At 40.6% G+C, this 70,701-nt stretch overlaps 5 protein-coding genes and 1 long non-coding RNA gene across 7 annotated transcripts; 5 read left to right on the top strand and 1 right to left on the bottom strand.

The window, feature by feature from the left end:
• The first annotated feature begins 5,667 nt into the window (after positions 1–5,667).
• Positions 5,668–11,805, top strand: LOC143577867 (translation initiation factor IF-2, chloroplastic-like). Its single transcript, XM_077061592.1, has 12 exons — positions 5,668–7,297; positions 7,385–7,417; positions 7,507–7,620; positions 8,317–8,466; positions 8,556–8,660; positions 8,753–8,815; positions 9,211–9,366; positions 9,495–9,560; positions 9,706–9,942; positions 10,019–10,294; positions 10,465–10,653; positions 11,322–11,805. Exons 1-12 carry the CDS (start codon positions 5,882–5,884, stop codon positions 11,481–11,483), a joined length of 2,967 nt encoding a protein of 988 aa, XP_076917707.1. The 5' UTR covers positions 5,668–5,881; the 3' UTR covers positions 11,484–11,805.
• Positions 11,806–15,908: 4,103 nt separating this feature from the next.
• Positions 15,909–22,323, top strand: LOC143577872 (putative small nuclear ribonucleoprotein F). 2 transcript variants are annotated; one of them, XM_077061598.1, is made up of 5 exons: positions 15,909–15,993; positions 20,527–20,652; positions 20,938–21,002; positions 21,977–22,055; positions 22,160–22,323. In XM_077061598.1, the coding sequence occupies exons 1-4, from the start codon at positions 15,988–15,990 to the stop codon at positions 22,044–22,046; spliced, it is 267 nt and encodes an 88-aa protein (XP_076917713.1). In that variant the 5' UTR covers positions 15,909–15,987; the 3' UTR covers positions 22,047–22,055; positions 22,160–22,323. The 2 variants fall into 2 exon arrangements, with proteins under 2 accessions (XP_076917713.1, XP_076917712.1); XM_077061597.1 differs by lacking the exon at positions 22,160–22,323 and having other exon boundaries at positions 21,977–22,138.
• Positions 22,324–22,653: 330 nt separating this feature from the next.
• On the top strand, positions 22,654–23,842 carry LOC143577869 (translation initiation factor IF-2, chloroplastic-like). Its single transcript, XM_077061595.1, has 3 exons — positions 22,654–22,782; positions 22,872–22,985; positions 23,671–23,842. The coding sequence occupies exons 1-3, from the start codon at positions 22,723–22,725 to the stop codon at positions 23,824–23,826; spliced, it is 330 nt and encodes a 109-aa protein (XP_076917710.1). The 5' UTR covers positions 22,654–22,722; the 3' UTR covers positions 23,827–23,842.
• Positions 23,826–24,857, top strand: LOC143577871 (translation initiation factor IF-2, chloroplastic-like). Its single transcript, XM_077061596.1, has 4 exons — positions 23,826–24,013; positions 24,108–24,170; positions 24,581–24,638; positions 24,675–24,857. Exons 1-4 carry the CDS (start codon positions 23,939–23,941, stop codon positions 24,788–24,790), a joined length of 312 nt encoding a protein of 103 aa, XP_076917711.1. The 5' UTR covers positions 23,826–23,938; the 3' UTR covers positions 24,791–24,857.
• Positions 24,858–24,884: 27 nt separating this feature from the next.
• On the top strand, positions 24,885–26,142 carry LOC143577873 (uncharacterized). Its single transcript, XR_013143185.1, has 2 exons — positions 24,885–25,069; positions 25,690–26,142. It is a non-coding gene; the product is annotated as an uncharacterized LOC143577873 (long non-coding RNA).
• A 525-nt stretch (positions 26,143–26,667) lies between these two features.
• LOC143577868 (endoplasmic reticulum oxidoreductin-1-like) lies at positions 26,668–60,421 on the bottom strand. Its single transcript, XM_077061593.1, has 10 exons — positions 60,323–60,421; positions 59,306–59,434; positions 58,962–59,220; positions 58,758–58,868; positions 58,518–58,636; positions 58,328–58,432; positions 58,043–58,245; positions 45,239–45,362; positions 26,768–26,913; positions 26,668–26,683 (listed from the first exon to the last, which is right to left on the bottom strand). The coding sequence occupies exons 1-10, from the start codon at positions 60,419–60,421 to the stop codon at positions 26,668–26,670; spliced, it is 1,311 nt and encodes a 436-aa protein (XP_076917708.1).
• Positions 60,422–70,701: the final 10,280 nt, after the last annotated feature.

Here is a 70,701-nt window from a genome sequence, read left to right on the forward strand (position 1 = left end):
GAAAAGATGATACAAAACAAGGGAAAAAGAAAGGAACCCTACGCACCTGTAGGGTCAATGACAGGCCGATAGCCGCCAAACCCATCACCTGAACCTAAAGGAAATCCATCCAACAGGTCAGGCAGACGGGAAGGTGGCAAAGATCGGCGGGAAGCCCTGCGCGTACCTGATGGTCCGGCCATCGGTGCCGGTGGCGCGGGCATGGTGGCAGCCGCCGAGGTCGCCGTTGTGGTCGCCGCCGCGGTCGCCGCCTCGTAGGCAGCAGCAGTAACCGCCGGCTCTGTGAAGGATGCTGTAAAAATCGCACTCACAGCCGGCGGTGACGTCATCTCAGCTGGAACAGTCTGCTCAGAGGGAGCAACTGAACCAGCGGAAGCAGGCGCAGGCACCTGGGTCGACGCCTCAGGTAGGCTGACCAAGCCTACCGTCATTGGCGGAAGGGTACTCCTCTGCGGTTCACCCCGGAATGCGTCAACATCCACGCCTGCACAAAGAAGAAAAGATAAATTTATGAAGTAATAAATCTACAAAGACAAACTATGATTGTACTTACGGGTTTTCTTGACCCTGAACGTACGGACGGGCGGGGAGGAACCCGATGGAGCCGGCCTCTTGGTACCGGTCACCGTCGTCTTCGTTGGTTCTCCGGAGGTAACGGTCGTAGCCTCCGGAGCAGTGGTCTTCTCACCACCGGGCTCCCCCGCCACCTCTTCACTATCTGACTCCGAGTCAGATAGAACAACTGGATCAGCTGTGGAGGCCTTCTCCTTCCCCTTCACGCCGGCAGCAGCCTTCTTCTTCCGCACAAGGGGAGGACCATCTGCGGATTCCTCAGAAGAAGATAGGATGTAAGGATTTCCAGCAACGGGTACAGCATTGAGGGGTTCAGGATAGAATATCTCCTTACCTGGCCGCCGGTGGCTCAGGATCTCTTGGCCCGGCGGATAGACCTCCACAAACCTATCCGCCGTTTGCTCCAGGATGGGCAACTCATTGTCGTCCAGAGCACGAGTGCCCACCCGCACGGGACTGTCAGCTTCCCGCGGGAACAGGAGCGACTCCAAATTATTCCCCTCTGAATGAAAAAGAAACAGTTAGAAAATTAACTAATATCAGCAAGAAAGACAAGACATACCATAAGGAATAGAGTTCAAACCGTATTCAAGAAGGATGGGAAACCGGGAAGCATCCTTCCATACCCGGCTCATCCCCAGCAGCACCATCCCGGACTCCGCAAACCGGTAAACCGGAGATTGGACCCGGGATATCTTCGCGAACCATTCCGCCTCCTGGTAGCTGGAAGCGTGAAGGCTCGGAAGCGCTTGACCCTTCTTGAACTTCATAGCAATGGGGATGGCGCGGGCAGAGATGTAGAAGAACTCCCGCTTCCACGATCGGAGACTGCGCTCGGTCACGCAGATCTTCAAACCCTTGATACGGGTTGTCAGGGTGTACCACCCCTGGACGCACCTCCAAGTATAGAAGGTCATCAGGCGGTCCACGTAGGGCTCAATACCCAGAATCCGACACACCCACTCGAAGTGCCGGACCTTGGCAATCGCCATCGGATGCACCTCGGTCAGGTGCACCCCGTGCCTCTCCAGGACACGGTACACAAACTTTGTCAATGGGAACCTAAGGTTCCCATAAACAAAGAATGCAGCATATACCCCGATCTTGCCACTGGGGGCATCGTACACAGTCTGGTGGGATTCAGGAAACTCAGGCTCGAGAGACTCGAGCATGAACTTCCTGACGATGTACTGGTACTGATCGACAGGTAGAGCACACTGGCATTCGCCAGCAGTACTCCTATCGTCGGCTACAGCTTCAGCATCATGAGAAGACATTTTTGCAGAAAGAAGAGTGATTTCGGGAAAATGCTTGCCTGAAAAAGGGGAGTATTTGCCGGAAATCACTAAGAAGAAGAAGAAGAGAGGTGAAAGTGTGGATTACAAAGAGGCCTCTCCCCCTTTATATACTAATCGCAATTAATGCGGTGAATTTAATGCGGAGGAGAGAGAAATCGACGGTGCAATGAAACTATGACACGTGGCAAAAAGCAAGCTGGCAACAGCTGTAGAAAGGGCGTGTGCCAGTAATTTCGCGGGCACGCGCCCGAAAAATCACGCCCACGCGCCTGAAAAGGCGTCTGGAATGACCATGTTCTGTCACGTCAACATAACTTCCTGCACGTCCTGACACAGTCAGAAGAAACCGTCGCACGACGTTTCAGAGGTTTGGACTGTTCTTATCTTTTCACCAACTCTTCGAATTTCAAAATTCAAAAAATTTGAAAATATTAAAAAGCGGGAAAATACCCCTTACCCCTTGGCAAACAAGTAACCGTAAGACGGATGCGGGTACAGTGTAAAGGCAAAACCCTTCACATACCTAGCACCCGCAGGGAATTGAAGCCAAATAAACCTTGGCAAACAAGTAACCGTAAGACGGATGCGGGTACAGTGTAAAGGCAAAACCCTTCACATACCTAGCACCCGCAGGGAATTGAAGCCAAATAAACCTTGGCAAACAAGTAACCGTAAGACGGGTGCGGGTATAGTGTAAAGGCAAAACCCTTCACATACCTAGCACCCGCAGGGAATTGACGCCAGGAATACCTTGGAAGTAAAGTAACCGTAAGACGAGCGCAGGTACAGTGTCAAGGCAAAACCCTTCACATACCTAGCGCTCCGCTGGGAATTGAAACCAAGAAGGATCTTCTGGGCAATGCTTGCGGAAACGGAAATAACATCCCCGCATAGCGGGAACGTCGAGAACTACGTTGTTTGAAGCTCCAGGATGGAATTGGTGGTCTTAACATAATTGATCACTATGTTCAAAACTACCAAAACCTCATGGAAAATCCATACAACTGGGACTCAATGCTCCTGACTTGCGAGGAGGTTACAGACCTACCCGCATCATACCCAAAGACCAAGCAGGAAACTCGGGCATTTCTGCAAGTGACAAGGACTTCCGCGGAAAGAATCCCCATGGAAAACCTTACAAAACCCTTTTCAAAACCCTTTGCTCAAGTCCAAAAGTTCACCTCACTTTATTAAACACTCATGAGAAGAACATTGGACTGGGGGGACTTGAAGAGGTAGGTCCCAGCAGAGCCCAGTTGGACCCGCAAGACTCACCTTAAACAGGGACGTCTGCGCAGAGACCAACTGGATCCGCAGGACCAACCATGCTCAGAGACGTGACGTCCTTACGCGCAGTACGCAAGCTGGTCCCGCAGGAAATGCCTCCCAATGGTGAAGGACTCCGCCTGTCCCCGCAGCCTCGGATACAAGCCATTAGGGAAGGCCACCCGCGCAGCATGGCTACACGCACAAGGCACTTAGCTCTCGATCATTCAGTGTCACCTGAAGGAATGAGCCAAGCCGGGAGCAATCCCGCACAGAGGCGGGAGGGGGAATACTCCCGCCCAAATAAGCCAGTCCGTATACTGAAGGATCTTTTACTGTACCTGACGAGGTATGGGCGAAAGATCTGATCAGAGATACGACAGCTCACTGATACAGTATGGCGAGCAGCATGCTCCTGTACTGTATCACTATTAGCCGCTGCCTACTCACCAACTACTGCCATACCACGTGCGTAGCCGTCAGTTGGTGGAACAGGAATAGTGTACAGCAGGCCTGGTCGCTATCAGCCGCTACCTACCCACCAACTACCAGCAGGGCACGTGCGTAGGCTACTGTTGGTGGAACAGGAACACTGTTGCAGCCGGCCATACCTCTTTGGAAACCTACCTTCGGCTATAAATACCACAAATGGTATGACCATCTGATCTTATCATACCTTACTACATTATCATCATAATATACCTGATATCTGCTCTAGCAATCTCTTGATATATTTTTATATTTAAAGAGCAATCTAGTCTGATTCTCACTCCGGAGGGTGGTCACAAGGAGGAACCCCCCCTTCTCAGTGACGAGCTCACGGTGTCTGTTTTGCAGGTTATCAGAAGAACCATCTTCCAAGGGTCTAACCCCTCGTGGGAAACAGCTATCCAACCCCCAGGTTACCAGTAATCTGCCCGGGGTCCGGTTAGTGTTTCTTCACAAAGAATACATTGTTATTTGAACTATAGTTAATTTTCGTGAGCCAAGTCGATAAATATAGAACCATGATATACAAACATCGAAACATGATAAAGCTGATAAGAATTTAGAATTCATCACTTACTCTCGCCCAAACAACAAACATGTATGGACACAAACGTAAAGCACATATTAATACGGTTTAATTTGAAGGTAATAACTTTGGTGAATTGTCTTTTTACTTAACCTTTTTAGGTTTGACCAGTCACACAACTTTATTATCTTTTTTAACTTCTTGCAAATTAACACCTGGCATTTCCAAAATCAATACTATTTTAGTATTTTCCGTTAATTTCGTTCATTTTTTTTGTTAAGTCAGGGGTAAAATAGTAATTTTGTTTTTATTTCTCATTTGTGTTTAACCCAGTGGTAAGAAATATATGAGCCAAACTACCTTTTTAACAAAATTAAACGAACCGAACTACTTTATTTTAACAAAAATAAACAAACTGAACCATTATTTTTTAACAAAAGTAAACGAACTGAGCTATTTTTTTTAACAAAAAAGTAGTTCGAGATGGTCAATCTCCCGATAGAGACCGATTCAAGATAGTCAATCTCTCAATAGTTTCGTAGAGTGGAATAGACTTCAAGAACTAGAGAGAGAAGAAACAAGAACATTGAAACAATTTTTTGATTTTTTTTCTCAAACAAAGATTACAATTTATAGGAAAAATAAATAGTTAGACTATAATAAGAAAACTAAATAATAAATAAACTTAAATAATAAATAAATCTGATTAAAATAATAGAACCGTATCACTCAACCATAACCAACCTGAGATTATAAAAAACTCAAACCTCAATCATCATAATATCATTAAATTAGAAAACCAGTTCCACCATAACATACTTATTGATAAAAAAAATTAAAAAATAAAAAAGACCTACCATTTGAAAAATTTGTGACCTAGTGCTAGGAGGCTTTGGTTTTTCAATAAAAATCCAAGTTTGAATCCCACTTGTGTCACTTTAGGTGGATATTGATAATGAAGGATTTGAGCTAAGCCTTGTGCAAATGTTGTTAGTTCGAAACCAGAGCCCACCCGAGTTTTCGTCCCACGGCTGTCAAGTGGCAGTCGGCGGTATGGTTTCCCGAGAGAACGCCCAAGCCAAACTCTAAAGCCAACGTGAGTCTGGTTAACACAACATAGTCTGGCCAGAGTAGAACATCAGGGCTCATCAAATTTGAAAAGTACAGTAACCTAAATACAAGAAAACACCGTTCTAAAAAAAGAAGTATCATTTAAAAAAATACAGTATATTTAAAAGACAATTAGTACAACTATCTTACATTCTACAAAATCTAATATTTTATATTTATAGAAAGAAATTTGTATTTATATTTTTGGTGGGATGACAACAAAAGAAATCTTGAACCTTATCATGGGATATTATCACTTCACACACACACACACACACACACACACACACCTTCACTTGGTTTCATCCAATTCTCACCTCTACAAACCACACATACACTCTGCAAACTATATCCAATCAACCCATCAACAAAGAAACAACACTCAAAACTCCCAGTTATATTCAAAGGTAAAAACTTTATCTTTAACTACTACCAAATTATTATTATTATTATTATCATCTTGTTTTTAAATTCTTGGTATTTCATTCTTTAGGTTATCAGTTAACCCATTTGTGTAACTTGAGGCTGAAGTTGTGGTGAATTAAGTTATTGCACACCAGGTGTTTGATAAAATGCCTCAGTGAGCAAGAAACTAATCATAGACTGAAATTTACTAGTTATGGCTTCTTTTGCTTCTTTAGTAAGTTTGGGTCAAACAGAAGGTACCCGGTTATCGATTAGACGAGTTTATATCCCGAGTAGTGGTTCCTGTGGTTTTCATAGTCTTTTGGTTGGGAAAAGATGGCGGTATGTTTCGGTTTGTAAATATTCGGTGGCGACTAATTTTATAGCTGATCAAGGGACTAGTAATAGTTCGGTGTCGCTTAATGCTGCTGGTAAAAGTGGTAATGAGGATGATTCTGATTTGTTGCTTAAGCCGGCTAGACGGCCTGTTTTGAAGCCACCGGAAAGTAAGGTGGAACCGTTGAAGGTGGGGGAACAAGAAGAGAGGAAGAAGGTTATTGAGTCGTTGGATGATATGTTGGAGAAAGCTGAGAAGTTGGAAGCAAAGAAGAATACGGTAATCCCAAATAAACAGCCGTCATCGGCATCGTCGTCAACAAACACGAACAATGGGAATCGGGCTAATTCAGCGGTTAGTGGGAAAGCTAAAACGCTTAAAAGCGTTTGGCGAAAAGGGAACCCGATTGCGACTGTTGAAAAGGTTGTGAAAGAAGGTACGAAGATTGAGAATGTGCCAAATGAGAAGTCAAAGTTGGAGGTGACCGAGAATGTGGAGAGTCAACCGGTTGGTCAACTAAGGCCACCTCAGCCACCGCAAAGAGTTCAGCCACAACTACAGTCAAAACCATCTGCAACTCCACCTGTAAAAAGAGGACCGATCTTGAAAGATTTAGGGGCTGCACCAAAGCCTGCGGTTACTGATGAAACTGATTCTGGTTTAAAACCGAAAGAGAAAAGCGGGCCAATCTTGATTGACAAATTTGCATCCAAAAGACCAGCGGTTGATCCCTTGGTAGCTCAAGCGGTTTTGGCGCCACCTAAGCCAGGAAAGGCACCGGCTCCCGGGAAATTTAAGGAAGATTTCAGAAAGAAAAGTGGTGCAGCGGCCCGTAGGCGAAAAGTCAAAGATGATGAGATTCATGATGATGAGACATCAGAGTTAAACGTTGCGATCCCGGGTGCGAAAAAGGGAAGAAAGTGGAGTAAAGCGAGTAGGAAAGCGGTTAGAATGCGGTTAGCCCGTGAGGCTGAGCCCGTTAAGGTTGAGCTCATGGAAGTTGATGAAGAGGGTATGTTAATTGATGAGTTGGCGTATAATTTGGCGACTAGTGAAGGTGAGATTCTTGGTCTTCTTTATGCAAAGGGTATTAAGCCTGATGGGGTGCAAAAGTTGGATAAAGAAATGGTGAAGATGGTTTGTAGGGAGTATGATGTGGAAGTTATTGACGTGGGTCCCGCTAAAATAGAGGAAATGGCGAAAAAGAAAGAAATTTTAGATGAAGATGATCTTGATAATTTACAAGATCGCCCCCCTGTTCTTACTATTATGGGCCATGTTGATCATGGAAAAGTAAGGTTTTTTTTTTAAAGTTAGTGATTAAAGTTTGCTCAAAGATTAGTTTTGCTAATAATTTTTTTTGGTATTTGTATCTTACAGACAACACTTTTGGATTATATCAGGAAAAGCAAGGTTGGCATTCTCAATGATTAAAAGTTATTTCTTGATGTAGTTTAAAGTTAATTTTTTTACTAGATAATGAAAAACATGACATTTGACAGGTGGCAGCTTCTGAAGCTGGTGGGATCACGCAAGGAATTGGCGCGTATAAGGTCGAAGTGCCGATTGATGGTACAATGCGACCATGCGTTTTTCTTGACACCCCTGGACATGAGGTAATTCTATAAGATTCTTATGGATTTATGCCAAAGGTCAAAAGATAAAATTTTTGGATACGGGTCAGGTGGGCTGACCCATAGACTTTTTCTGTGTCCAGTTTATTAATCGATAAGATAAACCAAACTGAACGTTTAATGAACCGTTTGGCGGGGAGTTCGTTATGTAAACGAACATGAACAAAAGTTTTTTTTACCTAAATGAACAAACATGAACACGTGTCCCGTTCTCTCATTTATGCCCCTTAACGTTCGTTTGCATTCATTCATTTAAATTCGTTTACGTTCGTTTTTTTGCATTCATTTATGTTCATTACTTTTATACTTTATGTTTGTTTAAGTTTGTTCCTTAATATATTCATTTAAATATTTTAGACCCATTACACTTTAGTCTAGTTTTAATAACCTTTTAGGCTAAACACATTGTTCTCCACATTACTTTTAACTGCTTTCGCTCGGTTATGTTTGTTCATCAATGTTCAGTTATGCTTGTTCATTCACATTTGTGAACCATTCGTTTATATTGTTAACGAACATAAACATATACACTCAGTTTCTTAACTGACGACCACGAACAAGCAAACCCCATTAGTCTAGTTCTTTGTGTTCGATCATTTGTTTGGTTAATACACGAACATGCTCTGTTCGATTCATTTACAAGTCTACCAATTAGAGACTAAAAACAATATTTTGCAGGCTTTTGGTGCAATGAGAGCACGTGGAGCTAGAGTTACAGATATTGCAATTATTGTAGTGGCTGCAGATGATGGGATACGTCCTCAAACGACTGAGGCCATAGCCCATGCCAGATCAGCTGGTGTGCCAATAATAGTTGCTATTAATAAGGTATAATAAATGTAATCAAATTCTCGTTTCCAGTTTTGGTTACATATTTTACTAATTTTTACATATTATTACTTTTTATATATTTGTAGATAGATAAGGAGGGAGCAGCAGATAGAGTAATGCAAGTTATGCAGGAGCTTTCTTCAAACGGTTGTCAACCGGAAGATTGGGGTGGTGATGTACCTATGGTTCAGGTACAGGACAAAATACCTTATTTTTTATTATAATATTAATATCTTTTACATGATTCGTATCGTTGCCAATAAAAATAAACTTTTTGTTACAGATCAGTGCTCTTACTGGCTTGAATGTTGATGATTTGTTAGAAACCACCATGCTTGTTGCTGAGGTAAACTTACCTACCTTGTATGTGTGTGTGCGTACGCACGTGTGTGGGTACATAGCTGTCCAGAAATACATACTGTCCAAACTCCAAACTTTCTAATCGTTTTGAATATATTATAAATAAAATGATTCAGAAGGCTTTATGCATTAAAACTACACTTTGGGTGACTGTCAACCCATTTTGCCCGCTTCCTTCTAGCGGGTCGAATTTATTCAAGGCAGGTACTGAATCTTGATTCTTGAGCAATGTACAGCTTTAATTATATTAGGTACAATCCGTACAAATCAATGATGCGGTATGCTCAAGTTTTAGTAAAGGAATTTAAGTTTAATTTTATTTAATATCATTTAACAATTATTTTGAGATTTAATTGTGTGCTCTTTTTTTTTTCTTATTAGCTGCAAGACTTGAAGGCGAATCCTGATAGAAACGCGAAGGGTACCGTAATTGAAGCGGGCCTTGATAAGGCAAAAGGACCCGTAGCTACTTTTATTGTGCAAAATGGTACACTTAAAAAAGGAGATGTAGTTGTCTGTGGTGAAGCCTTTGGAAAGGTTGGTAAAAAGCATTATATAATTAACCAAGATTAATACTTTATGAACCTTGAATGTAAAAGATTTGTACTTTGATTAGATTCGTCTTATCTGATGGCTTAAAAAGTTTATTTATTCAACATTTTCAGGTCCGAGCTTTATTTGATGATGCTGGAAAACGAGTTGATAAAGCTGGACCATCAATACCAGTACAGGTAAAATTCAACCCAATTCCGTTTGACCCGCTTCAACTCAAACACGTTTGACCTGCTGGAAAACGAAGTGTTCTGATCCGAATCCGTTCGACCTTTCTAAAAGATCTGTTTTAGGTTTAATCCTATTGACAACTTGACATTGCAGGTGATCGGACTAAACAACGTTCCAATTGCTGGTGATGAATTTGAGGTGGTCGACTCACTTGACATTGCACGAGAGAGGGCAGAGGAACGTGCGATATCATTACGAGACGAGCGTATACTAGCCAAAGCTGGAGACGGTAGAATTACGCTTTCGTCCTTTGCTTCTGCTGTCACAACGGGCAAGAATTCTGGCTTAGATTTACACCAACTCAACATTATTATGAAAGTCGACCTTCAGGTATACACACAAAGTTATCTTTTATACGTAATTATGCGTTAAACACCACATCTAAAACTATCTTAATCATGACTAGGGATCAATTGAAGCTGTGAAACAAGCTTTACAGAAGCTCCCACAAGATAATGTCACTTTGAAGTTTATTTTACAAGCAACTGGTGATATCAGCACTAGTGATGTTGACCTGGCGGTTGCGAGTAAAGCTGTTATTTTCGGGTTTAATGTGAAAGCACCTGGTTCTGTTAAAACCTATGCTGATAATAAGGGCGTTGAAATACGGATTTATAAAGTTATTTATGATCTCCTAGACGATGTGCGGGCCGTGATGGAGGGACTACTAGACCCTGTTGAGGTTAGATTAATATCAACCCTTTTGATTCTTTTGACTCGTTTAGATTCAAATTTATCCTTTTGACTCGTTTACCCTTATAGGTTTATCATGGGTCTATATATTATGGTGGGTTCATTTTGTAGTTTGAAATTAAAAAAAGGAAAATGAAAAAATATCTTGGTATTATGCAGGATCAAGTGCCAATCGGTTCTGCAGAAGTTCGGGCGGTGTTTAGCAGCGGAAGTGGACGGATTGCTGGATGCATGGTGACCGAGGGAAAAGTAACTAAAGATTGTGGAGTTAGGGTTTTGAGGAAAGGAAAGAAGGTTTTTGTAGGCGTTCTTGATTCTTTGAGACGGATCAAGGAAGATGTGAAAGAGGTATGCTAAGTTCAACATTTTCTTACATCCACGGGTCAGGTCACACGGGTTTGACCAGTGCGGACCGACCCACAAACACTTTATACTCATCTTTTTGAGTTTTTTAAGTAAAACTTCACCTAACAGTAACCAAGTTTCCCAAGCGTTTCACTAAAGTCAGTATTTTTGTCCCTGTAAAGTTCCTCAACTTTCATTAGGTGTCATAATATTATTTAATTTTTATTATAAATGTTAAATCTATTTTTTTTTTACAAACAAGTGTAGCAAATGAAACATATGTTAATCTCCATTTCTTTTATTAACTTGAAGTAGGACGCACGAGCGAATTAAAAAAATCATTAAATAATAACAACCAAGTTTCATGATTGTTAAATTATAGTCAAATTGGGAAAAAAAATAATAATCAATAAATAGTAACCTAGTTTCATATATGTTTCATTTGTTTTGACTAAATAATTAATTTTTTTTCAACATTAAAAAAAAGGATTGAAACAAATATTTTTTTTTTCAACATTTAAAAAAAATAAATAGGATTGAGTCACCTAATGAAAGTTGAGTGTAAAGTTACTCCTTTATGAAACTAAATTATTAATAATTTTACACTTTTTTCTTAAAAAAAGGAATTTGTGAGGTTTATAAGTAATTAATATCTTTCTTTCGTTGAACAGGTTAACGCGGGACTAGAATGTGGAATTGGTGTTGATGACTTTGATGAATGGGAGGAAGGTGATGTAATCGAAACGTTTAATACTATTCAAAAAAGACGAACACTTGAAGAAGCATCGAGTACAATGACAGCCGCGTTTAAAGAAGCTGGAATCGCGATATAATATAAAAAAGAAAACACAAAACACATATTCCACTGTTCATCCTTAGATTATTTGTTGTGACTGAAGTCCCAATACAAGATACTCAACAACCGAACATTAGTCATATGATCAACTCGTCTTCTATCATACTTGTATGCTACTACATTGTACATAGAAATAGAATCTGAGCTTGTAAAGAGGGACAAAACCAATGTTTCACAGTCTAAAAGCTCGAGTTTGGAAGTTGTAACAGGAGAGAGGTTGTAGGGAACAAGATTTCTATATTTGTGGGTCAAATGTTTTGATCATATTGTATTGTTCTTTTTTTTCACTTGGATGAATGTTAAAAACATTATTCTTTGCCGGTGAATACATTCGTGGTTATCGTATATATTTTAATAGTCATCGTATTATGATCTGATTTCGGTTTTATACTTCTTTAATCGCATTACCACGTTGAGCAGCCGCGTTATCAGTCACGTTACAACCAACATTAGATTGTTTTCATACCGCTTTTGTCAACTGGAACTAGTGTGAGATGATCTTTTGTTATAATACACGAATCTTGTGTATATGATTATTGCATTCGCGTATCACAAAATTGTACTTTTGAGACACGAGTAAAAACCGATACGCAAACTTGCAGTCGTGTATCTCATGGCCATTTTCGTGTGATTGTTCTCACATGATTATCGAGATATAACAAACTCGTAAACTTAATATTACAATGACAATACATTTAACATAATCCATACATTAATTATTGATAAGATAATTCTAAAACAATGTATACATACACAGATTTGAGTTTTGACCAACTTGTCAAACCTGATACTAATCATGTCATTTGATTAGTTAGTTAATATTCGACTCGGGGTGGTGTGCTAACTATGGTTAGTTAGATTCTTACAGCTTCTTCCACCTGAAAACAACAGGTAAAATTTAATTTAACTTTTTCATCAGTTAAAAGCCAAAAAATGTAATATCAGCAAAGTGTACCAATGGGCTATTGATGATCCCCATTGTCTGTAAATTGAACCGCTTTCTTTAGCCGGATTTCTCATATTAGTAACATATATAAGAGATTCCGATAGCCGGTTTAGTAGATTAATTAGAGCAATCACTTCATGTCTTTGTAACTGCAGCTGTAATAAAAAAAACAAAATAAATTAATAACCATATAGATGTTTTGACTCAAACGGGTCAATTTGGGTTATGTTTTTACATGCCAAGAGCAGAATATAAAGCCTAAAGAAGATAACTCAAAACCGCGTAAATCATTTTATTCAAAAAAATGTAACTTTTTTTCAAAAAGTGTTACGAGTTAATCTGGCCCATACCACCATAATCATATTAACCACACACCGCTGACATGTCATACGGGCTGTATGACAGGCGGAAATTGGTCATATGGGCCGTTTGACATGGGAAAACTGGTCATACGAGTGTACGTTTAGTAGCACATTATAATACTAACATGTGGGTCAGGGTTTCCCTTGTCATCAACAGAGAAGAGAATTTGTAATGAAGTTCCAAGCCCAAGAACTTGAAGCTTTCCCCAAAGCCGACACTTTTCACACCCGACACAGTCCATAAGTGCACTGCCACATGCAAAAGTTTAAGTTACAAACATGATCATGATAATAATAGAAAAAACCGCATCCTAAATATTTAAACTTTGTACTATATGTGTCAGTTTTTGGTACGACCGGTATTCTTATTCGTGCCAAAAACGTCAACCCTGACCCGCAGACACTTAAAATTGCGTAACCCAAGCACGACCCGTGTAACCCATTTATCTAATTGTGTCAAACGGGTTGGCATGTAGTAAATAAGACCTTGTAATATCGAAAGAAAGCGGGTTTAACAACTAACAAGCTCATGTAACAAGGGATGTAGAATTGCTGCATTAATTTCATTGATGCTCTCGTAATCGGAACAGCATTCCTCAATTATGCCTGTATCACAAGTATCCTACTCAACAAAATAAAAAATGAAAACAAGCCAAATTAGTATTGTTAACTGGATTGAAGGCGTGGAAGGTTTTGGACCGGCCTATTAACTGGATTGTACTTGTAATCTCTCATCAAGAGAGTAGAGAGCATAAAGCAATTAATAATTCCTGGTTGCAGCTAAGCCTATAAACGAACTGAACGTTCAATGAACTGTTCGACGGGAAGTTCGTTTATTTAACAAACGAACGAACATGAGCAAAAGTTTCTGCTCATTTAATTAAACGAGCGAAAATGAACATGGATTTCGTCCGTTCGTTTATGTTCATTAACGTTTGTTTATTTAATGTTTATTATTTACGTTTGTTTACGTCCGTTCGTGTAACCCATTGACTATGTAATTTTATCATTTTTCAAACTAATCAAATATGCAATACGTTAACCCAATAAGAAAAACATTAATCCTAGCAACATATTTCAAAATCGCAGCCGTAGGTCTCCGATCACCTTCATTAGATGTATTTGTTAGCCATTGACATTATTGAATACTTAATGTGTTAGGTTTGTTCGTTTATTCATTTATGTTCATTTATGTCTGTGTTCGTTTATGTGCGTGAACAGTTCATTTAATTTTTTAATGAACAAACATAAACAGACACGGACATGCTCATTTCCTTAACGAACGAACACAAACAAGAAAATCCGTCCGTTTAGCTTTTCGTGTTCATGATCGTGTTTAGTTACAGTTAAATGAACAAACATGAACATGCCTCTGTTCATGTTCATTCGGCTTATTTACAAGTCCAGTTGCAGCCAGTGGACACAGGTCAGCTTAGACCAAACCACATAAATCCTTGTCTAGTGTTCGTTCATTTCCGCATTTTGATAGTGTGTGTTTTGCTATACCCAAAATCCTAACATAGTAACAGATTCTTGTAACTTGTTATCTAAACCCTAACCATAAGTAAATTGCACTGTGTTCTTAGTTCTACATATGGCAATTGCAGGATTCACATGATTAAAATTTAAAACATAAACCGACGGAATCGAATCATACCTTGGAACAAATGTAAGTAGTGAATAATTGAAAGAGTGCCTCCATGGATTAAGGTATACACCAACTATAACTACCATCACAGATATCATAACAAATCCACACTGCTTCTTCCATTTATTATTATTATTGCTGTTATTGTTCTTCATTTTTAATAAACCTCCAGCATCAGCAATTAATTATATAAACCTATGGAATTAAGTGATTCTAAATTTGTATATGCTTGCCCTTGTTTTCTACCGAACAATCTTGCATAACCGATGGTAGGGGCCCTACACTAATAGCAAAATAGTCAGGTTGCTGTGAAAGACGCGTTTGGTGGCCAAACATGTCGTAAAAAATGAGAGGAGACCAAATAGTCATCAAAGACGTGTTTATGAAAATTCTTATTATGAGAATAAATATATATAATCTTTTTCTATTAGTAGGACAATTTTATAAATTTTCTCTACTATAAAAGTTTAGCAAATGTGAGGTTATAAATTATGAACGTATTGATATATATGATTTGATTTCAAACCTTTGATTAGTTTACTAAGTAATATATTGAGGTGTTTAATCATGTTTTTAATTGTAAAAACAAAATTTGAATCTCTCTTTTAGATGGGCTTCAATTAGCCAATCATCATTAACTCAACTGACATGACAGAGAATATGAAAATTTTAGGCGGGAGACTAAAATGTCTTAAGTTTGAATCCGATCTCAACTGTGTTTTATCATAATGGAACTTTGAGCGGCCGATTTTCCTCGAAAAAAGAGATGACGGGCTTGAGCTACACATCGTTGTATGTGATCGCGGACGTATGGTCGCATGTTACCATTTTATTATCCCGGGTAACCGACCTTTTATTTGTTGGTTGTTAAAAATAGGGCTGCAAACGAGCCGAGCTCAACTAGGCTCTAGCTCGACTCGTTTAACTTACAAAGAGCTCGGCTTGTTTAGATCTCTATTTCTAAAGCTCGTAAGTAGTTTTTGAAGCTCGAGCTCGGTTACACGGTTAGGGCTCGACTTGTTTACTATTTCCTAATTTCTTTTTATATGTTTATATTTATATATACTTGTTTTCCATTGTAATTTCATGTATGTCATAATGTATATTATTTAGTTATTTTTTTATAATATTACATAGACTAATTATTAATTATTAAATGTGCATAAATACATATAATAATATTATCTTATTGATAGGCTTGTTTGGATTCACGAGCTCAGGCTTAGGTTCATTTAAACTTGGCTCGATTGAACCTTTTCACGAGCCAATCTCAAGTAGCTCGGCTCGTTTGCATCCGTAGCAAAAATAAAAGTAAAAAATGGGGTTGAATAAGGTTTAGAAGAACAATAGGGGGTGGTAATGTAATAAAAAAAGATAACCCAAGGATAATAATAACAATAATATAAATACACCCACCATAATAATAATAATAATAATAATAATAATAATAAGTTGGATCTTTCTGTCTTCTTCTGTTAACGGCGGCGCATATTTGTCAAAACCCTAAACCTTCTTCTCTACGAATATGGCCGTAAGTCTATCGATCCTTAAGCCTTTTAATTTCAGTAATTGTTTATGTATCCTTTATGATGTCAATCGTTACATTGTTAGTCGAATTTAGGATATCGAATCGTGTATTCACTGTTCAAGTAGCTAGTGTTAGGATTAAACGCACACACGAAACTGAACACGACACGAAAGCAATAAACGAACGCGAGGATTTAACGTGGTTCGGTCTAAACTGACCTACGTCCACGGGTGGCAACTAGGTATTTTTTTTATATAGAGACTGAACTAGGGTTAGTAAATTATTATGCAAGAAATCTAAACCGGGCCGGGCTTGGGCCCGACCGCCCACACCCGTCTCCTCTTTTGACTTCTTATAATAAACCGGGCCAACAAGGCCTACGAACCCAACAATCTCCCACTCTGAGGCCTTGAGTACTCTCGTCTGCACTCCTGATTATACTTCTGTAATCTGAACATTAAACTTCTTCTAGTTGCCACCGCCTTCTCATCAATTAACCTGAAGGCCCGTTGAAGCTCCCCGGAGCTCCCACACGTCAGTCATGGCTGAAACTGCCCCTGACCCGTTCTCTGTCCCTACCGGCTCCCACTGTAACGAACTACCGGATCCTGAGATAACCTGAGAACAAACACTCTCCATATTCAGCAAGTAATTCATTGGAGAGACTTTTACAGCTGGAATACTGGTTTTCTTAATCCACTGTCGACCTGGAACTGTAACTGAAACACGACCTGTGCTCCCACTGTCACGATGTCCCCCAACTGATTTAACCTTCCTAGCTCGTTCATCCTGAATCTTCACTTTGGCTCTGGGTTTGTTACTTGCAAAACGAACCTTCTTCTGCCCACGAGATTCTGTGAACCGGATTTTGTCTTTCACCAAAACTGGATCCACTCCTTTCGGTGACATATCGACCATATACAACGAACCCATTTTCTTGCCACGAGCAACCACGAGATTCCCTTTGACTACTTTCCACTGCCCATTCCCGAACTTAACATCGTGCCCTTGGTCATCCAACTGCCCAACTGAAATCAAACGTTTCTTCAAACTTGGAATAACCCTCACGTCTTTCAAAGTCCAAGAAGTACCGGCTGAAGTTATCAAATCAACGTCTCCCATACCCGTAACCTCTAAAATATCATCATTCGCTAGTCGAACCTTTCCAAAATCCCCAAATTTAAGATTCTTCATCGTTTCACTACAGTGAGTGGCATGAAACGATGCACCAGAATCCATCACCCAAGCATCAACGCTACTCTCAACACTACAAACCAAAGCCTCATCACTACTGACCCCGTCATCTGTGTCGTCTTCTGTAACGTTCACCTCTTTCTTACCATTCGGACACTGATTCCTGAAGTGTCCTTTCTCTTTACAACCCCAACATTCAATATCCTTACGAGTCTTAGACTGACTCCTCTTCCTGCTCCCACTGCCTCGCGTTTTTCCCCTACCTCTACCTTCTGTGACTAGCATATTGCCTGATGATTCACCTGAACTTCTGCGTCTTGAATCTTCTCCCAGAATCAGATCTCGAATCCCATCGAAAGTAATATTTGTAGACGAACTACAAACTGCAGTCACTGTTTGCGACCAACTGTCGGGCAAAGAGGATAATAACAAGAGGCCTTGAACTTCATCATCAAACTTAATGTCAACTGACACTAAGCGGGACAAGATCGAATTAAGATTATTGATATGAGTTGTAACTGACCCACCCTCTTTCATTCGAGTTGTCACTAGCTCTCTGATAAGATAGACCTTATTCGCTGCCGAAGGCTTCTCATACATGTTGGATAGTGCGTCCATCATACCACGGGCTGTGGTTTCTTTCATGACGTTAAACGCCACATCTTCCGACAACGACAATGTAATACAAGCCCTAGCTTTCTTGTCTAACTTCTTCCAATCTGCTTCTGACAACTTTTCTGGTTTTTCATCCTCGAACACTACATCCAAGTCTTTCTGACAAAGTAGTGCCTCAATCTGCATCTTCCACCAACCGAACTTCTGTCCGTCAAACTTCTGTATCGAAACCTTTCCGTCTTCTGCCATAACAATGACTAAAACGAAAAACTGGATAAAAAAACAGAGACAGACACAGCAACACGAGCCTGAACTTAACGATTGTTCTACTGAACTCTGTTAAACAATCAACCTATTTAACGTGCAGCGGAATAACGAACTGTAAATCAGAAACCGAAACTTTAAACTGAAACGATAAACCTGACAAACGCGGTTGGCACTGGTTCTAAGTTTCTTTAAATTTCTTCTGACTTGAAACTGTTCTTCAACGAAAATAGGATCTTGATTCGCTGTTATTGACTCGTACTTTGCAAAGTAGGATCTCGACTCGCAAAACTTCTGCCTTCTTTTCAACCTTCCGGTCGATCGCTGGATACGTCGGCTAGCTGCCAACACCGAAAACCTAGATCGACAACCTGAATCTGACCTGTGGCAACTGGTGGCAGCGAAACCCTAGCAGCAGTTAGCGGTAACGCGGCGGAACCCTAGCCCCGATCACTGGTGCAGCGGCGACACGCGGAACTGGTTCACCGTGTTCTTCGTGTGATCCGAACCTAAGCTCTAGATACCACTTGTTAGGATTAAACGCACACACGAAACTGAACACGACACGAAAGCAATAAACGAACACGAGGATTTAACGTGGTTCGGTCTAAACTGACCTACGTCCACGGGTGGCAACTAGGTATTTTTTTTATATAGAGACTGAACTAGGGTTAGTAAATTATTATGCAAGAAATCTAAACCGGGCCGGGCTTGGGCCCGACCGCCCACACCCGTCTCCTCTTTTGACTTCTTATAATAAACCGGGCCAACAAGGCCTACGAACCCAACAGCTAGAATTAAGTTTAACCGTTTGTGATATGTGATTTTACGTACACTCAATCTCATGAATTGATATTCTAGGGTTTTGTTAATGGAATATATAAATTAGGGGTGTAAATGAGCCGGGCTCGAATTGACTTACGAGAGCTTGAGCTTGAGTTTGGCTTGTTTCGAGCTTATTTTCTGAAGTTATTTTGTTATTAATTAGTTTATATGCGTTGTTAAGATTTTTTTATATTTTGAGAAAAATCTTAAACAAGCCTAAGCTCGACTCGAGCTCGTGTAGTGCTTTAACCAAGTCGAAGCTTGGCTCTAGCTCGACTGTGCAGTGTGAAGTTAATATGCATAAGTTCAAAAGAGTTAAAATTTAGAAATACACGAGGCTTGTTAAGGCTCAACGAGCCTCCCAAACAAGGATCGAGCTTGGGCTTGATAACTGAAAGAGGTTTGTTTGAGCCTCAACCTCAGATTGAGATTGAATTAGCTCAACTTGTTTCAAGGTTTTTATTAATTCGAGCTTGAGTAGTTGCGAGCGGCTTGGTTCATTTGCACCACTAATGTAAATGGAAGAATCAAGGTTTAAACAAGCGGAAACGAACCTTGAGGCGTTTTCCTGCGGCTTCAGTTTATAGCTGTTAAGATATTCAACTCAAAACACTAATAAAGAAGGTACTTACCAATAACATTTGTGAAAACATTCACACCTTTTTGAACAGTGAGTGCTTACAACTGGTTAGCAGCTTTTGTTCCTTAGGGCTGCTGGTCTTTCTCAATGCGTTTTCAAATGCAAGCAAATCTTGAGGGTCAATGCAAGGAAGCGAAAGCAAAATTTTTAAATATTTAAATAACTATTTTTTAAAAGTCGTGGAATTTTATATTTTAAGTTTTTTTTTTTAAATTTTAAAAATGGGAATTGGTGATTTATTAACTTGTTTGGGTGCTGGATCTTGCTTACAGAAGCTAACAAATATTTCACAGAAGTGCTGCTGTATCCTTGTTTTTTTAAAAGAAACCTACAATAAGTCACAACTAACAATTATTCAAACTTAAAAGCATATAGTACAAGAATAATATAGGTTGCTGAATGTTTGGTCAAAAAGTGTTTTTAAGTTAACCACGTACGCTTCACCCAGACAAAAAACTACTGACTTTGACTCGAACCCATATTGACTCGTTACCCAACCTGCCCGTTTTGCAACTTCTACAACTACAAGTGGCCTTGATAACTTGTAAATAGGGGGTGGATGTAAATGAGTCAAGCCGTTCTAAGCTACTTGAGGATGGCTCGCTAAAAGCTCAAATCGAGTCGAAATTAAATAAGCATGAGCCGGAAAATAAGTTTGAGCCCGAGCTGCTTGCAAGCCTAAATGAGCCCCTATTATTTGTATAAATTTCATTTTATAATAAAAAATGTATTATAAAATATGAAGAATAATACTATTGTGATTTAGGTTTCATCACTAGCATTGGATGAACACCACAATAGTGTTATTTTCCGCTGAATTTGGGCATGTTTTTTAAAATTTGTTTTTTTGATTGTTGTGCAAGTTACTGATGTTTTACTTTAGTGTATGGTTAGGGGTTGACCTTTTGTGATGGTAGTGTTTATGTTTGAAGTTGAAGATTTGTCATGTTGCTAACTTGCTATCCAAAACTGGAAACTAAATTTTTGAAGCATTGCAGACGGTACCGGTTAACCCTAAACCTTTCTTGAACAACTTGACTGGGAAGTCTGTGATTGTGAAGCTCAAGTGGGGAATGGTGTACAAAGGCTTTCTTGTCTCTGTTGACTCATACATGAACTTGCAGGTATACTACTGACTTTCTGAGTATGGCTTTGTTTTTAGCGGTTGAGTTTTGTAAGCCTACCTATTTTGTTGCTTGTTGCATCTCCTTTTTTTTTTAAAGAAATTTATAGTTTTCAGATACGTAACAAACATTTTAAAAGTTCATAGCTTTCTTTGTCATAAACTTGTACTATTTGCAATTACATATACAACCCAAAAACACACTACTTTTCAAATTTTAAAGTTTTGAAATTCTTAAAAGGATATAATATATGCTTCTAATATTAGCTTTTGTTTTATTGTTCAGTTGTCAAACTCTGAAGAATACATTGATGGCCAGTTTACTGGAAATCTTGGAGAGATTCTGATCAGGTGTGTTTTTTTTATAGCTTATAAAATCATAACTTCTCTTTCTTATTTTAAGTATTAAGTTCTATTCAAATATTTTGTTTTTATGCCATTCTTGAGTTTTGTTGAGCTGATAATAGTTATGGTAGTTGTATACTTCGGTGAATTTCTTTAGTAAAGCATGATTCTGAGCATCTTTGATCAAGAAATACATGACATATTGATTACCAGCTGCCTAAAGAGTGGATTTGTTAGGTTATTGTGTATCTTCTTATGTTTCTGATGTACATCTCACACGAGTTAAGATATGGGGCAAAGTGGGGTTTAGTAATGGGTTGAGGTAGGTAGTTTGCACGCTGATAAAAAATGAACAGAATCGGGTTGATCTGTCAACAGTTTTATTAGTTTCTGAAAGTTTAAGTCATTAAATGTGATTTTATAAGCTATATTGTTAAAATGATATTTAATTTGTTTGTACAAGTTCTAAAAGGTTGGCAACACTTGAAATTTTGAATTCACTTTTTGTGACTTTTTAAGTATTAACACGTTTGACGTGCTGGGCCGGTTACTTTTTTAGACAAGTTACAAAATTCTGAGCTATGTGGCTTGTTAGAGATACTTGTAAATTTTTAATTTCTTACTCAAGCCGTCAATTATGTACATCATTGTATTCAAGAGAAATTTAATCATACTGAAATGGTCTACCTGCTTTATAATGCTTATTGGCAGAACCGTGTTCTTAATGTTTGTAGTGTATACGCGATACACAACTTTTTTTGTTCCTACTTTTTTTTGTTTTTTTGTTTTTGTTTTGGTGGCTGCAAATGAGCGGGCTGGGTAACGGGTCAAAACGAGTAGGTTTTATGCGGGCCAACTTTGTTTTTTTCAAAATTATTAGTTTTTTAAGTTTAGTGTTGATACATTTATACTAAACTTTTACAGTTTCAGTTATAATTGAAATTTCTGGCTAAAGGTTGATATTTGTGTTGGATATGCAGATGCAACAATGTTCTCTATCTCCGAGGTGCGCCAGAGGATGAAGAAATTGAGGACGCAGATCGTGACTAGCGCAAATGCAGTTAGATTTATCTGTTTTAATTTCAACATTCTATGTTCTTGTATGTAGATGTTAGATCCAAAACGACACTCAATTTAGCAAGCTTGAAGAACCGTTTGGTGCAAGTTCAATTTGATGGATGTGCATTATCTCTGAGTTGTGTTAGTATGAATGTATCAGACAATGTTAAATGTTGGTTTCTTTTTCTTGACAATGTTAAATGTTGGTTTCTTTTTCTTGACTAAAAACTTGAAATTTATTGGTTGATATGGTCATAGTGATGAGAAATTGGGGTGTTACTTTCTGAATGTTGGGTTTGATATTAGTCATATTACCTTCAACCGGTAACCCCTTTATTTTTAATTCTAAATCTAAAAACTGAAATTCTAATTTTTTTTTGTTCTTTTGGTGTTGGTTCTGACTTTCGAGTGGTCTTTGCTTGCTTAAATGTTCAAAGAAAACAAGCAAAAGTTTTAATTTTGTCAATTAGTACTTAGTATTTTTTTTTATATATAAATTGGTGGCTCAATGGTAGAGCACTCACTTTTCTAGTGAGAGGTAGGGGGTTCAAACCTCACCACCTCAATGGTAGAGCACTCACTTACCTTATATAAAGTAAGCTTTTTTTTTTTTTTTTTTATTAAAAGTTAGTGATTAAAGTTTGCTCAAAAATTAATTTTGCTAATAATGTTTTTTGGTATTTGTATCTTACAGACAACGCTTTTGGATTATATCAGGAAAAGCAAGGTTGGCATTCTCTATGATTAAAAGTTATTTCTTGATGTAGTTTAAAGTTAATTTTTTTACTAGATAATGAAAAACATGACATTTGACAGGTGGCAGCTTCTGAAGCTGGTGGGATCACGCAAGGAATTGGCGCGTATAAGGTCGAAGTGCCGATTGATGGTACAATGCGACCGTGCGTTTTTCTTGACACTCCTGGACATGAGGTAATTTTATTAGATTCTTATGGATTTATGTCAAAGGTCAAAGCATGAAATTTTTTGATACGGGTCAGGTGGGCTGACCCATAGACTTTTTTGTGTCCAGTTTATTAATTGGTAAGATAAACAAACTGAACGTTTAATGAACCGTTTGGCGGGGAGTTCGTTATGTAAACGAACATGAACAAAAGTTTTTTTTACCTAAATGAACAAACATGAGCACGCGCCCCGTTCTTTCATTTATGTCCCTGAACGTTCGTTTGCATTCATTCATTTAAATTCGTTTACGTTCGTTTGTTTGCATTCATTTATGTTCATTACCTTTATGTCTGTTCCTTAATATATCCATTTAAATATTTTAGACCCATTACACTTTAGCCTTGTTTTAATAATCTTTTAGGCCGAACACATTGTTCTCCACACTACTTTTAACTGCTTTCGCTCGGTTATGTTTGTTCATCAATGTTCAGTTATGCTATTTCATTCACGTTCGTGAACCATTCGTTTATATTGTTAACGGACATAAACATGTACACTCAGTTTCTTAACTGACGACCACGAACAAGCAAACCCCGTTAGTCTAGTACTCTAGTTCTTTGTGTTCGGTCATTTGTTTGTTTAATACGCGAACATGCTCTGTTCGATTCATTTACAAGTCTACCATTTAGAGACTAAAAACAATATTTTGCAGGCTTTTGGTGCAATGAGAGCCCGTGGAGCTAGAGTTACAGATATTGCAATTATTGTAGTGGCTGCAGATGATGGGATACGTCCTCAAACGGCTGAAGCCATAGCCCATGCCAGATCAGCTGGTGTGCCAATAATAGTTGCTATTAATAAGGTATAATAAATGTAATCAAATTCTCGTTTCCAGTTTTGGTTACATATTTTGCTAATTTTTACATATTATTACTTTTTATATATTTGTAGAAGATAAGGAGGGAGCAGCAGATAGAGTAATGCAAGTTATGCAGGAGCTTTCTTCAAACGGTTGTCAACCGGAAGATTGGGTTGGTGATGTACCTATGGTTCAGGTACAGGACAAAAGACCTTATTTATTGTTATAATATTAATATCCTTTACATGATTCGTATCGTTGTCAATAAAAATAAAACTTTTTTGTTACAGATAAGTGCTCTTACTGGCTTGAATGTTGATGATTTGTTAGAAACCACCATGCTTGTTGCTGAGGTAAACTTATCTGCCTTGGGTGTGTGTTGGGGGGGGGGGGGGTTGATGTCGAAAATGGTAAATTTTGGTACATATTGAAATGGTTCAGGTTGGGTACATAGTTGTCCAGAAATACATATTGTTCAAACTTTCTAGTCGTTTTGAAAATATTATTGTGTCATGCATGAATGATTACAAAAAATACATTATTTATGCGGTAATCTAGTTTGTTGAAGTAAAATGATTCAGAAGGTTTTATGCATTGAAAATATACTTTGGGTGACTGTCAGCCCATTTGGCCTGCTTCCTTCTGGCGGGTCAAATTTTGATTTAGTAGCTGTTGTTTTAGTAAAGGGATGTAAGTTCAACTTATTTAATTTATCTTAGATATTAAATTGAGGTTCTGATTTTGTGTTCTTTTTTCTTATTAGCTGCAAGACTTGAAGGCTAATCCTGATAGAAACGCGAAGGGTACCGTAATTGAAGTGGGTCTTGAAAAAGGAGATGTGGTTGTCTGTGGTGAAGCCTTTGGAAACGCAAAAGGACCTGTAGCTACTTTTATTGTGCAAAATGGTACACTTAAAAAAGGAGATGTGGTTGTCTGTGGTGAAGCCTTTGGAAAGGTTGGTAAAAAGCATTAAATAGTTAACAAAAATTAATACTTTTAAGAATCTTGAATGTAAAACGTACTTTTATTATGTCGTATTTGATGGCTTAAACGTATCATGCAGGATCAAGTGCCAATCGGTTCTGCAGAAGTTCGGGCGGTGTTTAGCAGCGGAAGTGGACGGATTGCTGGATGCATGGTGACCGAGGGAAAAGTAACTAAAGATTGTGGAGTTAGGGTTTTGAGGAAAGGAAAGAAGGTTTTTGTAGGCGTTCTTGATTCTTTGAGACGGATCAAGGAAGATGTGAAAGAGGTATGCTAAGTTCAGCATTTTCTTACATCCACGGGTCAGGTCACATGGGTTTGACCAGTGCAGACCAACCCACAAACACTTTATACTCATCTTTTTGAGTTTTTAAAAAACTTCACCTAACAGTAACCAAGTTTCCCAAGCGTTTCACTAAAGTCAGTATTTTAAGTCACTCAACTTTCATTAGTGTCACAATATTATTTAGTTTTATCATAAATGTTAAATTTTTTTATTTATTTTTTTTACAAACAAGTCTAGCAAATGAAACTTATGTGAATCTCCATTACTATTTAGCGATAATTTCTTTTATTAACTTGAAATAGGACGCAAGAGCGAATAAAAAATCATTAAGTAATAAATAAGTTTCATGATTGTTAAATTATAGTCAACTTGGAAAAAAGAATAATCATTAAATAGTAACCTAGTTTCATAAATGTTTCATTTGTTTGACTAAATATTCATTTTTTCAACATTTAAAAAAAATTAAATAGGATTGAGACAGAATGAAAGTTTTGTGTAAAGTTACTCCTTTATGAAACTATATTATTAATGATTTACACTTTTTTCTTAAAAAAAGCAATTTGAGGTTTATAAGTAATTAATATCTTTCTTTCGTTGAACAGGTTAACGCGGGACTAGAATGTGGAATCGGTGTTGATGACTTTGACGAATGGGAGGAAGGTGATGTAATCGAAACGTTTAATACTATTCAAAAAAGACGAACACTTGAAGAAGCATCGAGTACAAATGACAGCCGCGTTTAAAGAAGCTGGAATCGCGATATAATATTAAAAAAGAAAACATAAAACACATATTCCACTGTTCATCCTTAGATTATTTGTTGTGACCGAAGTCCCAATACAAGATACTCAACAACCGAACATTAGTCATATGATCAACTCGCCTTCTATCATACTTGTATGCTACTACATTGTACATAGAAATAGAATCTGAGCTTGTAAAGAGGGACAAAACCGACGTTTCACATAGTCTAAAAGCTCGAGTTTGGAAGTTGTAACAGGAGAGAGGTTGTAGGGAACAAGATTTCTATATTTGTGGGTCAAATGTTTTGATCATCTTGTATTGTTCTTTTTTTTCACTTGGATGAATGTTAAAAACATTATTCTTTGCCAGTGAATACATTCGTGGTTATCGTATATATTTTAATAGTCATCATATTATGATCTGATTTGGGTTTTATTCTTCTTTATTAGCATTACCACGTTGACCAACCGTGTTATCAGTCACATTACCACCAACAGTAGATTATTTTGAGTATTGCATTCGCGTATCACAAAAATGTACTTTTTAGACGAGTAAAAACTGATACGCAAACTTGCAGTCGTGTCTCTAACGGCCATTTTCGTGTAATTGTTCTCACATGATTATCGAGATATAACAAACTCGTAAACTTAATATTATAATGACAATACATTAACATAATCCATACATTAATTATTGATAAGATAATTCTAAGACAATGTATACATGCATATATTTGACTTTTGACCAACTTGTCAAACCTGATACTAATCATATGATTTGATTAGTTAGTTAATATTCGACTCGGGATGGTGTGCTAACTATGGTTAGTTAGATTCTTACAGCCTCTTCCACCTGAAAACAACAGGTAAAATTTAATTTTTAATTTAATTTTTTCATCAGTTAAAAGCCAAAAAGTGTAATATCAGCAAAGTGTACCAATGGGCTATTGATGATCCCCATTGTCTGTAAATTGAACCGCTTTCTTTAGCCAGATTTCTCATATTAGTAACATATATAAGAGATTCCGATAGCCGGTTTAGTAGATTAATTAGAGCAATCACTTCATGTCTTTGTAACTGCAGCTGTAATAAAAAAAACAAAATAAATTAATAACCATATAGATGTTTTGACTCAAACGGGTCGATTTGGGTTATGTTTTTACATGCCAAGAACAGAATATAAAACCTAAAGAAGATAGCTTAAAACCGCGACACCGCGTAAATCATTTTATTCAAAAGAGTATACTTTATTTGAAATATTTAACAGACTGGAATCATATTTAACAAAATAATTATTTATAAAAAAATGTAACTTTTTTCAAAAAGTGTTTACGAGTTAATTTGGCCCATACCACCATAATCATATTAACCACTGTTGGTCACAATCGGATCTTGAACTAGAAAAACAAAACAGAAAATATGGACCAGATTTCTACTAACTTTTGTAGTTGTATTTCTTATAACAAAACTGATTTTTTTAGTAGTACATAATCAAAGAAACAAACCCCTCTATTTATAGAGTGGGAAACACAAAACTACTTAGACATCCACTTGACACACAAGTTGGTCTTACACCCTTATCCTACCCACTTGTTATCTTCTACAAATCTTCTTATATAAGCAACCTGAATTTTCAGTCCAAGTGGCTTGCAACTTGTTTTATTTTTACTACTAAACTTTAACCTAAAGTTAAATATGAAAACTGTTTTTACCGGCTGGTAAAAACCGAGCTGAACAGTAACACGGAATCAACTAACATTCACCCCCTTGATTCCGTTCTTCAAAAGCTGTTAGGTCTTCAACTCCTAGAATTTCCCTCATCTCGATAAACTTGACTCTTGTTAAGGCTTTAGTCAAAATATCGGCTTCTTGTTCATCTCCACTCACGTGCTCTATCTTCACCAAATTCTTTTCCACACATTCTCGGATGAAGTGATACTTAGTATCAATATGTTTGCTTCGTCCGTGAAATACTGGATTTTTCATTAACAAGATTGCAGACTTGTTATCCACACGTAGTGTTATAGCTTCCACACTTTTCTCAGTTATCTCCTCTAATAAACCTTTCAACCAGATTGCTTGACAAGCTGTAGCGGTTGCGGCTATAAATTCAGCTTCACAAGATGACAAAGCAACTGTATTTTGCTTTTGACTACACCATGCTATCGGACCACCCCCGTAATAGAACACCATGCCTGTTGTGCTCTTGCCATCCATACGATCAGTCGCATGAGAGCTGTCACTATAGCCTACTAACTTTGCATCTCCATTTTTCTTGTAGCGAATCCCGAAGTCAATCGTGCCTTTTACATACCTCATCACATGTTTCACAGCTTGTGAATGTGATGTCCTTGGGGACTCCATAAAACGACTAGCTATGCCAACCGCATAACTAATATCTGGTCGTGTGTGTGTTAAATATCGAAGACAGCCAATTATTCTTCGGTATTCAGTGGCATTAACACACTCTTGATCCTCATCTTTTCCAAGTTTTAGACTTGGGTCCATTGGACATTTTGTAGGATTGCATTCCCACATATTTGCATCTTTGAGAATCCTCGTGGCGTATCCAGCTTGTTTCAAAGTGATACCCTTCTTGTCTTGTTTAACTTCTACTCCCAAGTAATAAGTTAACAAACCCAAATCACTCATTTCAAAGCGATTTTGCATCTGTCTTTTGAATGCATTGATCTCATCTTTACAAGGTCCTGTGATGATTAAATCATCCACATAAACTCCCACAATTAACGAACCAGCCTTGCTGATTCTCTTGTACACAGCATGTTCTCTTGGACAACGAGTAAAACCAAGCTGTTTTAGTGTTGCATCCAGCTTCGAGTTCCAAGCTCTTGGAGCTTGTTTCAAGCCATACAAGGCTTTGGATAGCTTGTACACGAGGTGTTCTTTTCCCGGTTTCTCAAATCCTTCAAGTTGAGATACATAGACATCTTCTTTCAATTCTCCATTCAGGAATGCGGTTTTGACATCGAGGTGGTGAACTTCCCATCCATCTTGTGCGGCTAAAGAAAGAATTAACCAGACAGTTTCCATTCGGGTAACCGGAGCAAATACTTCGTCATAATCGATACCGTGCTTTTGAACATAACCTTTTGCAACAAGTCTTGCTTTGTAACGGGTTATGTCACCTTTGGCGTCTCGTTTGGCTTTGTAGACCCACTTTAGACCAATTGGTTTAACACCTTTGGGTGGTTGAACCAATTTCCAAGTGTCATTCTTCTCGATCGAATTTAATTCGTCTTGCATAGCAATTCTCCATTCCTTGCTATCTTTGGCCTCACTAAATGAACCCGGTTCTTCATTAAGTAACAGCAGGTCTGGGTCTTCAAATCGAGGTGGGTTAAATGGGATTTGTTGCAATGATTGGGTTCTTGAATAAACATTATTCAGCTGTCGAAAACCTTGGGTAGGAGTGTTGTTGGTACATGTGTGTCAGTAGTTCATAGTCTAGCATTTGTAATCGAGTTTGTAATGTAATTATGTTTTGTTTATGATTGTTTTGTAATACGCGAAGTTGTCAACAAGTTCGCTATGGCGAACTTGTTGAATCAGCGAAGTTATGGACAACTTCGCCAATGGCGAAGTTGTCGTGTATAAAACTGTTTCGCTGAAACAGTTTGAGAGTAGTTCGTTTTAGGGTTTGTTGCAGTTGTTCAGTGAACGTGTTCGTGTCATAGTCTGTAACAGTGACCGTGAGTCACGTGTTCGGTTATCAATATAACGTGGTTAAGTTATTGCTTGTGTGATTCTATCTCTACACTCGTAACTACCTGCGCAGGGATTCCGCACCTGCGTTGTTAGCGATATCCCGTGTACGATCCGTCCAGGAACCTACAATTGGTATCAGAGCCAATCGGCTCGATTGTGAGGTTCGGGATTTCACGCGGGTGTAGAAAACGTCTCGTTTGACCTATTCGCGGGACGTGTTTTTGTTGGGATTGAGTTTTGTTAGTGCTTGACAGTCTTTTTCAAGCCTTTGCATTGATCGGGAGCTGCTGGATTGACGAAAACAGATCTGAACAAACTTCCCTGTTCATCGGGCGAAGTTACCGTTCATAGGGCGAAGTTACCATTCTTCAGGCGAAGTTGCCGTCGCTGGAATTAGGGTTTTTGGCGAAGATATAAGGATTAGCGAAGTTAACCACAACTTCGCTCACTTCATAAGTTCGCCTTAGCGAAGTTATCCGCAACTTCGCTTCATACCCAAGTTCGCTCAACTCATAAGTTCGCCAGAGCTAAGCGAAGTTATTTTTTAACTTCGCCAAATCTAGCGAATTTAAGAACTCAGCGAAGTTCTCTTTTCAGCGAAGTTAACTTTCAAGCGAAGTTATTCTTAACTTCGCCTACTGAGCTGTTTTAATATTTTTTTTGTTTTTTCCAGGTTTTTCAGGTTTTTGCAAGGATGTCGTCGATCAACATCTCCGATTTGGTCAAGATGGAAGTAGAAGCGGGGTCTGCCACTAAGGCCCCGAGGCTGATGAAAGGAACTGACTTCGTGGCATGGAAGGACAGATTCATCCAATATATTAAATATCAGGATGCAAAGATGTGGGTGTGCATCCAGGATGGATATATCCCACCAACCATGGTGTACGAAGGTCGTGATGTGGTTAAGAAGTACAGCAAGATGGAGGAAGAGGAGAGGAAGATGTACGAAGCCGAAAGCAAGGCTCACGCAGCTATCACTATGGCTCTTCCACAGGAGATCCTTCATACTTTCAGAAAGTATACATCGGCTCGAGAGCTTTGGGATGCTCTTGAAAATAGATTCGAAGGAAATGTGGGCATTCGTGCCTCGAAGATTAAACTGTTGAAGACTCAGTTCTCTGTCTTCAAATTTTTGAAGAACGAATCTCTGGATGATATTATCACTCGATATTATCATCTAATGACAGAGCTAAACAACTATTCGATTGCTTACAGAGAAGAGGAGATAGTTGAAAAGCTTCTCGATGCTCTCCCGCCGAAGTGGGAAATGTACACAGTTCTGATGAGGGAAGACAGAGACTTTCCTAATTGTGATTTGGAGACAGCAGTAAACAAGCTCAGAACCTTTGAGCTTAATATGGTACGTAAAGAGACACCAACAGATCAGATTCAAGACCCTGGTATGTATGGTGCCAAACTTAACTCAGGCTCAAGTTCGAAGCCTGAATCTGCTGCTTACTACTCCAAAGGAGAGTCAGGTTCTAGCTCTTCTCATGAAGGAAACGTTTCAGTGAACATGAACGGTGATGTTTGCTTTGCTGCTGGAGGTTCAAGTGCTTCGAAACCTCAAACATCCAACAGTAGTTTCTCTCCTAGTGCCTCAAGCAATAACTATTCCAAGATGCCAATGAGTGTCAAATCTGCTGAAGAGCAGTTTGCAGTCTATGCATCTTTTATTGCTTCATATGAGAACTACATACAAGGGAAGATTGTGGACCCTGCTGCTTTGGATGAGGATTATGACCAGATCGATGCTGATGATCTGGAGGAGATGGATTTGCAATGGCAAATGGCCATGATAGTGAGGCGAGTCAAGCGTTTCATGAATAAGACGGGGAGAAAGTTTGTTGGTGGTAGGCCCGGATTCGACAAGTCTAAAGTGAGGTGCTATAACTGTCAACAGTATGGGCACTTTGCTAAAGAATGCAGAAACGAGAGAGTTGAACGGGGTCAAGGCCGGTCAGCACAGCCTACTGGGATTAGTAGAGAAGTCAATGCCATGTTGTCTAGAGAAGCCGGTGAATACAACTGGAACCTGCATGGGAATGAAACTGGTGAGCAGGCGAATATGGCAAAGGTAGAAAATGAAGATTGTGAGAAGATGACTGGAGAAGAGAAAGCTACTGGTGAAGAGAAAGCTTTCATGGCAGATAACGATGGTCAACCCTCCGAGGTAAGTCCTAAACCAGTTTGTACAAAATGTGAGAATTTGTCTGAGCAACTTGCGACCATAACTGATCAGTATGTTCGTTTAGATGCTGAATTTAAAAATCTTAAAGAAGATCATCATTTTACTAAGGCAAGAGAAAACAGTTTTAAAGTTAAAATAAAAGCATGTGAAAAAGATGTCAAAAGCTTAAAAACTAAACTTGCTGAAAAAATTGATGTAATTGACCTAAGCTATGAGGTTTTAGAAGAAAAAACTAAACTTATTGCTGAACGTGAAAAGCAGATTGCTGACCACCAGGTGAAAGTGGTGGAACTGAACCGAAAACTCGAGCAGTTCCGAAATTCCTCAGCTATTCTTGATCACCTTGTTAGTGATCAAGGTACCTCTCCAAAGAGAGGAGGAATTGGTTATCACGAGGTTCCACCACCGTATAACCATAATTACACTTTTAACCCTAGTGTACAGAAATCTGCTGAGTTTGAAGTTCCTCAGACAGTTCCCATCAAGGTTACATTTAAAGAACCAACTGTTAGTAATGGCGAAACGAGTTCGCCTGTTTCTAGTGTAAATATTTCTGTTACGAGTCCAGTCTCATCGGATTCGGATAAGTTGTCCGAATCTGGTAAGACGAAAGAGAATGTAGTGTTACCCACCGGTGGAGATAAAAATAAATCTTCTAAAAAGTGTACTCCACTCAACCCGTATGTCCCACCTTATGTGAGACGAACGGCTGGTAACACTGCCTCTACATCCAAACCAACATTTGACAAGAAATTGGAGAGTCGGTGTTGCTTTAGATGTAACAAATTAGGGCATTTAGTTGCAGATTGCCCTCTGGAGCCGAGATTCAGAGGTGTGAAGCCAAATAAAAATGAGAATAAGCGTCATTTTGTTCCTGCTAAAAATGAAAACTTTAAAAAATGCCAAAATGTAACGAATTCAAGTTTTCATAAAAACCAACCTCATTTTTACAACCAAACCTCAAGATATAACACTTTCAATTCTCAAAGGTTTGGAAGGCATTACACCCAATCTGCAAGGAGATTCCCTAACAGGACTTACAGAAATTATCCTGACGCTAACTTGAGAAAGCCAGGGTACGGGACGTATCGATCCAAGACCAATTGGTCTTGGGTCCCAAGATTCTAACTCTTTGTTTTATTGTGCAGGAACAGTTGAACAGGGCTGCAAACAATCTTTGGATTGTAGATAGCGGCTGTTCCAGGCACATGACAGGCAACAAACACTTGTTGCAAGACTTAAAACCTGTTCAGGGAGCTAGAGTTAGTTTTGCTAGTGAAAGCGGTGGAAGGATTACCGGTAGAGGAACTGTGTCGAATGGGAGAATGACACTTGAAAATGTAAACTTTGTGGAGGAATTAAAGCACAATCTGCTGAGTGTGTCGCAGATTTGTGATAAAGAATACACTGTCCATTTCACTAAGAATGAAGCGATTGTATTGAAGCCTGGTTTTCATATACCAGAAGAATGGATAGTAATGAAAGCTCCACGTGAAACGAATACATACGTGATGGATATGAGGTCTACTGAAATGGCCACCGGAGAATCCTGTTTAATGACAAAGGCAAGCGAATCAGAATCAGAATTATGGCACAGGAGAATGGGACATATTCATCTTCGTAAGATGAACTTCATTGTCAAAAATGGGCTTGTGATGGGCGTTCCCTTAAAGAGTTTTAACTTTGAAGATAAATGCATAGCGTGCAAGAAGGGAAAACAACACAAGAAAAGCCATCTCACCAAGACGATCAACTCAATTGCTGGTACTCTAGAACTACTTCATATGGATCTCTTCGGTCCGGTGAATGTACAAAGTCTAGGCGGTACTTCTTACTGCTTGGTGATAACTGATGATTACTCGCGATACTCGTGGGTATATTTTCTGAAAACGAAAGACGAGACGACTCAGATGGTGAAGAATCTAATTACAAAAGTCGAGAACGTCATGAGTAAATCAGTTAAATTCATCAGAAGCGACAATGGGACAGAGTTCAAGAACTTTGAGATGGAAATCTTTTGTCTTCAGAAGGGTATTGAGCATCAATACAGCGCTCCGTATACTCCACAACAGAACGGAGTAGCTGAAAGGAAGAACCGAACGTTGATTGAAGGAGCCAGAACTATGCTGGCAGACTCAAAGCTTCCTGTGATGTTCTGGGCTGAAGCAGTTGCTACAGCCTGCTATGTTCTGAATCGGGTGTTAACCGTTAAGAGACTTGGAAAAACTTGTTACGAGCTTATGCACGGAAGGAAGCCCAACTTGTGCGGTCTTGAACCTTTTGGGTCTCCTTGTTCGATTTTGAAGACTAATTCGAAATTTGGTGAAGTAGCTGATGAGGGAATCCTAGTCGGTTATGTTGTTGGGACTCCCAACAGACGGGTCTTCAATACGACAACTTGCAAGGTGGAGGTGGTTTGTAACACCGACATTACTAGTTACCAACCGCCAAAACCAAGCAATGGACCTGCTGAGCTGTTTGACTATGTTAAACTTTTTAAGTCGTTTAACGTACCTACTTTGGAAATTTCTGAAGAAGACGAAAGAGCAGTGACGAAGATGATATTTGATGAGGAAGAGGAGGTAGTGCAACATCAGATGACAGAAAAATCTCAGCCTTCCACATCAAACCCTATCGATACCCCTGCGGCCTCAACTGAAGATGAGTTTATTAATCCTTTTCACTCTCAGCCTGAAACTACCATAGATGAGATCTCTTCAAACTTGGAAGACAATTTGCATGTCGGTGCTGTTCCGACCACGAGAATTCACAAAGATCACCCATTGGAGAATGTTATAGGTGATGTGTCCTCTAGTGTACAAACCAGAAGTAGCTTGAATGAGCACACCTGTGTTTATACAAGCATTAAAGATACAGGTATCATGAACGAATGTTTGTACTCTTGCTTCATAAGCCAAGTTGAACCGAAGAATTATCAAATGGCTTTAAAGGACAGCTCGTGGGTCGAAGCCATGCAAGAAGAGTTGGCTCAGTTCGAAAAAATGGAAGTTTGGACTTTGGTTGAAAAACCAAAGAATGTGCATGCTATAGGCACGAAATGGGTGTTCAAGTGCAAGAGAGATGAAAAGGGATTATCGTGAGAAATAAGGCGAGGCTGGTTGTTAAAGGTTTTAATCAGCAAGAGGGTATTGACTACAATGAGGTGTTCGCTCCTGTTGCCCGGTTAGAAGCGATTAGATTGTTTTTGGCGTTTGCTGCATCTAAAAAGATGAAGGTGTTTCAGTTGGATGTGAAGAGCGCGTTTCTTAACGGGAAAGTTGATGAGGTTGTGTTTGTTGAGCAACCTCCGGGTTTTCCTGACCCAGACTTTCCGGATCACGTATACAGGTTGAGCAAGGCGTTATATGGGTTACATCAGGCACCTCGTGCCTGGTATTCAACGTTATCAGACTACTTGCTGGAAAATGGTTTTGAAAGAGGATTGATTGACAGTACGTTGTTTGTGAAGAGAGAAGGATGTGACTTCCTACTGGTTCAAGTCTACGTGGATGATATCATTTTTGCTGCATCAAGAGTATCCATGTGTCAGGATTTTGAAGCTGTCATGAAGAAACGATTCGAGATGAGTGCTATGGGTGAACTAACCTTCTTTCTAGGATTGCATGTTGATCAGAAGAAGGATGGGATGTTCATTCATCAAACAAAGTATGTTCATGATGTGCTGAAGAGATTCAAGATGGAGGACAGTTCTCCATATGACACCCCAATCTGCGTCAATCACAAATTGGGCGCTGAATCAGATGGTGACGCAGATGTGGACCCTACTCTGTATCGGGCGATAATAGGTTCATTAATGTATTTAACTGCTTCTAGGCCCGATATAATGTTTTCTGTTTGTCTTTGTGCTCGTTTTCAGGCAAACCCAAAGGAATCTCACATGAAAGGTGTGAAGAGGATTTTGCGGTATCTTAAGGGCAAGCCGAAACTAGGGTTGTGGTACCCAAAGGGAGGAGACGTTGAACTGGTGGCATATACAGATTCTGATTATGGTGGATGTAATCAGAGTCGGAAGTCAACAACAGGAGGCTGTCAGTTTCTTGGAGGAAGATTAGTTTCCTGGCAGTGCAAGAAACAGACATCAGTTGCAATTTCAACATGCGAAGCTGAATACATGGCAGCATCCAACTGCTGCTCTCAGGTTTTGTGGATTCAGCAACAATTGCGCGACTATGGTCTGAATTTCTTACTTACTCCTATTTTAATTGATAACACTGCCGCCATCTCAGTAATTAACAATCCCGTGAAGCACAGTAAAACTAAGCATATTGACATTCGTCATCACTTCATACGGGATTGTGCTGAGAAGAAACTGATAAAGATCGAAAAAGTTGATACACTTGAAATTTTGCTGACTTGTTTACAAAAGCGTTTGATAAATCCAGATTTCAAAACCTAATTGAGCTAAACGGGATGATCAATCCCGAGTAACCATGTCTTTGTTTTGAAAAAAAAAAAAAAGGGTCATTTTTGCTTAAAATTAGTCGGTTACCTCAGTTTGATGGACATATCCTCGGATATGTTTTGGTCCTCGTTTTTCGACTTAGAAAATAAGGATAGCCATTAACCGGAAGACTGAAAGTAACCGGGGCAGCTATGACGTGTGTTCTTTCAGTTGCTGAAAATTAGTCGGTCATTCTTAGTAAGAAGGACACATACTTGTATGTGGTCGGTCCAGTTGATCCATCGGATCTTCAGGATAGCCGTTTACCTGACGACTTTGACGTGATCGGGGCGATTGAAATCAAATTTTTTTTAAACGGGAAATGAAATTACTTTTCAAGTCTACTACTTCGTAAGAAGTTCTTTGCTGTGTTTAACAGAAAATTGATCCAACCTTGGAAAATGATATATATACTGATTGTGTGTGCTTAACTAGTGAAGTTATTAGGCTTAAAAGGCTTTAGAACAGTCATTGTATGTCATGGTAAATTTTTATGGTGCGTAAAAGTGTATGTGATACTAACTTAAACTACTCGAATTTACGTGGAAACTCCTTAAGAGTTTTGAATGTCTTCACACATATCTTTCCGAATGATAGGCAGAAAAGCGACTACCCAGTCATACACGAGCCCATGAGTGATCTGATTCCCGTGAAGAAAAAGACATTGCAGTGATCCAGATTCGGGACTTGCAGTAGTTTAATGCTCCGAAGTCAATAAGAATGTTTGGTTAAAAAAAAAAAAAAAAAAAAAAAAAAAAAAAAAAAAAAACATGTATATTTTTAGTACTTATGAGACATAGTAACAATCAAGACTTCTCATGTCTGGAGTAAGAAGAGAACGGGATACAGACATCGTGTATCTACAAGATAATCAGACATTATGGGTCGAAGTCAATTCGGGGTGACTTGGGTATAGCCAAATACGCTTTGAGAATAGATAGAAGACATCATTATCTCTGAGTTGTTGCCAACTTAAAAGTTTGAGCTTAACTGAACCTTAATCCGTATCACAGAAACGATGAAAACCATTTAAGTTATTTACATGCTTGCAACCTGTTTCTCTATGTCATAATACAGCTAAAACACGGATCCAAGTGACAGTCACATAGTTAGTATGATTCCTGTTGGGATCTTTTCTAAAACGTAGTGGTCCCTGACTAGACTGAAATTTGATCCCTTATTTCGTTAAAATTTTTTATAAGTTGTGTTATTGTAAAACTGGTTACTTGGACATGATCATTTTTGTTTAACTCTTTTTGGAAACTTCTAATGTTAAGTGCAAGATTATTCAAACTTAAAGGGCTGATTTTGAAAATACGGGCGAAGTTGTTGAATTTGGCGAAGTTGTGCTTAACTTCGCCTAGGCGAAGTTAAGCGTAACTTCGCCTGAACCAACTCAGCCCTATATAAGGACTTTCAAACGGAAACAGTAACATATATTGCAAATTTTTCCGGCGAACATAATATCAAATCCATATTATCCGATATCGTGTTTTCATTCCGTTTTCGATCCTTGATTTCAGTTTCTTGTGCTCATTGACGGTATGTGTGGTCAATATCATTCACATACTTACTCGTTCGGTATAGTTTTACCCGGTTCGAGACCTCGGGTCGTCGAACCTTCAAAACCATGATTTTCACTGTTGTGTTACGTGTTCATGGACGTCCTTTACGTCTCAATATCATTAATCCATGCCGTTATTCACTGATGGATCGTCAAATCGGTCCGAAAACATCGGATCTAACCCTTTGAATCTGAACAGTCGCCGTTTCAGATTCAGGCGAAGTTAAGGTTTAGGCGAAGTTATCCACAACTTCGCCAAGAGATTAATTTCGCCTGTGGCGAAGTTATCCGTAACTTCGCCTTGAAGCTTAAGTTCGCCAGTGGCGAAGTTATCCGTAACTTCGCCTTGAACTCAAGTTCGCCTATGCCATTTTACTTAACAGTTTTTAGACGAAATTATAGTTGAAGCGAAGTTGTTCCCAACTTCGCCTCACCTATAAGTTCGCCTGTACAGGTTTAATCACAACTTCGCTCGTGGTACTCAGCGAACTTGTGAGCTGCTTACACACTGTCTAACTTGTTTTGTTTGGTGCAGATATGGCTGCTATTGGTGGTGCTGGTGGTGATGGTGGTGATGAGCAACGACAATTCTTTCCAGCCCATAACCAGTACATCACGTTAGATCCAGACGCACGAGGCGTCGAAGACTACAGGGAGATTATCACGTTTCTCCTGCGATCAAGAGTCTTTCACGCGCTGACAAATACACTGCTTATTTCTCTGCCTAACATTGAAGACTTTTGGCAGACAGTGTACTACGATTGCAGGCCTGAGCCTCCGGTGATGCGAGCAACCATAAATGGTCACAACATACAGTTTTCCTCGGAAGACATACGGTTGGCTCTGCAGTTCGGTGAAGAAACTAGAGATGACCCAACGGAGTTCGTAGCTCCTTTCCGGGATGGAGCTTATTTGAGGATGGGTTATTCGGGTCCGCTGGGGGACTCACAGAGGAGGAAAGGGTTTCTGCTAGATCAGTGGCGCTTCCTGATGCATGTTTTAATAGTATGCATGTCCGGCAGGAAGGCAGGAACAGACGGGATGGGCGCGACGATGCAGTCGGCCATGATAGTGCTGACTTACAACCGCAGATATTCATTCAGTCAGCTAATCTTTTACGAGATTGATCGTCAGCGAAGGGCTGTGGCGCGCGAGCGATTCACTATGTATCCTCGTTTCTTACAGATGATTTTAAATCATGTCGCTCCGTCGCTGCCACAGAGACGCCCAATAAGATACGTAGAATGCGTGACGAAACGTATCTTTGCTCAGTGCCGCACCTCGAGCACTCGTAGCAAGCCTGAGCTGCGTCCCAGGCATACTCCTTTATTCGGGTATCTCATCAACCCGGAGTATGTTCCTGCAGGAGGGGACGAGTTCAGAGACCCCCAACCACATCAGGCGGCAGCACCTCATGCTGTATCAGCTGCGCCTGTGGTTTCTACTGTTGCCTCTGCTGCTGTGCCAGCTACTGTATCTCATGCTGTGTCTACTGCTGAAGACGTTGATCTTAATGCTGCCTTTGGCGTACATGGTGTGTTTGATATGGATGTCTCGGGTCCTCAATTTATGGATGTTACCAGAGCAGCTACTTCGGTAGCTGACTCTGATCTAGACGAGACGTTTGCTGAGGCAAGAAGACTTATGGTGTCTCGGGAACGGACTACGGGAAAGAGACCGAGAACGGAAAACGAGGATGAGGAAGAAGTTGATGAAGAGGAGGCAGTGCAGATTGTGCTTAGACGTTCAAGAAGAGAACAGAGAGGTATAGGTTCGGGAGCTGGAGAATCTTCAAGACTAGTACGTTTTGCTCCACCTGCCTTGTCTGGTATGTCTCTTATTACTACTACAGCACAGGTTACAGCGGTCGAGACGTCGGCCCCAGCAATTGTGTCCCTACCACCCCAACCGCTTAATCCACCGGTGGTAGTTGCACGATTTGTGGAGTCGACAATCACTTCTACTGCAGTGTTACCAAGTGTACCACCTGCGGTCACTTCTGCTGATGTCCCGCCAACTCCAACGCCTACTTCAGATTCCGAGAGGATTACATCACTAGAGCGGATTGTTGCTGATCAGACAAAGACCATTCAAAGCCTAGTGGAATCCAATCGACTACAAGCTGCCCTCCTGGTTGAACATGGAAGAATAATAGATGCCTTCAAGGATTACTTGGCATCTCAGGGGGAGAATACTTGTAGGGGCGATGAGTTGAGAACGAAAAGACGAGAAGATCATGACGATGATCCCAATGCACCTTCCGGTGCAGGTGATGAGCTGCCAAGAACCTCTCAGGCTCTTGGGGCTTCCACAACTGAGGGGGAGTCTACAAATGCAGCTGGTGATGAGGTTGTAGTTGTGGATGACGACGCTGATGTTGAAGACGTTATCGATGCTTTGAAGGAGTTGGATGAGGAGGAGGACGATGAGTTGATGGATGATGACGACGTGTTGCCTATGGATGAGATTGAGAGGATTGGAGAACAGATTAATGTGGAAGATGTATTAGAAGAAGGTGAGATTGTGGATGATTCAGTGGAACATGAGATTCCAGCTGTTGAGAGATCAGAATTGGGGGATGAGAGCGTGATAGAAGATACAGTATGGGAGGAGCAGCCGAACTGGAAAGAAGGCTGTGCTCAGTGGTTTGTTAAAACCAAGAAGCCTGCAGTGCCAACGATGTTCAGAAAGACTTATAATATAAAGGGCTATGCAGAGTCAAAGAAGGGAATCATATGCTGGTTGTACGACAAAGAGCTGAAACTATTTGTGATCAAACGGTACGACGGCATTCAGTACTTTAAGAGATTGTTGAGATCTCTGAATTCCTTACCAGAATGTGAGGTGAAAGATTTAGCGAGATTGGGGCTGATCAATAGAAGCAATGATGATATGGCAAGAATCATTGAGAAGATCGTATGGAAAGAAGCCATTAAAGACAAAAAGTTTGAACTGCTAAAGCCTCAAAAAGGAAAGTTGATAGAAGACAAAGATCGTGGAATGAGGGCTGACGGCAAACCATGGATGGTTATGAAGTATAAACCAGTCCGTCATTTGAAAGAAGTACCGATGAAAGTTATGCCCAAGAACGTCCTAAAAGATTTAAAATGGTGGTACGTAGATTGCGAGACAGCTGAGGCGGTAATGGAAGATGAGGATGAACAAGAAGTACTTCGGGTTTACGACCCGATGCATCTTGTTAATCTATCGAAGGCTGATCTGAAGGCGCTCAACGAGAAGAAGATCTTCTACATTCCTGCTTGGAAGGATCAAGCTAGGAAATATCAAGGGGTAGTGTCGGTATGTGTGAGAGAAGGGGCGCACGCGTAGAGGTGAAGATTACAAGACTCAAAGATTTGAAGATCAAGATATGAAGCTACTGCCAAGGGGGAGTCTGTTGGTACATGTGTGTCAGTAGTTCATAGTCTAGCATTTGTAATCGAGTTTGTAATGTAATTATGTTTTGTTTATGATTGTTTTGTAATACGCGAAGTTGTCAACAAGTTCGCTATGGCGAACTTGTTGAATCACCGAAGTTATGGACAACTTCGCCAATGGCGAAGTTGTCGTGTATAAAACTGTTTCGCTGAAACAGTTTGAGAGTAGTTCGTTTTAGGGTTTGTTGCAGTTGTTCAGTGAACGTGTTCGTGTCATAGTCTGTAACAGTGACCGTGAGTCACGTGTTCGGTTATCAATATAACGTGGTTAAGTTATTGCTTGTGTGATTCTATCTCTACACTCGTAACTACCTGCGCAGGGATTCCGCACCTGCGTTGTTAGCGATATCCCGTGTACGATCCGTCCAGGAACCTACAAGTGTCATCATAATATGAGCTAAAAGTTGGGCTCACACCTGAACTGGGCTGTCCAAAGCTGTTCGGACTGTTCTGGTCTTCAAACAGGTTGTCTGGGCTGTCCGAACTGCCTGAATCAGCCCGCTGACTGTTCTGCAAGGGGCTGTCACGTTCTGTTGTTGGGCTGCTGGTCACAGTAGGTGAACCAGGCCTGCTGTGTTCATTTTGGACAGCAGCTATCTCGCTTTGATTGGGCGAAATCTGGGCCGAACCTATTAGCGGAAGTCTTAATCATTGTTAACATCATAATTGAATTCGTGTTGTTCATGTTTCTGTGTTTGAATGTGTGTGTATGAACAAAAAGATAATGCAAACGAAATGGATATTTTATTGAAATATCTTGATAGTTACATAAAGATACAGGAGATGTATTTATACACAATAAATGGCGGGTAACCGTTTATAACGGTTATAGGCAACCGCCATATTCTATCTATCTAATATTAATAACAATAATATCCTAAGTGTTATAAATACAAATAATAATGACATTATATAAGAATAAAGCTTAGCTTATAATATCTAATAGAACCAAACCCGGTGGTTTGGGTTTCATCTTCAACAGTGAACTCGATTGAGTCTTCTTCGTTTGTCTCGAGGTCTCTGGGCCAATTCCATGGCTTGCTTTCCTCAAAGAGAACATCCCTGCTTACACACACCCGTTTGGTTCTTAGGTTGTAAAGTCTATAAGCTTTACTTCCCGGTTCACTCCCGAGATACACCATAGATTCACTTCTATCAGCCAATTTTGTTAACTGTACCGTGGGTATTTTAACATGGGCGGTACAACCGAACACTTTCAAGTGTCCCAAATTCGGTCTTCGTCTTTTTAAGGCTTCATATGGGGTCTTCTTTCCCAAAGCTTTTGTAGGTGTTCGGTTCAAGATGTAAACCGAATGTCGTACACCTTCTCCCCACAACCATTGTGGCAGCTTCATTGCCTTCATCATCGATCTTGTCATTCCAAGTATTGTTTGATTTCTTCCTTCAACAACACCGTTTTGTTGCGGTGTATACGGTGCGGTTAAGTATCGATTTATACCATCTTCGCTGCACAATTGTTCGAATTTTGTAGACACAAACTCTCTTCCCCGATCCGTTCTTAAAGCCTTTATTTTATAACGCGTTTCAACTTCAACGGATTTCTTGAACTTGGCAAATGCTTCCAAGCTTGATCTTTAGACTTTATCATGTATACCCACATGAATCTGCTAAAATCATCAACAAGCAACAAAAAATACTTGTTGCCCGATGGTGTGCAAGGTGTAATAGGACCGCAAAGATCAGCATGTATTAGTTCAAGAGGTTGTTTTGCTCGATACGAGGCATTGGACGGAATTGGAAGCCTTTGTTGCTTCCCGACCAGGCAACTTTCACAAAGTTGTGACTTGTGGTTTATGCTTGGAACCCCAATCACCAACTTTTCTTGTGTCATCATTCTCATGACATCAAAGTTTAAATGCCCGAGACGAGCATGCCAAATCCAAGCTGTCTCGTTCATTTTAGAAAGTAAACAGGGTGGTGAAACAACATGAAGACACACTTTATAGAGCCGGTTTGGAGACCTCTTGACCTTTATTAACGCTGCTCCCGATCGGTCATAGAGTGAGAGATAACCGTTCTTAATATTTGTCTTGCATCCAACCTCATCAAGTTGCCCGAGACTCAATATGTTATTACATAAATCTGGAATGTAATAAACATTAGTAATGAGTCTTTGATCGCCATTTTTACACTGGAGAAGAATCGACCCTTTGCCTCTGATTTCAACTGCTGAACCATCTCCAAACTTTACTCGCCCTGTCGTTTTTTCATCGAGTTCACTAAAGTAAATCCGTTCACCGGCCATGTGATTGCTTGCACCATTATCTAAGTACCAAGTGCCTTTCACGGTACTATCTTTGGCATATTCGCTAGGAAACACCTTTTCTTCATTCAACATTACCAAATCTTGTGTAGACTTTACCATTAGTAAAGTAGCATTATCATCCTCCCTTGCCAAATTAGCTTCGCCTTCGGTTCTTCTCGGAGCCCGACAATCAGCTACAAAGTGACCGAGCCTGTCACAATTATAGCACCTTTTGCTATTTTGATCAGCAGCAACCTGTTCTTGCCTTTGATTGTTATTCGAGGGGTGTCTACCTCCTCGTCCACGGCTGCCAAATCTACCGCGTCCTCGACCACGACCACGGTGATTGATCGGAGCTGATCCTCGGCCTCTGCCGACTTGTTTCACCTCAGATCTGTGCTTCTCGTGCCATTCAGATCTAGTTAGTAATAACTGACCTGAAGAGTCTTTGGTTGCTCCAACGGGTTTAATACGTTCTTCGTATGCTTTGAGACGTCCGACGATCTCTTCAAATGACATAGTATTCAAGTCAGAATACTGTTCTATTGTAGGAAAAATAGGAAGAAATCTGGTTGGTGCAGAAGTCAACAACTTCTTTACTAGCACCTTTTCTTCAATCGTCGTTCCAAGTGTTTGGAACTTGGACACGATCCCACCAATCTTGCTAGCATAATCATCAATGCTATCAGCCTCCTTCATGCTCAATAATTCAAACTCTCGATTAAGGGTTTGAATCCGAGCCTGTTGTACCCTTTCAGCACCAAGATACCGAACTTTAAGGGCGTTCCACACGTCCTTAGCCTCCTTGTGACATGCAACTTGCAACAAGATGTCTTCCGGCAGCACCTGGAAGATGAAAGCCCTTGCTTTCTTCCCGACTTTGACATCCACATCAACTCCTTTGGGTAGTTCTATGGCATCCCATATTCTTTGGGCATCCATGAACGACTCCATCTTGATAGCCCAAGAGGTATAGTTCATTGTACTTAGTAACAGACATTGGTACGATGTTGTTCCCCCAACTTCTCTAATTGTAACACCTGTTGGAACTGAGTTTCGATCTGCGGTGGTACTGCTGCTTGAATCAGCCATACGGACTGCTAGTCAATTCGTTTTTTATCAGATTCTGGGCTGGAATAGGGGTTATGGCTGGTAAACAGGTCGACACCTTCGACCTATGTGATTGGCAGTGGCTGTAGTGTTTTTCTGGTCCAGGTAACAGCTGGTTGGATCAATGAGCAAAGCTCTGATACCAATTGTTGGTCACAATCGGATCTTGAACTAGAAAAACAAAACAGAAAATATGGACCAGATTTCTACTAACTTTTGTAGTTGTATTTCTTATAACAAAACTGATTTTTTTAGTAGTACATAATCAAAGAAACAAACCCCTCTATTTATAGAGTGGGAAACACAAAACTACTTAGACATCCACTTGACACACAAGTTGGTCTTACACCCTTATCCTACCCACTTGTTATCTTCTACAAATCTTCTTATATAAGCAACCTAAATTTTCAGTCCAAGTGGCTTGCAACTTGTTTTATTTTTACCACTAAACTTTAACCCAAAGTTAAATATGAAAACTGTTTTTACCGGCTGGTAAAAACCGAGCTGAACAGTAACACGGAATCAACTAACAACCACACACCGCTGACATGTCATACGGCTGTATGACAGGCGGAAATTGGTCATACGGGCCGTGTGACATGGGAAAACTGATCATACGAGTGTACGTTTAGTAGCACATTATAATACTAACGTGTGGGCCCGGGTTTCCCTTGTCATCAACAGAGAAGAGAATTTGTAATGAAGTTCCAAGCCCAAGAACTTGAAGCTTTCCCCAAAGCCGACACTTTTCACACCCGACACAGTCCATAAGTGCACTGCCACATGCAAAACTTTAAGTTAGAAACATGATCATGATAATAATAGGAAAAACAGCATCCTAAATATTTAAACTTAGTACTATATGTGTCAGTTTTTGGTAAGACCGGTATTCTTATTCGTGCCAAAAACATCAACCCTGACCCGTAGACACTTAAAATTACGTAACCCAAACACGAGCCGTGTAACCCATTTATCTTATTATGTCAAACGGGTTGGCAGGTAGTAACCATGTTGTAAACGTGTTAATTGAGTTGATGGGTTATAGAAAAATGGGTTAAACTGCGTTAATGGGTCAAAACGGGTCGTACCTTTTCTAAAACTTTATAAACAATAAACAAAAACTATACTGTTACATACTGTTAGTTGTATTTAGTTATAATTAGGGTTTTAGCCCATGTAGTTGGTTAAAGCCATGGGCCTTTTATGGGTTGAAAGCTAGGGTTTGTTTGTGTATAAATAGATGTAGTTGTCTTTCTATTATTCACACATTCAAGTAATAAACATTACTTTCACTTCAACCATCTTCTTTTTTACATGGTATCAGAGCTACGGCTCTCGATCCAAACCCTAGCCGCGATCTGACCCGAACCCGATTCTGACTAGCCGTCACCAGCAGCCTTCAGATCTGAAACAAGCTCCTGCCTTGTTGTTTTGTCCTGTCACGAAATCCTTTTTTTCGACCGTGAAAGTACTGTTCACCGACGAGCACTGTTCACGGTGGAATCACTGTTCATGCCGGAATACTGTTCACGCCGGAATCACTGTCCCCCCCGAGTACTGTTCATCGCCGGAATTACTGGTCACGCCGGAAATCACTGTTCCCGCCGGAAGTTACTGTTCATACCGGAAATTACTGTTCACGCCGAAGTCACTGTTCACCGCCGGAAGTCACTGTTCACTGCCGGAAGTTACTGTTCGTTTGCCGGAATTTCTGTTCACTGCCGGAAAGTTACTTTTCGCTACCGGAATTACTGTTCGCTGCCGGGATTTACTGTTCACGACGAGTAGCTGTTTACGCCGGAATCTGTTCCCGCCCTCCACCCGCACTTGTTACTGTTCACAGTCAATTTTCAGTTTCGTATATCACTATGGGCGAAAATAAATACATGTATACATTTACTAAAGAGGAGCATGATCTTATTCAACGGTTTCTTACCTCCCAGTTGCCTCATCCTCAAACCAGCTCGGCACATTCAGGTAAACCTTCTAGCCTTGACTTATCATGGGTGATTGATTCTGGAGACACACATCACATGACTGGGAATCGGGGTATTTTTTCTAGTCTTCAAAATGTTTCCCATGCACCGGTACGTCTTGCCGATGGATCTTCATGTCCCGTTCTCGGCATAGGATCCATCAGTACCTCGGAAAACCTAAAACTGTCTTTTATCCTATTTTTTCCTAAATTTCCTACCAGTCTTTGTTCAGTGAGTCAGATTACCAAACAAAACAACTGTTCTGTGACCTTTTACCCAACTCACTGCGTTTTTCATGAACTAGGAACAAACCGAGTAATTGGTACTGGTTTTGAATCAGGAGGTCTCTATCGTATATCTCCGTTTTCGCATCCTGTAGCAAACTTATGTGATTCCGCTGTCAGGGAGGCTCACTGTCGGTTAGGTCATCCCTCTACAGCGGTTCTGAGGCAAATGCGACCAAATTTACCACTTTCGTCTTTTAATTTTCATTGTGAGTCGTGTCAACTTGGTAAACATACCAGGCGTCCCTATCCCCCTAGGGTGCCCAATCGAGTCAGTTCTTGTTTTGAACTGTTGCATTATGATGTATGGGGTCCTTGCCCTATCAAATCTACGTTGGGTTTTGAATATTTTATTACCTTTATTGATGACTATTCTCGCACTACTTGGGTTTATTTGTTAAAATCTCGTAGTGAGGTATTTTCCATATTTCGAGAATTTAATGCTTATGTTCAAAACCAATTTAACACCACCATTAAAACTTTACGATCTGATAATGCTAAAGAATATTTTTCCACCGACTTTTCTTCATACTTAAAAACCAACGGCATTATTCATGAATCATCGTGTGCTTATACATCTCAACAAAATGGTGTGTCCGAACGCAAAAATCGTCACATATTGGATGTTGCTCGCACAATCATGATCCAATCACGTGTTCCTCATCGTTTTTGGGGAGATGCCGTTCTCACTGCCACATATCTGATTAACCGCATGCCCTCAACCGTTCTTCATGGTAAAACACCGTTTTCTGTACTATTTCCCAACGATGATCCATTTCCTCTCGCACCTAAAGTATTTGGTTGCGTCGCCTATGTTCATGACCATCGTCCGAAAACCATCAAACTTGATCCCCGAGCCATTCGTTGTGTCTTTCTTGGTTACTCATGGGTTCAAAAAGGGTATCGATGCTATAGCCCATCACTTCACCGATACTTTACTAGTGCCGATGTCACTTTTCACGAGTCTCCTTACTTTCCCGAGTGTTCCACTCCTGTTTCTGACCCGTTTCCCGACCTCGATATACCCACATCTCCCTTCCTCCCCACCATTCCTGTGTCGATTCCCTCTACCGATCCAATCTCTGTTGATTCTGACCCACCGACAGAACCTCCGCCACTGCTTTTCACATATGCTAGGCGAGGTAAGGGTCAAATATCAGAGACACTTGATTCACATTCAGGCCACAACCCCGAAATACCCTCAGATCCTCCGTCTGCATCCGAACAATCTACACCTCTCACTGATACATCCTTACCCGATCCGACACCTTTACCAGAAGCTACCCCTGATACACCCGTTTATGATCCTCCTGGTGCACCACTACCCGATATACCTATTTCTTTTTGCAAAGAACCCCGAAAATGCACTCGTTACCCAATTCAGGACTATGTTGCCTACACCCACCTATCTCCTGAATCTCATGCGTACACCACTACTCTTGATTCCTACCCGATTCCCAAAAATGTGACGAGCGCTCTCGCTCACCCAGGATGGCGAAAGGCTATGGAAGACGAAATTGGGGCTCTAAAGTCCAATCATACATGGGATCTTGAAACACTTCCTAAAGGGAAGCGTATTGTTGGTTGTCGTTGGGTGTTTACGGTTAAACTACACCCGGACGGCTCCTTACACCGCTTGAAGGCTCGGTTGGTCGCAAAAGGGTATTCTCAGGCATATGGCATTGATTATGATGAAACCTTCTCGCCAGTTGCTAAAATGTCATCTGTCCGTATTTGTATTGCTCTTGCTGCCATTAATCATTGGCCACTCCACCAGCTTGATGTCAAGAACGCCTTTCTTAATGGTGTTCTTGAGGAGGAGGTATATATGGAGCAGCCACCAGGGTTCGTTGTTGAGGAGGAGGCCTCGAAAGTTTGCAGACTACGTCGTTCTCTATATGGTCTTAAACAGTCTCCCAGGGCATAGTTTGGTCGATTCTCTAGTGTTATGGGATAGTTTGGGATGACTCGGAGTGCCTACGATCACTCTGTCTTCTTTAGACACCAGAAAGGAAAGAGGACTATCGTAGTTGTTTATGTGGATGACATTATAATCACAGGTGATGACGAGGTCGGGATCACCGAACTCAAGCAGTTTCTTCAGTCTCAGTTTCAGGTCAGCGACTTAGGTCGATTGAGGTATTTCCTTGGCATAGAAGTTTCTCGCTCTCCACAAGGAATACTTCTCTCCCAACGAAAGTATGTCCTTGATATGTTGACTGAATGTGGCTTACTTGGTTGTAAACCTGTTGATACCCCAATGCTTCCTACAAAGAAACTCCTCCCAAAGGATGGAGATCCAATGAAAGATCCTGAGCGATACAAACGGTTGGTTGGTAAACTTAATTATTTAACCGTCACACGACCGGATATCTCCTTTACTGTTAGTGTTCTGAGCCAATTTATGGCTGCGCCCGCCTGTAACATCCTGAAATTTTAATTATAAATAAAGAAAGTTACGTTTAGTGATTTCACGTTGTTAATTATTTAATGTCGAGTAACGAGGGAGTTGGGCTTAGATTGCGTAAGATGGGTTAAATGAGAATGGGCCTCGGGTCCGTGGGCTTAGAGGGATATAAATATCCCATCCCAAACCCAATCTTTCATTTCCACCTTCTTTCTTCACACACTCAAAACACACACATTCTAACCGATCAAGATTCGAAGCCGAGACCCGAGATTTTGTTGATAGATCTGAGTTGGTAAGGTAAGAACAAATCCACCAAAGCTAATATTACTGAAAATGGTTAGGATTGGATGGGTTAACCGGACCCGAAACCCAAACTGCCCAAATCGGACCCCTAAAACGTCGATTTTAGGCCGATTTGATGGTTGGGATTTGTAGGTGCCGATCATACGATTCCGTGGGTACCAAAATCGAGTTATTTGGCTAAGAAACGAAGGATTTATGGGCAAACAGATCTGCAGCGCGATAACTTCGCCTGCAAGATTAAGTTCGCCTGATGAACTTCGCCTTCAAGCGTAACTTCGCCTTCAAGCGTAACTTCGCCTAAGGTTTAACTTCGCCTGAAGCCAAGTTCGCCTAAGGATAACATCGCCTACGGCCAAGTTCGCCTAAGGTTTAACTTCGCCTGAAGCCAAGTTCGCCTAAGGTTTAACTTCGCCTGAAGCCAAGTTCGCCTAAGGATAACTTCGCCTACGGCCAAGTTCGCCTAAGGTTTAACTTCGCCTGAAGCCAAGTTCGCCTAAGGTTTAACTTCGCCTGAAGCCAAGTTCGCCTAAGGTTTAACTTCGCCTGAAGCCAAGTTTGCCTGAGGTTTAACTTCGCCTGAAGCCAAGTTCACCCGAGGTTTAACTTCGCCTGAAGTGAAGTTCGTTTAGAAAATAAATTAAAAACCCGAGGTTTAGCTTAACCCCAGCCAGGGGCTCTGCCCCTTGGACCTCAGGGGCTGCCGCCCCTAGAACCCCGCTGCCAGGGGCGCTGCCCCCGGACCCCCGTTCGTTGTGGGTCATATATAGATAGAAATACAAAACGAGTAGTAGTAGTTAATTGATATGTGTAAATATTATACAGTTAGCCGAGCCCAGTTAAAGAAAGGAATTACGATCAACGGCGAGCGTAACAGGATCCAGGTGAGTTTCTAGCCCCATTCCTTGTTATGTTTTCGGGGCTGTGTGCATACTTGATGTGTTGTTAATACATTTATCCTAAGTGATAAGTGTATGCCATATGTGATATATGTGATATGTATGAATGATTGCTTGATGGTACGTGAACGATCTTCGGATATTGCACGTACTGTCAGGTTGTAACGTTATAAATATGGTAAGTATGATATGTATGTTTATGTGTATGAACGTAATAAAGTTAATAAAAGAAGGAAATGACGGTTGTATGGTTGTATGGTTACGAAAAGGGTACCGAGCCCTAATAATACTCGAGGTATGATGTATGGTTGTATGGTAACGAAGAGGGAATCGAACCCTACTAATATTCGAAAACAAGGGACCAGACCCTTATAATATCTGTGATGTTAGGGACCAGACCCTTATAATATCTGTGATGTTAGGGACCAGACCCTTATAATATCTGTGATGTTAGGGACCAGACCCTTACAATATCTATGAGGATAGGGACCAGACCCTCATAATATCTGTGATGTTAGGGACCAGACCCTTATAATATCTGTGATGTTAGGGACCAGACCCTTATAATATCTGTGATGTTAGGGACGTAGAGAAAGAGAAGAAAGGGGTCACTCCTGCTAAACGACCCGGTACTCAGTTATGGAACTCCAAGGATAAGAAACAGAAAGTGTGGGAGAAGAGATCGTGTAAGACCTGCGGAAAGAGTCATGGTGGTGAGTGCAAGTGGGGTAAAAGTTCTAATGTTTGTCTCAAATGTGGAAAGGCTCATGGTGGAGAATGCAGAATGGGGTCGAATGCCTGTTATAAGTGCGGGAAGGTAGGGCATTATGCCAATGAGTGCAGTGCGAAGCCAGCATGTTACAAATGTGGCAAGACAGGCCATATGTCAAGGGAGTGCACTGAAGGTGTAGCTGGAGGTAGTGGAAAGAAGGATGCCGATCAAGCTAGGCCCAGAACTAGAGCCTACATGCTGACCCAGGAACAAGCCAGGCAGATTCCGGATGTCGTCACAGGTACGTTTCTAGTGAACGATGTTTCCGCTTCTGTATTATTTGATTCTGGTGCGAATAGAAGTTTTGTAGCTACGACGTTTAGTAAACTAGCTAAAATGAAAGGCTGCCGAGTGTCTGAAACTTTTGTAGTAGAAACCGCAAGTGACACTTCGGTGAAAATAACAAAAATGGTTAAGAATTGTAAGATAGTGTTAGAGGGACATGAGTTCCCTGTTACTTTGTATGTTATGGCCTTAGGAGGGTTCGATGTAGTCTTGGGTATGGATTGGTTGTCTGAGTTTGAGGCTCAGATAGTATGTAAAAGTAAGATGATAAGGTTAAAGTCATTGGATGGTAGTGCGGTGACGGTTTATGGTGATAAGGAGAGTTATGGGCTTAATGTCATTTCGATGATAAAAGCCGAGGGTTTGTTAAGGCGAGGGTGCGGTGCCTACCTGGCGTATGTTGTCAACGCTACGGCCGAGACGAAAGAAATGAAGAATGTTCCTATTGTGCGCGACTACCCAGAAGTATTCCCTGAGGATCTTCCGGGGTTGCCACCTGAGCGAGAGATAGAATTTCAGATAGATCTAGTACCAGGAGCCCAGCCCGTCGCGAAAGCGCCTTACCGTCTAGCACCGTCCGAGATGAAGGAATTGATGTCCCAACTGCAAGAACTCCTCGACAAGGGTTTTATCAGACCGAGTGTTTCTCCGTGGGGCGCACCGGTTTTGTTTGTGAAGAAAAAGGATGGAAGTATGAGAATGTGCATAGACTATCGTGAGTTGAATAAGCTTACGGTAAAGAATAGATACCCCTTGCCTAGGATTGACGATCTGTTTGACCAACTGCAAGGTTCGAGTTGGTTCTCACGAATAGATCTCAGATCAGGCTACCATCAACTGAAGGTAAAGGAGGCAGACGTCCCTAAGACAGCGTTCCGAACGCGATATGGACACTACGAGTTCCTCGTAATGTCATTCGGTCTAACAAATGCTCCTGCAGCATTTATGGACATGATGAACAGGGTGTGTCGACCAATGTTGGATAAGTCAGTTATCGTTTTCATTGATGACATATTAATATATTCAAGGAGCGAGTCTGACCATGCGGAGCATTTGAGAGAAGTATTGGAAGTTCTGAAGAAAGAGAAGTTGTATGCCAAGTTTTCGAAATGCGCGTTCTGGTTAAGAGAGGTGCAATTTTTAGGTCCGTGATTAATTCGGAAGGGATTACCGTGGACCCAGCTAAGATTGAGGCGATAACGAATTGGAAGACTCCGCAGAATCCGACTGATATACGAAGTTTCCTAGGGTTAGCCGGCTACTACAGGAGATTCATCGAAGGTTTCTCCAAGATAGCCGCACCGCTGACCGGTATGACCCGAAAGTCGATAGTATTCAGTTGGGGAAAATTTCAAGAAGAAGCCTTTGAAGAATTAAAGAGAAGACTCACGCAAGCTCCAATCCTTGCTCTACCCGATGGTGACGAGGATTTCGTTGTGTGTGCTGATGCCTTGCATCAAGGGCTAGGTTGCGTGTTGATGCAACGAGGGAAAGTGATAGCTTACGCGTCTAGACAGTTGAAGGTCCATGAGAGTACTTATCCGACGCATGATTTGGAGTTAGCAGCCGTAGTGCATGCTCTTAAGATATGGAGGCATTATCTGTACGGTACTAAGTGTACTATCTATACAGATCATAAGAGTTTAAAGTACTTTTTCGAGCAGAAAGAATTGAACATGAGGCAGAGAAGATGGTTAGAATTGATAAAGGATTACGACTGTGATTTTAAGTATTACCCCGGTAAAGCTAACGTGGTCGCTGATGCGCTAAGTCGTAAAAATGAGGAAGTCCTAGCAACCGTGAAGTCATACCAGCTGATTGTGAACTCAAGTCTTTTTGAAGAAATCATCAAGGTGCAGTCAGAGGTGTTAGTAGATGAAGGGTTAGTAAAGAAAGAAAGGGTGTTCGGCCAGCAGAATGAGTTAGTGGAAAACACTCATGGAGTTAAGACTAGATTTGACCGCATGTGGATCCCACGCCATGGTGATCTTAGAAGTCGAATCTTAGATGAAGCTCATAAGTCAAGGTACTCAATCCATCCTGGAGCTACAAAGATGTACCAAGACTTGAAAAGGGATTACTGGTGGCCTGGAATGAAGAATGATGTAGTAGATTATGTCGGTAAGTGCTTAACTTGCTTACAAGTCAAAGCCGAACATCAGAAGCCTTATGGGAAGATGCAACCGCTAGAGATACCTGAGTGGAAATGGGAACACATCACTATGGATTTCATAACTAAGCTACCTCGTACAGCTAAGCATCATGATACCATCTGGGTGATTGTGGACCGTTTGACCAAGAGTGCTCACTTTCTACCCATACGAGAGGCCATCTCATCAGAAACGTTAGCAAGCTTGTTCATTAAAGAAATTGTAACCAAGCATGGAGTACCGTTATCGATCGTGTCTGATAGAGATACACGGTTTACTTCAAGATTCTGGAAGAAATTCCATGAAGCTATGGGGACGAGGTTGAACATCAGTACGGCGTACCATCCTCAAACCGATGGACAGTCCGAAAGGACGATCCAAACCCTTGAGGATATGCTACGTGCTTGTGTTTTAGATTTTGGTGGAAGCTGGGATGATCATCTGCATCTGGCAGAGTTCTCCTATAACAACAGTTACCATTCGAGCATTGGTATGCCACCGTTTGAGATGCTTTACGGTCGACGATGTAGAACCCCGGGGTGTTGGGGTGAGATTGGTCAAAAGGAAATGGGAAGCCTAGAAGTGGTTCAAGAAACGTCTTCAAAGTTCGATCAGATCAAAGCAAGAATGAAAGCCGCTCAAGACAGACAAAAGTCTTATGCAGATAAGCGGCGACGACCAATTGAGTTTAACGTTGGCGACTATGTGATGCTTAAGGTCTCGCCTTGGAAAGGAATTATCCGTTTTAGAAAGAGAGGGAAGCTAAGTCCGAGGTACATTGGACCATTTAAAATTTTGTATCGTGTGGGGGAAGTAGCTTATAAGCTGGATTTACCCGATGAGTTAGAAGGAATTCATTCAACCTTCCATGTTTCTCATCTGAGGAAGTGTCTAGCTGATGACACGTCTCACGTGCCATTAATGGACATTGAGGTTGATGAACAATTGAACTACATCGAGCAACCGATAAAGATCGTTGATCGCAAGGAGAAGCAGCTTCGTCACAAGATACCCTTGGTAAAAGTGATATGGAAACACCGCAAGGGATCAGATGCTACTTGGGAAGTCGAGGATGAGATGCGCAAGTTTTACCCTAGTTTGTTTATTTAATAGTTAGGTTTCGGGGACGAAACCTCTTTAAGGGGGGAAGACTTGTAACATCCTGAAATTTTAATTATAAATAAAGAAAGTTATGTTTAGTGATTTCACGTTGTTAATTATTTAATGTCGAGTAACGAGGGAGTTGGGCTTAGATTGCGTAAGATGGGTTAAATGAGAATGGGCCTCGGGTCCGTGGGCTTAGAGGGATATAAATATCCCATCCCAAACCCAATCTTTCATTTCCACCTTCTTTCTTCACACACTCAAAACACACACATTCTAACCGATCAAGATTCGAAGCCGAGACCCGAGATTTTGTTGATAGATCTGAGTTGGTAAGGTAAGAACAAATCCACCAAAGCTAATATTACTGAAAATGGTTAGGATTGGATGGGTTAACCGGACCCGAAACCCAAACTGCCCAAATCGGACCCCTAAAACGTCGATTTTAGGCCGATTTGATGGTTGGGATTTGTAGGCGCCGATCATACGATTCCGTGGGTACCAAAATCGAGTTATTTGGCTAAGAAACGAAGGATTTATGGGCAAACAGATCTGCAGCGCGATAACTTCGCCTGCAAGATTAAGTTCGCCTGATGAACTTCACCTTCAAGCGTAACTTCGCCTAAGGTTTAACTTCGCCTACGGCCAAGTTCGCCTAAGGTTTAACTTCGCCTGAAGCCAAGTTCGCCTAAGGTTTAACTTCGCCTGAAGCCAAGTTCGCCTAAGGATAACTTCGCCTACGGCCAAGTTCGCCTAAGGTTTAACTTCGCCTGAAGCCAAGTTCGCCTAAGGTTTAACTTCGCCTGAAGCCAAGTTCGCCTAAGGTTTAACTTCGCCTGAAGCCAAGTTCGCCTGAGGTTTAACTTCGCCTGAAGCCAAGTTCGCCCGAGGTTTAACTTCGCCTGAAGTGAAGTTCGTTTAGAAAATAAATTAAAAACCTAATGGAAAATGTGTTAAGGCAGTTATCGAAAATAAAATTTTTCCAAGCTGACCTGGCAGCTTAACCCCAGCCAGGGGCTCTGCCCCTTGGACCCCGCTAGGGGCTGCCGCCCCTAGAACCCCGCTGCCAGGGGCGCTGCCCCCGGACCCCCGTTCGTTGTGGGTCATATATAGATAGAAATACAAAACGAGTAGTAGTAGTTAATTGATATGTGTAAATATTATACAGTTAGCCGAGCCCAGTTAAAGAAAGGAATTACGATCAACGGCGAGCGTAACAGGATCCAGGTGAGTTTCTAGCCCCATTCCTTGTTATGTTTTCGGGGCTGTGTGCATACTTGATGTGTTGTTAATACATTTATCCTAAGTAATAAGTGTATGCCATATGTGATATATGTGATATGTATGAATGATTGCTTGATGGTACGTGAACGATCTTCGGATATTGCATGTACTGTCAGGTTGTAACGTTATAAATATGGTAAGTATGATATGTATGTTTATGTGTATGAACGTAATAAAGTTAATAAAAGAAGGAAATGACGGTTGTATGGTTGTATGGTTACGAAAAGGGTACCGAGCCCTAATAATACTCGAGGTATGATGTATGGTTGTATGGTAACGAAGAGGGAATCGAACCCTACTAATATTCGAAAACAAGGGACCAGACCCTTATAATATCTGTGATGTTAGGGACCAGACCCTTATAATATCTGTGATGTTAGGGACCAGACCCTTATAATATCTGTGATGTTAGGGACCAGACCCTTACAATATCTGTGAGGATAGGGACCAGACCCTCATAATATCTGTGATGTTAGGGACCAGACCCTTATAATATCTGTGATGTTAGGGACCAGACCCTTATAATATCTGTGAGGTTATAGGGCGAAAGGCTCTTTAAAACGTATGATTATGAATGTAAAGAAAGTATGTAAGTAAGAAAGAAAGTATGTAAGTAAGAATGAAGGTATGAGTACTTATGTGTGTATGAAAGAAAGTTATGAGGTTAAGTACGTATGTATGTAATAAGGTATTGTATGGTATTGTATGATTAACTAGAACTCACTCAGCGTAGCTGACTTTTAGTATGCACGCAGGTGAGTAGGATGAGACAGCTGGCTTGAGTGGAGGACACATGGCAGAAGACTAAAGCCTGGCATCTGAAGATCTGATATGTTTTATAAGTTATGTTTTGATTTTGAAAGACAAGAGGAATGTTTTAAGACATGATTATGAATTGATATGTAATGTTTTATGAAAGTTTTATATTCCGCGTAAAGTTTTTAATTAACTCTGATATTTAGAACTGTGTTTATGAGTAAATCCAACACGAAAGTAGGGTTACCGGTGACGGGGCCTTACACCGCCATACACCGGTCACTGGGATGCTGCCATTCGTGTCTTAAGATATCTTAAGACCTCACCTGGTTTGGGTATATTATACTCTGATCAGGGTCATTGTCGTGTGGGTGCCTTCACGGAAGAAGGAGATGGTCGGATATCAGGGTTCTCAGATGCAGATTGGGCAGGTTGTCCGATTTCTCGACGATCTACCACCGGATATTGTGTGTTTGTTGGAGGAAATCTTGTATCATGGAAGAGTAAGAAGCAACACACGGTTTCCCGGTCGAGTGCCGAATCGGAGTATAGAGCCATGGCAGATGTAACATCAGAGATGACATGGGTACGTCGTCTTCTCATAGAACTCGGGGTTGTTTCTAATGACTTGATGCGGTTATGCTGTGATAGTCAATCAGCCATTCACATAGCCAAGAATCAAGTATTTCATGAGAGGACAAAACATATTGAGGTCGACTGCCACCTTATCAGAGATCGAGTAGTAGGCACACAAACTGATCCTCCATCCATTCAACTAGTTCATGTGAAGACAAATTTTCAGCTAGCGGACATTCTAACTAAACCGCTCCGGAAAGCTCAGATAGATTTTATTTGTAACAAGTTGGGCATGATTAACATCTATGCTCCAACTTGAGGAGGAGTGTTAGTTGTATTTAGTTATAATTAGGGTTTTAGCCCATGTAGTTGGTTAAAGCCCATGGGCCTTTTATGGGTTGAAAGCTAGGGTTTGTTTGTGTATAAATAGATGTAGTTGTCTTTCTATTATTCACACATTCAAGTAATAAACATTACTTTCACTACAACCATCTTCTTTTTTACACATACTAAAGAGATTAAGAAATTGTTATCGACTAAAAGCATGCTTTGGATGACTTTCGACCCGTTTGACCCGTTTCCTTTTAACTTAACGAGGTTATTATATATCATTTGACCTGTTATAACATATACTGAATTTAGAATTCAGAAAATAAAAACCTGATGTTTCGAAACTGATTTTGAATTTGCTGCCTGAGCATGGGCCCACCTTGGCCTTGCCACAGTTCAGCCTCATTAAACGGAAGAGCACACGCATCTTGCAATTTTGAATCGTGAACGAGTTGTCGAATCAAGTATTGAGCTCTCAAATCCTCCACATGGTTACCAGAGTCATACTCAGCTTGATCCAAATAAGCAGCTGCCTGTAACATGTAACATACATATTTAAAAAAAAACATAATTTTGTTCAAGTAATCATGTAAATAACCGTCAAAGATCACTCACTTTTGTCACAGCTCTAAGAACAAATAAAAAAGCGAAGTAAAGATTTTCCACACGGTCAGAATGTTTCAAGACACGATTACGCATCAATTCAAGATTTGTACCCCACTGTATTGTAGCCAATAAATGGTTAGTTATTATTACTTCATATATAGCATAATATTTTTCATAATTAGGATCATATAAAATGAACCTTATTGGTAGCCTCATCAAGAAGATAATCAGCAGCTATATGACTTGAAATTGAAGTGTGTAGACCAGATATTAGTTTGTATAATACTTTCTTCTCGGGGCACGTCTCTCCATACGCATCTGCACAAAAAAATTATTCTTAATTGAGAAAAAGTTTAATTTTTAATGTACTTTCATGCATTTTGCACTTTCATATCACCACAATGTAAATATGTATATATATATATATATATATGCTTACATCTTGGACAATATTCTGAGTATATAGCATCCCATATGCGTCTCGCTGATGGCCCTGCATACCCTGTATGACGTTCGGGATTCAGTTGCAGATTAACATATGTCATTTCGCCTGCGCATTTTCAAAATATCAATTAACACAATGTTAATAGAACATGCACCATAATAACCATAATCAAATGAATATTATGTGCTGCACTATTACCATTATCAGTTTCATCTTCATGAGTCCATGGATTATCAACTTCCACCCATCCTCTAAACGATTTAGCATCTAGTGTTCGGTCAACAGTAGCCTCGGGTTTTCCCTCTTGACATACAGGGTCATCTTTTGGAAGAATATGCAGTGATGGATTTTTAAACAGTTCCGGGAATTCATGTTCTGGACACTCGCATACACTGCAATCGTGCAGGCGACACATACTGTCATCAGGCCAGAATGGGCAATCACACCATAACTTTACCTGTCATATGTACAATCAAACAATTGAAATTATAATTATTCAATATATTAACAATATTTTAGTTACTGTTTAGAGCATATAAGACCTTGTAATATCGAAAGAAAGCAGTTTTAACAAGCTCTTGCAACAATGGATGTAGAATTGCTGCATTGATATCATTAATGCTCTCGTAATCGCAACAGCATTCCTCAATTATGCCTGTATCACAAGTATCCTACTCAACAAAATAAAAAAAAAACAAAACAAAGCCAAATTAGTAATGTTAACTGGATTGAAGGCGTGGAAGGTTTAGGACCGGCCTATAACTCTTTATTAGGGCCCACTTATATATTCACATCTTGTACTTGTAATCTCTCATCAAGAGAGTAGAGAGCATAAAGCACTTATAAATTCCTGGTTGCAGCTAAGCCTATAAACGAACTGAACGTTCAATGAACTGTTCGGCGGGAAGTTCGTTTATTTAACAAACGAACGAACATGAGCAAAAGTTTCTGTTCATTTAATTAAATGAGCGAAAATGAACATGGATTTCGTTCGTTCATTTATGTTAATTAACGTTCGTCTTTTTTCTAATGTTTGTTATTTACGTTTGTTTATGTCCGTTCGTGTAACCCATTGACTATGCGATTTTATCATTTTTCAAACTAATCAAATATGCAATACGTTAACCCAATAAGGAAAACATCAAATATGCAATACGTTTATTCATTTGTGTTCATTTATGTCTGTGTTTGTTTATGTTATTGAACAATTCATTTAAATATTTAATGAACAAACATAAACAGACAATGGACATGCTCATTTTCTTAACGAACGAACACGAACAAGGAAATCCGTCCGTTTAGCTTTTCATGTTCATGATCATGTTTAGTTAAAGTTAAATGAACAAACATGAACATGCCTCTGTTCTTGTTCATTCGGTTTGTTTACAGGTCTAGTTGCAGCCAGTGGACACAGGTCAGCTTAGACCAAACCACATAAATCCCTGTCTAGTATTATAATTTGTTATCTAAACCCTAGTTCTACACACAGCAATTGCATAATTCACATAATTAAAACACAAATTCAAGTTGTAAACCGACCGGACCGAATGAAATCATACCTCGGAGCAAATGTAAGTAGCATTAAGGAGTGAATAATTGAAAGAGTGCCTCCATGGATTAAGATATACACCAACTAATACTACCATCACAGATATCATAACAAATCCACACTGCTTCTTCCATTTATTATTATTATTATTGTTGTTGTTCTTCTTCATTTTTAATAAACCTCCATCATCAGCAATTAATTATTAAAACCTATAATAATAATAATAATAATAACCCTAACAACACAAAACCTAATAATTTGGAGAACAATTAGCAAATGTATGTGAATGTGAATAAATCATATTCCATGCAAATTGATCGTCCGTACGGATTGAATTACAGTTTTCTATATTATCTTATATTATATACTTTGAAGGTTGATCGAATTGTGTAACCGTTACAACGGATATTTTCGGGGTTCGCTGCCATAATAATAATAACGAGCCGAGCTATTCGAAATTGATTCGTTAAAAATTCAATTGAGCCGAGCTTAATTGAGCCCGAGCTCAAGCCTAAAAGTAAGCTCGTTTAATAAACAAGTCCGAGCCCACGCTTCACTTATCAAACTCGAGCCGGTTCACAAGCCTACACGAGCATGTCATTTACACAATTTTTTTAAATATGTATTTAATAGTTATTAGTAAATATATATATAATGTTATGTAAAAATAAAAAAATAACTAAATACTATAATTATATTATACATAAAATTATAATATAAAAAATAATTATAATTATATAAAAAAACAACTGATAAATAGTAAACAAGTCGAACGAGCCTAGTCGAGATCAAGCTCGGTTCAGCTCATTCGCATCCCCGATATACGGCCGATTATAATATTCACGGGTAAATTTTTAATAACGTCATTTTTATCTACAGGTGCTAAAGAGGCAAGCTACTCGAGCAGTTGAGCTGGGATCGATAAAAAACTCCAAACGAGTCAAGCCCAAGCCAATAAAGCTAGTTTAGCTATTGAACTCGAACTCGAGCCTAAACTATAGGACAAATACAGTTTAATTCCTAGGGTTAAGTTAAAATACAAAGGGAGACAAAAATGAAAAGTATAAGAAAGATTTGTGACCACACAAAAAACCCTTAAAATAAATTCAAAAAAAATAATAAAAAAAATCATAACTCAAAATATAAATAAAAAACGAAAAAAATTTAAAAACTAAAATGTTTCTGCCATCATTTCAGTTCAAAAAAATAAAAATAAAATAAATATAAAAAAAATGACGAAAAGATACAATGGCGAGATCAAAAACACAATGACAAAAACGAACAAAATACAAAATTATAACTAAAAAAAAGACACAATAGATCGCAAAATATAACAGAATGTTGAGTAATATAACACAATATAAAGAAGAAAAAAAAGACACAATGTCAAGGAAAAAAGACACAATCAATGACGAAAATAAACACAAAACACAATGATAAACAAAAAGACACAATGACTTTTTTTCACTTATCATTGTGTCTTTTTTTTATGAGAACGAGATGAGCGGTGGAAACATTTTTATGTTTTTACATTTTTCATTAAATTTTGAGTTATGATTTTTCTATTTATTTATTTTTTTTTAAATTAGAGGGTTTTTTTTATACGACTAGAAATTTTTCTTATTCTTCTTATTTTTATTCCTATTTATAGAATAACTTCGACAATTAATTCCTATACTATTTACTATCTAACAGTACACAAGTACACATGCCCATCGGTATCACTTAAGTTAATCCGGATCCCAACTCTAAGTATATAGAAGAAGGCCGTTTAGTTTATTTGTCACGTTAGCCCAATCAGTTTTTAATGGGCCTAAAATATAGGCTTCAATTTCAAAGGTTTCTGAATAGGAATATTAGTTTTTAACTTTTAAGAAACATATAAACTTTTAATTTGAATGCCATATGCCCATATAAACGTAACTAAAGTCTAAACTAAAGTCCTTTAGGAAAACCAGTCTAGTATTCAACACATAGAGCTCACAATTTCATTAAATTGTTTTAACTTTTACAATATAAATTGTAAAAGTTGTACGATATAATAGATTACGTCATCCGATTATATCACAGAAGTTTATCACATCATCCGACAGAATTGTCGCCCTTGACATCAACTACCACTTACCACCTCTTTCTTTTGACTATAGCATTACTCGTTTAACATGATATTATACGTTCATTATTATTTTATCATATTTAAAAGACCTGTCTCTATTAAAGCTTCAACTCGCAACTATTATCCAGTCGACATCGTCATTATTACTTGTCATAGATATTTGAATTTTGTTTTGCTTTGCTTTATGATTGACAAGAACTAAATACTTAAATAGCAAAGGATTTGCTCTATACTAGATAAATACGTTGCACCAGAAAAAAAAAAGGAAAATAATTGGTGGCTCCCCATGTCTAATTATAATTTATACACATTCATCAATTTGATTAGACATATACTAATCAAAGTTATAATCACCAACAAATACTACACCAAATCTTCTTGAGCCAGATTAGATTAAAAAATGGACCCCTAGTTGAGGCATGAGCAACTCTCACCTTCTAGTCAAAAGAGATTTGTACAAGTGTATAACACATGTTATGTTTACTTTTACCAATAAGAATCTAAAGAAAATGTTATTTTGTGATACATTGGCCGGAATTAATTCCAAGTCATGAAATGTTTATAAAAAGTCTTAGCTTTAAACGTATTTACCTCCAGCAATCTCATGCTAATTGACAATACGTTCTAACATCTAACGAATTTTCAGTTAGTGTTAATTGCTGGAGAAAAATACGTTCAAAGTTGAGACTCTTTGAAAACATTTCCTTAATTTGGATTAATTGCTGCCAGTAGGTCAATGATATGATTATTAAAATCCAGTAACTCTTGTTTTTTGTTGCAAATCTGAAATATTTATTGTTATTTTCACGTGAAAGTAAATTCCAACAATTTGTTTAATCGATACAAATTGTGACCCGTTCTTGTAGACGTTTCGATTCGCTAATGATAACGCTATATCTTCAGTCCGATCAATTTTTAGAAATTCGTATTTGCAAATTGTGAAGGTCATTCCGACTATATGAGAAATCCGTGATTAATAATAAGATAAATAACATTTTTACCTACTTTTACCTTAAAGGAAATAATATTTCCATTACATTTGTTTACAAGTGTTTTCCTTTCTTTTTTTTATAAAATAAAAAGAAAAATAAAATTATTTTATCTTAGTGTTGCTTTTCTATATATTTTCCTTCTTGTGTTATTCTTCATCTTTTTTCCTTTGTGTTTTTTTTTTTTTTTTTTTTTTTAATCAAAATTAGAATTTGTTCTTTTTTATGAAAGGTTGGTTAGATCTTATAATTATTTGTTGTTTATAATCTAACCCTTAATGTGCACTAGTGCTTGGGTATTCATCTTTATTTGGACTCTTTTATTGAAAACGTTTTTCACATCAACTGAAGAGGTAGGTCCCAGCAGAGCCCAGTTGGACCCGCAAGACTCACCTTGAAGAGGGACGTTTGCGCGAGGACCAACTGGTTCCGCAGGACCCACCATGCTCAGAGATGAAGACCTTACGCGCAGTACGCCAGCTGTTCCCGCAGGGAAAGCCTCCCAATGGTGAAGTATCCCGCCTGTCCCCGCAGCTGCGGATACAAGCCATCAGGGAAGGCTACCTGCACTAATAGCAAGGCTACACGCACAAGGCACTAAATAATTCAGTGTCACCTGAAGGAATGAGCAAGGCGGGAATACTCCCGCCCAAATGAGCCAGTCCGTATGCTTCTGGAAGATCTTTTGTACTATACCTGCCAAGGTATGGACAAAATAGACAAGATCTGACCAAAGCAGCCCATGAACCAATCACAGGGTGACAGCCCACCGACAACAGTACGAGGAGGAGCATGCTCTAGTACTGTTTGTCACTATTAGCCGCTGCCTACTTACCAACACTTGTCGTGGCACGCACATAGCCTGCAGTTGGTGGAAAGTGAACAGTACACAGCCGGCCTTGTCACTATCAGCCGCTGCCTACCCACCAACCAGCATGGCACGTGCGTAGCCCATAGTTGGTAGAACAGGAATATTACACAGCTGGCTGTACCTGCTTGGAAACTTACCTTCGGCTATAAATACTCCAACACCTTGGAACGGTAGGATCATCTGGTATTTTACCTTCACTAGCTATTTCTCTCAATATACACTTATATTCAGAGCAATCTAGTCTGATTCTCACGCCTGAGGGTGGTCACAAGGAGGAACCCCCCCCCCTTCTCAGTGACGAGCTCACGGTGTTTGTTTTGCAGGTCATCTGAAGAACATCCTTCTTTGCCGGACCTAACCCTCGTGGGAAACATCTATTTAACCCCCAGATTATCCGTAATCTGCCCGTGGTTCACTTAGTGTTTCTTCATTGGCGCCTTTTCCCCATCCTCATGAGAAGCGTTGAGGGCTGCGCTCATCGCATCGTCATATGATGTGTTCGTGAACACCCGATGCACAACCTACAAAACAGAAGTTTGTCAAAAACTCAAGAGTAAGGAAAAGCGTAAAGAAGTTAGAAGTTAGGAAGCTGCGCATACCTGCGACAACGCTTCTCGAAGAAGCCATTCCTTGGTAACCAGAGCCTCTTGGAGGGCAGCTTGAGCTTCATTACGGGCGCGTTCGGCTTCGTTCTTTGTGAGGTTGGCAAGCAACACATCTTTGGCTGCAGCCTCTTCGACGCCCTTTAGCTTACGCTCAGTGTGGTCAAGCACCCCCCTCTGGTCCAAGATCTCTTGGAGCTTCTTGGCATCTTCCATGGCCAAGGCATCATGAGCCTGCTGGAGCCTCTCTAATTTGGCTTTAAGTTCCTCATTCTCGATGCGTAGAGGCTCAGCAGCAGCTTCAGCCTTGGTGGCCCTCTCGGTTGCGTTCCGTGCAGTTTCCTTAGCCAACCGAAGCTGTTCGTTAACAGCTTGGGCAGCCTTGGAACGGGCCTCCAGACGAGCCTTAACGTCAACCTCAAGGGCCTTGAAGGCCTTCTCCTTTTCCACGGCAACGGCGGCAAGCTTCGCATTTTCCTCCCAGATGGCCCGCGCCTGAGCCACTTCAAGGCTACGCGCCGTCTTCAACTTGTCGTTTTCACGACAAAGTAGCTCGACGCGCGGCTGCATCCGGGCGAGAAGGATTCGGAGCTCGTTGGACAGCCTACCTTCCTGGTAGCTGGCCATGGCCTCCCCCAGCGCACCGCTTGGGGCGGCGTGACGCGCCCATTCGACACAGTCCTCAGCAGTCCGGAGGGTCGTTCCCCGGCGGATCTTCCACCGAGGAGTGTACACCTCGTTGGAATAACGAACTGCAATAAAACAAAAAACAGTTAAGAGAAAGAAATGATGAAAGGGATATAGGCCAAAATAACCCTACGCACCTGTAGGGTCGACAACAGGCCGATAGCCACCAAACCCATCACCTGAACCTAAGGGATATCCATCCAAAAGGTCAAGGAGACGGGAAGGAGGCAAGGATTGGCTAGACGCCCCAACCCCAAACGTACCTGAAGGACCGGCCGTAGTCGCAGGCGCCGGAGGAGACATGGTGGAGGCTGCCGCGGCGTAAACCAACGGAGGTGAACTCACCAGAGGTGAACTCACAACCGTGGCCGCGGCTGCGGAAGAACCCGCAGGAGAAATCACCGCCGGCTCAGTGATGGATTCGGTGAAAATGGCACTGACAGCCGGCGGGGATAAGGTTACAGCTGGAACAGTTGGCTCAACGGGATGAGCAACTGAACCAGTACTGCAAGCAGGCGTAGCCGCCTAGGTCATCGCCTCGGGTAGGTTGACCAAACCTACCTTCATGGGTCCAGAGCTGCTCCCTCCCGTTCCACTTTGGAATGCCGTAGCATCCACGCCTGCACGAAGACAAGATAAATAAGTATAATAGCGGAAAGATAAGAAGTTTAAGTCATGAACACTTACGGGTCTTTTTGAGCCTGAAGGTGCGAACGGGCAGGGACGAAACCGATGGAGCCGGCCTCTTCACGCCGGTCACCGTCGTCGTCCGGGGCTGCTCGGAGGTGACAGCCGTCTGAACCTCCGGAACAGTGGTCTCACCACCAGGGTTCCCCGCCACCTCTTCACTTTCGGTCTCTGAGTCAGACCGATTCACCGGATCGGCAGTGGAGGCAACCTTCGCCTTGCCCTTCCCGCCGGCGGCCTTCTTCTTCCTCGCCAAGAAAGGACCATATGCGGATTCCTCATCAGAAGACGATAAAATTAGAGGAATTCCCGCAGAGGTTTCAGCATTGACAGGGCGAGGGTTAAAAAGTTCTTTACCTGGCCGCCTGGCGCTCAGGATCTCGTGGCCTGGCGGGTAGACCTCCACGAACCGATCCGCCGTTTGCTCAAGGATGGGCAACTCGTTCTCGTCAAGAGCGCGAGTACCCATCCGAGCGGGACCACCAGCTTCCCGCGGCTGCAGGAGAGACTGCAAGTCGTTTCCCTCTGAAAATAAAGAGATGGTTAGAACAAAAACTCTAACCTAGCAAATAAAATAAAGCATACCGTAAGGGACAGAGTTCAAACCGTATTCGAGGACGATCGGCACTTGCGGAGTCTCAGAGCCGGCATCCTTCCATACCCGACTCATCCCGAGCATCACCATCCCGGACTCCGCAAACCGGTAAACCGGAGTCTGGATCCAGGAAATCTTGGAGAACCATTCCGCCTCCTGGTAGTTGGAGGCGTGAAGGTTGGGGAGTGCTCTCCCGTTCTTGAATGTCATCGCTATAGGGACGACACGGGCAGAGATGTAGAAGAACTCCCGCTTCCAAGACCGAAGACTGCGCTCGGTGGCGCAAATCTTCAGACCCTTGATCCGGTTGACCAGGGTGTACCACCCTTGGATGCACCTCCAGGAGTAGAAGGTCATCAGGCGGTCGACATGGGGCTCTACACCCATAATGAGGCACACCCACTCGAAATGGCTGATCTTCGCGATCGCCATTGGGTGTACCTCCGTCAAGTGTACACCGTGTCTCTCCAGAACACGGTACACAAACTTCGTCAATGGGAACCTCAGATTCCCATAGACGAAGAATGCAGCGTACACCCCTATCTTGCCCTTGGGGGCATCGTACACCGTCTGATGAGGCTCCGGAAACTCAGGCTCGAAAGGCTCGAGCATGAACTTCCGGACGATGTACTGGTAGAGGTCAATAAGAAGAGCGCACTGGCACTCGCCAGCAGTGCTCTTGTCTTCCTTTTCGGACGTCGACGTCGGGTTCTCGACGAACAACTCAGACTCCTCGGCAGTGGCCTCAAAATCACGGGTTGAAGACATGTTTTGGATGTGCAGAACAACGATTTCAGAAGAATGCTCGACGGAATAGTGAGTCTTCGCCGGAAATCGTTTAGAAGATGAAGAGAGAAGTGAAAGTGTGGACTAAGGTGCAACCTCTCGCCCTTTATATACTCATCGCAATTAATGCGATGAATTTAATGCGGAAGAGAGAGAAATCGCAGGTGCAATGAAACTATGACAAGTGGCAAAGAGCAAGCTGGCAACAGCTGTTGAAAAGACGCGTGCCATTAATTTCGCGGCCACGTGCCCGAAAAATCGCGCCCACGCGCCTGAAAAAGCGCCTGGAATGACCATATACTGTCACGTCGCCATAACTTCCTGCACGTCCTGACACTGTCAGAAGAAACCGTCGGACGACGTTTCAACAGTTTGGACTGTTCTTATCCTTTCACCAACTCTTCGAATTTCAAAAAGATTCAAAAGTAAGCGGGAAAATACCCCTTACCTTGGCAACCAAGTAACTATAAGACAGGTGCAAGTACAGTGTCAAGGCAAAACCCTTCACATACTTAGCACCCGCAGGGAATTGAAGCCAGGAATACTTTGGAAGTAAAGTAACTATAAGACGAGTGCGGGTACAGTGTCAAGGCGAAACCATTCACATACCTAGCACTCCGCAGGGAATTGAAACCAAGAAGGATCTTCTGGGCCATGCTTGCGGAAACGGGAGTAACATCCCCGCATAGTGGGAACGTTGAGACCTAGATTGTTTGAAGCTCCAAGATGGAATTGGTTGTTTGAACATAATTGATCACTATGTTCAAAACTACCAAAACCTCATGGAGAATCTACACAAGTGGAACTCAACGCTCCTGACTTGCGAGGAGGTTACACACCTACCCGCATCATACCCAAAGATCAAGCAGAAAAGTCGGGAATTTCTGCGTGACATTAGGGAAACCGCGGGAAGAATCCCCACGGACAACCTTAAAACCAAATACTTTTCAAAACCCCTTGATTAAGTCCAAAGTTCACCTCACTTATTAACAATTCATGAGAAGAACATTGGACTCGGGGGACTTGAAGAGGTAGGTCCCAGCAGAGCCCAGTTGGACCCGCAAGACTCACCTTGAAGAGGGACGTTTGCGCAAGGACCAACTGGTTCCGCAGGACCCACCATGCTCAGAGATGAAGACCTTACGCGCAGTACGCCAGCTGTTCCCGCAGGGAAAGCCTCCCAATGGTGAAGTATCCCGCCTGTCCCCGCAGCTGCGGATACAAGCCATCAGGGAAGGCTACCCGCACTAATAGCAAGGCTACACGCACAAGGCACTAAATAATTCAGTGTCACCTGAAGGAATGAGCAAGGCGGGAATACTCCCGCCCAAATGAGCCAGTCCGTATGCTTCTGGAAGATCTTTTGTACTATACCTGCCAAGGTATGGACAAAATAGACAAGATCTGACCAAAGCAGCCCATGAACCAATCACAGGGTGACAGCTCACCGACAACAGTACGAGGAGGAGCATGCTCTAGTACTGTTTGTCACTATTAGCCGCTGCCTACTCACCAACCCTTGTCGTGGCATGCACATAGCCTGCAGTTGGTGGAAAGTGAACAGTACACAGCCGGCCTTGTCACTATCAGCCGCTGCCTACCCACCAACCAGCATGGCACGTGCGTAGCCCATAGTTGGTAGAATAGGAATATTACACAGCTGGCTGTACCTGCTTGGAAACCTACCTTCGGCTATAAATACTCCAACACCTTGGAACGGTAGGATCATATGGTATTTTACCTTCACTAGCTATTTCTCTCAATATACACTTATATTCAGAGCAATCTAGTCTGATTCTCACGCCGGAGGGTGGTCACAAGGAGGAACCCCCCCCTTCTCAGTGACGAGCTCACAGTGTTTGTTTTGCAGGTCATCTGAAGAACATCCTTCTTTGCCGGACCTAACCCTCGTGGGAAACATCTATTTAACCCCAGATTATCCGTAATCTGCCCGGGGTTCACTTAGTGTTTCTTCATCAACTTATATGATAGCTTGATTCTTCTAGATAAAGCATCATCTAAAATAGAAAGAAAAAAAAAATCTTTACACTCACAACCCATCATCATCATTAGCTAAAAGTTGTCTATTTTATATGCTAACGCCTAAAGTTGCTCTTTGTGAAAAAATACATGTTAACCATTTACAATACTCAATACTTTTTCATCAAGTAGTATACACTAGAAAAACAAATAAGTAGATACTTTTATCATTAAACCCACAAGGGGCGTCCCAATGGATGTAAAGTGCTTAGTAAAAGCTACCCTTTATCAGAATTGTGAGAGTTTAAACTTCATAAGCGTCTTTAAAAAAAATTATCATTAAGTCTGTAATATAAAAATCATATACTAATAATAAAATATTCTCGACACGTTACATGACCAAACATAGGCGAATAGTTTATGCATGTTGTGATCGTGGATCAACGACCCAAGCCATCAGGGGAAAGACTCAGGTTTTGCAAACAACGTACGGTTGATGCTTAGATAACTATGACACGCATACTCAAAATGACAGTTCAAGGCACATGGTTATCAACGCCTTTATGTGCGGTTGAGTTCACTAAGAAACTCTCAAACTTAAAAGATATAAACAAATAACCATTGTTCATACTTCATCTTGCAATTTGACTATGAATCAAATGCAAAAAAGTTTGGATGGTATTTTTATAATAACAAGACATAACTTCGGGTTGACAACAATATTGCTTACATCTATAAGATCTATTCGGCGACTACAACTACATTATAATATTTATATAAACCTAAATTTCAAATATATAAAAAAAAGAAAAAAAAAGACAAGTTTTGGTCAAACCCTTAGGTTTCACCCATGACAACTCGATCACTTTCATCTTCATGTTTAACTCGTGTTCTAGTGACTTGATTTGTTGGCCTGTTGTGATTACTACTTTGGTGGGGTGATCATGAAGGTTTTCTTCAAGAGTTTGTTCGAATCTTAAAAGAGAGAATTTTTATCAGTACCCTAGTACCTCTTACAGGATTAGGATTGTTTTGTTGTTAAAAAAAAAAAATACTTGACTTGTTTCCTTGAATTA

Source organism: Bidens hawaiensis, unplaced genomic scaffold, assembly GCF_021521415.1.
Source record: "Bidens hawaiensis isolate Kalapana, Puna unplaced genomic scaffold, B.hawaiensis_p1.1 tig00028865_1, whole genome shotgun sequence".
Lineage (NCBI taxonomy): Eukaryota > Viridiplantae > Streptophyta > Magnoliopsida > Asterales > Asteraceae > Bidens > Bidens hawaiensis.

What these genes read in the sequence shown, in the direction of transcription:
- LOC143577872 (XM_077061598.1), top strand. An exon ending in ACTCATACATGAACTTGCAG is followed by an intron (nt 20,653 to 20,937) that starts GTATACTACTGA and finishes TTTATTGTTCAG; the next exon opens with TTGTCAAACTCTGAAGAATA. An exon ending in CTTGGAGAGATTCTGATCAG is followed by an intron (nt 21,003 to 21,976) that starts GTGTGTTTTTTT and finishes TTGGATATGCAG; the next exon opens with ATGCAACAATGTTCTCTATC.
- LOC143577868 (XM_077061593.1), bottom strand. Translation starts at nt 60,421, where the DNA reads ATGATATCTGTGATGGTAGTATTAGTTGGTGTATATCTTAATCCATGG. An exon ending in CTTTCTTTCGATATTACAAG is followed by an intron (nt 59,221 to 59,305) that starts GTCTTATATGCT and finishes TACATATGACAG; the next exon opens with GTAAAGTTATGGTGTGATTG. An exon ending in TTCTTAGAGCTGTGACAAAA is followed by an intron (nt 58,246 to 58,327) that starts GTGAGTGATCTT and finishes TACATGTTACAG; the next exon opens with GCAGCTGCTTATTTGGATCA.
- LOC143577867 (XM_077061592.1), top strand. Translation starts at nt 5,882, where the DNA reads ATGGCTTCTTTTGCTTCTTTAGTAAGTTTGGGTCAAACAGAAGGTACC. An exon ending in TTATGAAAGTCGACCTTCAG is followed by an intron (nt 9,943 to 10,018) that starts GTATACACACAA and finishes AATCATGACTAG; the next exon opens with GGATCAATTGAAGCTGTGAA. An exon ending in TCAAGGAAGATGTGAAAGAG is followed by an intron (nt 10,654 to 11,321) that starts GTATGCTAAGTT and finishes TTCGTTGAACAG; the next exon opens with GTTAACGCGGGACTAGAATG.
- LOC143577869 (XM_077061595.1), top strand. Translation starts at nt 22,723, where the DNA reads ATGTTTTTTGGTATTTGTATCTTACAGACAACGCTTTTGGATTATATC. An exon ending in ATTATATCAGGAAAAGCAAG is followed by an intron (nt 22,783 to 22,871) that starts GTTGGCATTCTC and finishes GACATTTGACAG; the next exon opens with GTGGCAGCTTCTGAAGCTGG. An exon ending in TTGACACTCCTGGACATGAG is followed by an intron (nt 22,986 to 23,670) that starts GTAATTTTATTA and finishes AATATTTTGCAG; the next exon opens with GCTTTTGGTGCAATGAGAGC.
- LOC143577871 (XM_077061596.1), top strand. Translation starts at nt 23,939, where the DNA reads ATGCAAGTTATGCAGGAGCTTTCTTCAAACGGTTGTCAACCGGAAGAT. An exon ending in CCACCATGCTTGTTGCTGAG is followed by an intron (nt 24,171 to 24,580) that starts GTAAACTTATCT and finishes TTTTCTTATTAG; the next exon opens with CTGCAAGACTTGAAGGCTAA. An exon ending in GGGTACCGTAATTGAAGTGG is followed by an intron (nt 24,639 to 24,674) that starts GTCTTGAAAAAG and finishes TCTGTGGTGAAG; the next exon opens with CCTTTGGAAACGCAAAAGGA.